The sequence below is a fragment of the Triticum aestivum genome, chromosome 5B (genome assembly GCF_018294505.1).
Source record: "Triticum aestivum cultivar Chinese Spring chromosome 5B, IWGSC CS RefSeq v2.1, whole genome shotgun sequence".
Lineage (NCBI taxonomy): Eukaryota > Viridiplantae > Streptophyta > Magnoliopsida > Poales > Poaceae > Triticum > Triticum aestivum.
In genome coordinates this window covers 702,609,818-702,681,906 of record NC_057807.1, presented here as the reverse complement: position 1 = coordinate 702,681,906, position 72,089 = coordinate 702,609,818, and the positions used below count along the sequence as shown (strand labels likewise).

Below are 72,089 nucleotides of genomic sequence, written 5' to 3'. Positions count from 1 at the left end.
TTCTCTAAGTTTTTGTTTGGGGATGAATTAATACTTGGAAGAATGATTTGGTTTTCTGATTGCATGTGTTTAACCATTTTCCTACTTTATCAATTTCTGGCCACTAGTAGGCCTCTCCTGATCTTTACAGTTTCTTTTCCTTGTGTTTTGTAGTTTGACAAATGGGAACTGCTGATTAGGGAATGGGGTGAACTGTCTGTCAGCGGCTCTGTTGATCTGACTTTCTGCGACTGACTCAAAACGTTGCTGCACTTGAAACATCAGGAGATATCACATTATTACAGTGAAGAGCACATAGAACAAAAAGATGGAGTTTGTGGTGGGTGCTTCGGAAGCCACAATGAGATCTCTGCTAGGCAAGCTGGGTGGCCTCCTTGCCCAGGAGTACACTCTGATCCGAGGAGTACGGGGAGACATCCAGTACATCAATGATGAGCTCACCACCATGCAGGCCTTCCTTGGTGATGTTAGCTCTGTCCCGGACAGTCATGATCGCCGGCTGAAGGACTGGATGAAGCAGATCCGTGACATGGCATATGACACAGAGGACTGCATCGATGACTTTGCTCACCGCCTCCCTCGTGACTCCCTCGGCGATGTCCGATGCTCCTTCATAGTGACGATAGTCTATGAACTATGGACGTTGGGGCCTCGCCGTGACATTGCCTCCAAGATTGCTGAACTCAAGATCCGGGCACAACAGATTGCTGAAAGGCGCGGCAGATACGGAGTGGACAACCCAGGCAACAGTAACAGCAGCAGCTCTGTAGCCGGAGCCCCCCGCATCACTAGGCATGACATTGCTGAGCATCTGATGGGTAGCCGTCAGCTCATCCGTACGGAGAGGCCCGTGGGTGTGGCAGAAGACATGGAAAAGCTTGGAGATTGGTTAAAGAAATGTGATAATTCTTCTGGAAAGCATCGAGCTGTTCTGTCCATAGTCGGTTTCGGTGGCATGGGAAAGACCACCATTGCAACGGCATTGTACCGAGACTTCAGGAATGAATTTGACTGCCGGGCCTCAGTCACTGTTTCCCAGAATTACGATGAGGATGAAGTGCTCAGGGATATTCTGAGTCAAATCAAGCCACAGGACAGCGAACACGACCAACAAGGAAGTAGCAAAGGAGGTTTGGAGGAAAGAAGCCTAGCTACAGATATTAAAAGCTCAGTGAAGAGAGTTCTCCCACTGATCTTTGGCCAAAGGCAGCAGGGCAATGATGGCAGCTCTAAATGGACGCAGAACAAGATAGAAACGATGAACCGTGATCAACTTGTCGAAGAATTGGAAGGGCGACTGAATGGAAAGAGGTACGTCTCAACCATCATTTTGGATTTTGTTAAATACTACATCTACGCATTTTTACTTGTCCTATCAAACTTTTACAATTTAGCTTCTACTGGATTTAAGGCTATCTAGATTCTAAAATAGCTATGTAAATATCATTATATTTTGGTTTTTGATGAAAAAAGATCATTATATAATCAGGAAATAAAACCTGAATGCATAAATAGGTAAGCTATAAAAATTAAGCACCCACCATTGCATGTATATTTCCATTTCCAAATATATATACCTAGCTAGGTAAATAATGACACATTTTTTTTCACTATATGGTTATCGCAAAACACAAACTTGAATAAGCAGACATTTCTTTTTCTCATATGTATTTAATTATCCTATAATCTTGGCAGGTATCTCCTCTTGATTGATGACATATGGTCTGCAGAAACATGGGATAAGATCAGAAGTTGGTTGCCACGTGAGAATACAAAAGATAGTAGAGTAATAGTGACTACAAGATTTCAAGCTGTGGGTGCGGCTTGCTCCGAAGGAAATGTAACTGATCATCTGCATACAGTTGATGCCCTTAGTGGTACCGACTCCAGAAATTTGTTTTATCACAGTGTTTATGAATCCAAAAATAGCAAGAAAGTACAGGTGCATGAGGACATATGGAAATATTGTGGGGGGCTGCCTTTGGCGATAGTTAGCATGGCCGGTCTTGTCGCATGCAACCCCAAAAAACAAAATGATCACTGGAGTACAGTTTGCAAGTCATTATTTCCAGAGCAGGTGGCTCCACTTACCCTGGATGGTGTCACAACAATACTCGATTATTGCTACAATGATTTGCCTGCAGACCTCAAGACCTGTTTATTGTACTTGAGCATATTTCCAAAGGGTTGGAAAATTAGCAGGAAGCGTTTGACAAGGCGTTGGATATCTGAATGCTTTGTCAGTGGGAAGCAAGGGCTGACCGCGGATGAAGTTGCAGAGACATACTTTAATCAGCTCATAAGAAGGAAGATAATACACCCTTTGGAGCACAGCAGCAATGGGAAGGTAAAATCGTTCAAAGTTCATGACATGATCCTTGAATACATCGTGTCCAAGTCAAGTGAAGAGAATTTCATTACTGTTGTTGGTGGCCACTGGCTGATGCCAGCACCTGGCAATAAAGTCCGTCGACTCTCGATGCAGAGCAGTGGTTCCAAGCATGGGAATTCGACAAAAGGCATGAACTTGTCTCAAGTGCGATCACTGACTGTATTTGGAAGCATGAACAAGCTGCCTTTCCATTCATTCAATAATGGGATAATTCAAGTGTTGGATCTCGAGGGTTGGAAGGGTTTGACACATAACCATCTGAATGACATATGTCGAATGCTTGTACTGAAGTATTTGAGCCTCCGAAGAACAGAGGTTGCGAAGATTCCCTCCAAGATTGAGAAGCTTCAGTATCTAGAAACTCTTGATGTAAGGGAGACAAATGTTGGCGTCCTGCCCAAAGCTTTCGGCCAGCTCCAACGGCTCCGCAGCATGTTCGGAGGGAGTAAAAACCCACGGAAGGCGTTAAAATTGCCTCAAGAGAAAAATAAGGTGCAAATGAAAGCACTTCGTATACTGTCAGGGATTGAGATCACCGAGCGCTCAACAGGTGTAGCAAGCCTCCATCAGCTCACCGGGCTAAAGAAACTTGCCATTTACAAGCTGAACATAGAGAAGGATGGACCGACCTCCACACAATTGCGCTCCTCTATTGGGTATCTCTGCAGCTGCGGCCTGCAGACTCTAGCAATCAATGATGAGAGTTCTGGTTTTATCAACACACTGGATTCCATGCCCGCTCCTCCAAGATACCTCATCGCCCTCGAGCTGTCGGGAAAATTGGAAAGAGCTCCAAAGTGGACTGAGAATCTCAAAACTCTATACAAGCTAACCCTTTCCGTGACAGTTCTCCGTGCTGATACTTTGGAGCTCCTCTGCGACCTACCTAAGCTGTTCTGTCTCACCTTCTCACTCAATGCAGCGAAGCAGCACGAGGAGGACGTAGAGGACATGCTTCAGGAAAATAAACGCCTCGGTGGTGGGGAGATCGTTGTTCCACCTGGAGGTTTCAAGAGCCTGAAGCTGCTTCGCTTCTTTGCAACTGTCGTGCCTAGGGTGACATTTGCAGCGGAGGCAATGCCAGCAGTTGAGAGGATCGATATGCGGTTCCAAGCCTTTGAAGGGGTTTACGGCATCGACAGACTTAAAAGTATCCAGGAGGTGCATCTCAGCGTTGACAATCAAGCAGATGAAGCAACCAAATACTTGGTTGGATATCTGAAGAAAAACACACACAAGCCAAAAATAATCACTGATTGAAGGACTTATATTGTCACTCGGAGGCTCGGAGCGCGCTCCAGCTGTACTGGTCCTCCCTTTGCGACAGAGGATATGACATGTGGTTCATCATCGAAGTCAGGTTCTCTACGACATGGATTTGAGTGTGACTGTTTTCTTCCAAATAAAAATTACGTTGATCTTATTGCGTCCTATTCAAATTTGTAGTATTGTGTACTATCGTTTCCAGACCTTTTGCTTTTATTAAGTGGAGACTGTTCCATAAACTCTGGATTGTACTGTGGCCGGCTGTAAAAAAGCTGAGACTGCATCCTACCATCTCGATACTGCTTGCATTATGGATTCTTTCTGTAGTGTCTGACTGAATTTGCAATATGTATGCCATGTTGTACTTTTGCTTCCATTAGCGACTGCCTTTATTTCATACTTATATTGTGTTTTACCGGGATCTTTGTTTTCACATCCATCACTGAAAAATCGTTACTCCATTTGAAAGCTTATCATATACTAAGAATTAACCTCCATTTGCAGATCATAAAGTATGATCCATGTGCTGATCTTTATGTTCATTGATTGCATAAACTAGGCAAACCACATTTGGAGTATGTATGAAGTATTTTTCTACACCTGGTCTTTCTGTGCTTACTTGTTGATCCTCGTAGCAGTGATAATAACGTCAGATCCAAGTTAATTCTGTCTGTTTAGTTATAAAGAGAACTTGAAAGTATATTTCACCTACTTTAATTCTGAACTTTGTCCCTTGCATACATGTTGTTAATTAATGATCGATGCTAGTGTACTGTTAACCTCATGGTCTTTGATTACTGTCAAATGTAAAACTGTGTCTCATGGTCTTTGCTGACTGAAATATCGTAGAGTTCATCCTGTGTATTGTTCAAGATGGTCGATGCTTAGAATATTGGTACAGAAGCCACAAAAGCAGAAAGCGGGCATATGCAGACTCCTGTGGGCTGCCACATTATTCCGCAAGAATTGTGCTGAAATGTATATCCCCTTCTCCTGGCCCGTGCACTACTGATTACCAACGATCGATCATTAGAAAGACAGACCAAAATGGCAGAGTGAGCACACAGGTAATGGCTTTAATCAGTCTCATAAATCTGGGCCTGCGAGTGATCCACCAGTTGTGTCAGCTTAAATTTGCTGTAGGTGAGAGCTAACGGCGCACATTACCTGTGTGCTGGAGTAGGAATGTGTTTTGTGCTGGAGCAAGTGCAGAGTAGGGTTGCAGTTTTCTTGCAACTGTTGCCAAGCTGAGCTATGTAAGCTCACGAAATTCAGTGGTCCTTGTGTGTCTCCTCTGCTTTGCTACTCTGTTTCCTCTCTGCTCTGCTCTTGCTAACCGCTTTACTACTCTGTTTCCTCTACTCTGCCTGCTCTTGCTAATTTCTTTCAGTTCAGGCCCTAGGGCTACTCTGCTTCCTCTGTGCGCGCGCGTCCACAGTCCACACACAGGCCGAGCGAGGTGGTGTGTCAGATGCTCGCAACTATACTCAGCATGCAACGTACAACTGTTGTGCCGTCGACTGTCCAAAGAAGGCACGCGTTATAGTCGTTTGTTGTATATTCGAATGACATTGATTCACATAATATTTCTTAGATTGGCATTTCAAAATTACTGAAGATTACCTGCTAGCATCCATTCCTCTATCGAAGAAGAGAAGAGCACATACAAAAAAAAAAAATTGGCACGGTAATGCACATACTGTGCCAGACATGCTCGAGCAACGACCAAAGTACACGGCCGAACGATACAAAATGGAGAGGTAGCCCTCTAACAAAGCAAATCCTGGGATCTCTGTACCATCCAGAGACTACGCTATCATAGAAGAACAAAGGGAGGCCTGAGTACAACGCCATGCCATGTCCTAGCAGACCTAGGCTCCATGACGCCCTCAGGAGGGAGAACAGGCGCAGAGCGTCGCCGCTACCGAGTCCAGAATAGACAAGGGTCTTGACCCGAAGCCCGGACATGGAGAGGAGAACCACAACAATGTCTTGTGGAAGATAGAAGCTTCCGCGAGCGTCGCCTCATCGGAGCCATAGCGCGGAGCTTTCGCACAACACCTTACCCATGTCATTGAAGGAAATATGCCCTAGAGGCAATAATAAAGTTGTTATTTATATTTCCTTATATCATGATAAATGTTTATTATTCATGCTAGAATTGTATTAACCAAAAACTTAGTACATGTGTGAATACATAGACAAAACAAAGTGTCCCTAGTATGCCTCTACTTGACTAGCTCGTTAATCAAAGATGGTTATGTTTCCTGACTATAGACATGTGTTGTCATTTGATGAACGGGATCACATCATTAGAAAATAATGTGATTGACAAGACCCATCTGTTAGCTTAGCATAATGATCGATAAGTTTTATTGCTACCGCTCTCTTCATGACTTATACATGTTCCTCTGACAATGAGATTATGCAACTCCCGAATACCGAGGAACACCTTGTGTGCTATCAAACTTCACAACGTAACTGGGTGCTCTACAGGTGTCTCCAAAGATGTTTGTTGGGTTGGCATAGATCGAGATTAGGATTTGTCACTCCGTGTATTGGAGAGGTATCTCTGGGCCCTCTCGGTAATGCTCATCACTATAAGCCTTGCAAGCAATGTGATTAATGAGTTAGTTATGGGATGAAACATTACGGAACGAGTAAACAGACTTTTTGGTAATGAGATTGAACTAGTTATGAAGACACCGACGATCGAATCTCGGGCAAGTAACATACCGATGACAAAGGGAACAACGTATGTTGTTGTGCGGTTTGATCGGCGAAGGTAGAAATCAAGAAAAGAGCATCAAGTGTTGATGGTTAACAATATCACTAGTTTCAAGAAAAAGGCAAAGGGAAAAGAAGGGGAACTTCAAGAAGAACGGCAAGCAAGTTGCTGCTCAAGTGAAGAAACCCAAGTCTGGTCCTAAGCCTGAGACTAAGTGCTTCTACTGCAAAGAGACTGGTCACTGGAAGCGGTACTACCCCAAGTGATTGGCGGATAAGAAGGATGGCAAAGTGAACATAAGTATATTTGATATACATGTTATTGATGTGTACTTTACTAGTGTTTATAGCAACCCCTCAGTATTTGATACTAGTTCAGTTGCTAAGATTAGTAACTCGAAACGGGAGTTGCAGAATAAACAGAGACTAGTTAAGGGTGAAGTGACGATCTGTGTTGGAAATAGTTCCAAGATTGATATGATCATCATCGCACACTCCCTATACTTTCAGGATTAGTGTTAAACCTAAATAATTGTTATTTGGCGTTTACGTTGAGCATGAATATGATTTGATCATGTTTATTGCAATACGGTTATTCATCTAAGTTAGAGAACAATTGTTGTTTTGTTTACATGAATAAAAACCTTCTATGGTCATACACACCAACGAAAATGGTTTGTTGTATCTCGATCGTAGTGATACACATATTCATAATATTGAAGCCAAAAGATGCAAAGTTAATAATGATAGTGCAACTTATTTGTGGCACTACCGTTTGGGTCATATCGGTGTAAAGCGCATGAAGAAACTCCATAAAGATGGATTTTCGGAATCACTTGGTTATGAATCATTTGATGCTTGCGAACCGTGCCTTTTGGGCAAGATGACTAAAACCCCGTTCTCCGGAACAATGGAGAGAGCAACAGATTTGTTGGAAATCATACATATTGATGTATGTGGTCCGATGAATATTAAGGCTCACGACAAGTATCATTATTTTCTGACCTTCACAGATGATTTGAGCAGATATGGGTATATCTACTTGATGAAACATAAGTCTGAAATAGTTGAAATGTTCAAAGAATTTCAGAGTGAAGTGGAAAAATCATCGTAACAAGAAAATAAAATTTCTGCGATCTGATCACGGAGACGAATATTTGAGTTACGAGTTTGGTCTTCAATTAAAACAATGTGGAATAGTTTCACAGCTCACGCCACCTGGAACACCACAACGTTATGGTGTGTCCGGACATCGTAACCGCACTTTATTGATATGGTGCGATCTATGATGTCTCTTACTGATTTACCACTATTGTTTTGGGGTTATGCATTAGAGACAACTGCATTCACGTTAAAAGGGCACCATCTAAATCCGTTGATACGACACCATATGAACTGTGGTTTAGCAAGAAACCCAAGTTGTTGTTTCTTAAAGTTTGGGGTTGCGATGCTTATGTGAAAAAGTTTCATCCTGATAAGCTCAAACCCAAATCGGAGAAGTGTGTCTTCATAGAATACCCAAAGGAAACTGTTGGGTACACCTTCTATCACAGATCCGAAGGCAAGATATTCGTTGCTAAAAATGGATCCTTTCTAGAGAGAGTTTCTCTCGAAAGAAGTGAGTGGGAGGAAAGTAGAGCTTGATAAGGTAATTTGTACCTTCTCCCGAATTGGAAAGTAGTTCATCACAGAAATCAGTTCCAATGATTCCTACACCAATTAGTGAGGAAGCTAATGATGATGATCATAAAGCTTCAGATCAAGTTACTACCAAACTTTGTAGATCTTCCAGATTAAGATCCGCACCAGAGTGGTACGGTAATCCTATTCTGGAAGTCATGTTAATAGACCATGATGAACCTACGAACTACGAGGAAGCGATGATGAGCCCAGATTCCGCGAAATGGCTTGAGGCCATGAAATCTGAGATGGGATCCATGTATGAGAACAAAGTATGGACTTTGATTGACTTACTCGATGATCAGCAAGCCATGTTAAATAAATGGATCTTCAAGAGGAAGACGGACACTGATAGTAGTGTTACTATCTACTAAGCTTGACTTGTTGCGAAAGGTTTTCGACAAGTTCAAGGTGTTGAATACGATGAGATTTTCTCACTCGTATCGATGCATAAGTCTGTCCGAATCATGATAGCAATTGCCACATTTTATGAAATCTGGCAAATGGATGTCAAAACTGCATTCCTCAATGGATTCTTTAAAGAAGAGTTGTATATGATGCAACCAGAAAGTTTTGTCAATCCTAAAGGTGCTAACAAAATGTGCAAGCTCCAGCGATCCATCAATGGACTGGTGCAAGCATCTCGGAGTTGGAATATACGCTTTGATGAGTTGATCAAAGCATATGGTTTTATACAGACTTTTGGAAAGGCCTGTATTTTCAAGAAAGTGAGTGGGAGCTATGTAGCATTTCTGATATTACATGTGCAAGACATATTGTTGATTGGAAATGATATAGAACTTCTGGATAGCATAAAAGGATACTTGAATAAAAGTTTTTCAATGAAAGACCCCGGTGAAGCTGCTTACACATTGAGCATCAAGATCTATAAGATAGATCAAGACGCTTGATAAGATTTTTCAATGAGTACATACCTTGACAAGATTTTGAGGCAGTTCAATATGGAACAGTCAAAGAAAGAGTTCTTGCCTGTGTTGCAAAGGTGTGAAATTGAGTAAGACTCAAATCCCGACCACGGCAGAAAATAGAAAAGAGAATAAAAGTCATTCCCTATGCCTCAGTCGTAGGTTCTATAAAGTATGCTATGCTATGTACCAGACCTATTGTATACCTTGCTCTAAATTTGACAAGGGAGTACAATAGTGATCTAGGAGTAGATCACTGGACATTGGTCAAGAATATCCTTAGTGAGGACTAAGGAGATGTTTCTCGATTATGGAGATGATAATAGAGCCCGTCGTAAAAGTTACAACGATGCAAGCTTTTACACCAATCCAGATGACTCTAAGTCTCAATCTGGATACATATTGAAAGTGGGAGCAATTAGCTAGAGTAGCTCCGTGCAGAGCATTGTGGACATAGAATATTTGCAAAATACATACGGCTCTGAATATGACAGACCCGTTGACTAAACTTCTCTCACAAGCAAAACATGATCATACCTTAGTACTCTTTGGGTGTTAATCACATAGCGATGTGAACAAACCCTTTGCGTGTTGATCACATGATGATGTGAACTATGGGTATTAATCACATACAGATGTGAATATTGGTGTTAAATCACATGGCGATGTGAACTAGATTATTGACTCTAGTGCAAGTGGGAGACTGAAGGAAATATGCCCTAGAGGCAATAATAAAGTTATTATTTATTTCCTTATTTCATGATAAATGTTTATTATTCATGCTAGAATTGTATTAACCGGAAACATGATACATGTGTGAATACATAGACAAACATATAGTCACTAGTATGCCTCTACTTGACTAGCTCATTAATCAAAGATGGTTATGTTTCCTAACCATAGACATGTGTTGTCATTTGATTAGTGGGATCACATCATTAGAAGAATGATGTGATTGACATGACCCATTCCGTTAGCCTAGCACTTGATCGTTTAGTATGTTGCTATTGCTTTCTTCATGACTTATACATGTTCCTATAACTATGAGATTATGCAACTCCCGTTTACCGGAGGAACACTTTGGGTACTACCAAACATCACAACGTAACTGGGTGATTATAAAGGAGTACTACAGGTGTCTCCGAAGGTACATGTTGAGTTGGCGTATTTCGAGATTAGGTTTTGTCACTCCGATTGTCGGAGAGGTATCTCTGGGCCCTCTCGGTAATGCACATCACTATAAGCCTTGCAAGCAATGTAACCAATGAGTTGGTTACGGGATGATGCATTACATAACGAGTAAAGAGACTTGTCGGTAACGAGATTGAACTAGGTATTGGATACCGACGATCAAATCTCGGGCAAGTAACATACCGATGACAAAGGGAACAACGTATGTTGTTATGCGGTTTGACCGATAAAGATCTTCATAGAATATGTAGGAACCAATATGGGCATCCAGGTCCCGCTATTGGTTATTGACCGAGAATAGTTCTAGGTCATGTCTACATAGTTCTCGAACCCGTAGGGTCCGCACGCTTAACGTTTCGTTGACGATATAGTATTATATGAGTTATGCATGTTGGTAACCGAATGTTGTTCGGAGTCCCGGATGAGACCATGGACATGACAAGGAACTCCGGAATGGTCCGGAGATAAAGTTTGATATATGGGATAATAGTGTTTGATCTCCGGAAGGGTTCCGGAATTCACTGGAAGGGGTTCCGGATGTTTCCCGAAATGTTTGGGTACGAGAACACGTTATTTGGCCCAAAGGGGAAAGCCCACAAGGTTTTTGGAAAGCGCAAAAGGAAGTTTTGCAGAGTCCAGGGGCCAGACGCCAGGGTCCCTGGCGTCTGGGTCCAGACGTCGGGAACCCTGGCGTCTGGCCCTGGAGTCCGAGAAGGACTCTTGCCTTTCGGGTGAAACCGACTTTGTGGAGGCTTTTACTCCAAGTTTCGACCCCAAGGCTCAACATATAAATAGAGGGGCAGGGCTAGCACCAAAGACACATCAAGAAACACCAAGCCGTGTGCCGGCAACCCCGTCCCCTCTAGTTTATCCTCCGTCATAGTTTCCGTAGTGCTTAGGCGAAGCCCTGCGGAGATTGTTCTTCACCAACACCGTCACCACGCCGTCGTGCTGCCGGAACTCATCTACTACTTCGCCCGTCTTGCTGGATCGAGAAGGCGAGGACGTCATCGAGCTGAACGTGTGCAGAACTCGGAGGTGCCGTGCGTTCGGTACTTGGATCGGTCGGATCGTGAAGACGTACGACTACATCAACGGCGTTGATAAACGCTTCCGCTTAGCGATCTTCAAGGGTATGAAGATACACTCCCCCTCTCGTTGCTATACCATCACCATGATCTTGCGTGTGCGTAGGAATTTTTTTGAAATTACTATGTTCCCCAACACCCTGGTGGCCGGCCTCCTCCTCCCACCTTTATATATGGGGGCAGGGGGCACACCAAATGGGACAACATTGTCTTACCCATGTGCGGTGCCCCCCTCCACCGTTGACTCCTCCGATAGTATCATTGTAGTGCTTGTTGGGGAACGTTGCAGAAAATAAATTTTTTCTATGCTTCACCAAGATCAATCTATGGAGTCATCTAGCAACGAGAGAGAGGAGTGCATCTACATACCCTTGTAGATCACGTGCGGAAGCGTTCAAGAGAACGGGGTTGAGGGAGTCGTACTCGTCGTGATCCAAATCACCAGAGATCCTAGCGCCGAACGGACGGCACCTCCGCGTTCAACACACGTACGGTTGGGGAAGACGTCTCCTCCTTCTTGATACAGCAAGGGGAAGGGAGAGGTTGATGGAGATCCAGCAGCACAACGGTGTGGTGGTGGAAGTAGCGGTGATCTCGGCAGGGCTTCGCCAAGCTCAGCGAGAAGGAGAGGTGGTACGGAGGGAGAGGAAGGCGCCAGGAGCAGGGGTGCGAAGCCCTCCCTTCCCCCTCTTTATATAGGGGCCCTGGGGTGCGCCGGCCCCCTAGAGATTGGATCTCAAGGGGGGGGGGGGCGGCCAAGGGGGTGGCTTGCCCCCCAAGCCAAGTGGGGCGCCCTCCACCCCTAGGGTTTCCAACCCTAGGCGCAGGGGGAGGCCCAAGGGGGGCCCTAGGGTTTCCAACACCAGGGGCTGGTTCCCCTCCCCACTTCAGCCCATGGGGCCCTCCGGGATAGGTGGCCCCACCCGGTGGACCCCAGGACCCTTCCGGTGGTCCCGGTACAATACCGGTGACCCCCGAAACTTTCTCGATGGCCGAAACTGGACTTCCTATATATAATTCTTCACCTCCGGACCATTTCAGAACTCCTCGTGATGTCCGGCATCTCATCCGGGACTCCGAACAACTTTCGGGTTGCCGCATACTAGTATCTCTACAATCCTAGCGTCACCGAACCTTAAGTGTGTAGACCCTACGGGTTCGGGAGACATGCAAACATGACCGAGACGACTCTCCGGCCAATAACCAACAACAGGATCTGGATACCCATGTTGGCTCCCACATGTTCCACGATGATCTCATCGAATGAACCACGATGTCGAGGATTCAAGTAATCCCGTATACAATTCCCTTTGTCAATCGGTACGTTACTTGCCCGAGATTCGATCGTTGGTATCCCAATACCTCGTTCAATCTCGTTACCGGCAAGTCACTTTACTTGTACCATAATGCATGATCCCGTGACCAACCACTTAGTCACTTTGAGCTCACTATGATGATGTATTACCGAGTGGGCCTAGAGATACCTCTCCGTCATACGGAGTGACAAACCCCAGTCTCGATCCGTGTCAACCCAACAGACACTTTTGGAGATACCTGTAGTATACCTTTATAGTCACCCAGTTGCGTTGTGACGTTTGGTACACCCAAAGCACTCCTACGGCATCCGGGAGTTACACGATCTCATGGTCTAAGGAAATGATACTTGACATCGGAAAAGCTGTAGCAAACGAACTACATGATCTTGTGCTACGCTTAGGATTGGGTCTTGTCCATCACATCATTCTCCCAATGATGTGATCCCGTTATCAATGACATCCAATGTCCATGGTCAGGAAACCGTGACCATCTATTGATAAACAAGCTAGTCAACTAGAGGCTCACTAGGGACATGTTGTGGTCTATGTATTCACACATGTATTACGATTTCCGGATAACACAATTATAGCATGAATAATAGACAATTATCATGAACGAGGAAATATAATAATAACCATTTTATTATTGCCTCTAGGGCATATTACCAAAAGTCTCCCACTTGCACTAGAGTCAATAATCTAGTTACATTGTGATGAATCGAACACCCATAGAGTTCTGGTGTTGATCATGTTTTGCTCGCGGAAGAGGTTTAGTCAACGGATCTGCGACATTCAGATCCGTATGCACTTTGCAAATATCTATGTCTCCATCTTGAACATTTTCACGAATGGAGTTGAAGCGACGCTTGATGTGCCTGGTCTTCTTGTGAAACCTGGGCTCCTTGGCAAGGGCAATAGCTCCAGTGTTGTCACAGAAGAGGGTGATTGGCCCCGACGCATTGGGTATGACTCCTAGGTCGGTGATGAACTCCTTCATCCAGATTGCTTCATGCGCTGCTTCCGAGGCTGCCATGTACTCCGCTTCACATGTAGATCCCGCCACGATGCTTTGCTTGCAACTACACCAGCTTACTGCCCCACCATTCAAAATATACACGTATCTGGTTTGTGACTTAGAGTAATCCAGATCTGTGTCGAAGCTAGCGTCGACGTAACCCTTTACGATGAGCTCTTTGTCACCTCCATATACGAGAAACATATCCTTAGTCCTTTTCAGGTACTTCAGGATATTCTTGACCGCTGTCCAGTGTTCCATGCCGGGATTACTTTGGTACCTTCCTACCAAACTTATGGCAAGGTTTACATCAGGTCTGGTACACAGCATGGCATACATGATAGACCCTATGGCTGAGGCATAGGGGACGACACTCATCTTTTCTCTATCTTCTGCCGTGGTCGGACATTGAGCCGAGCTCAATTTCACACCTCTCAACACAGGCAAGAACCCCTTCTTGGACTGATCCATATTGAACTTCTTCAATATCTTATCAAGGTATGTGCTTTGTGAAAGACCTATGAGGCGTCTCGATCTATCTCTATAGATCTTGATGCCTAATATGTAAGCAGCTTCTCCAAGGTCCTTCATTGAAAAATTCTTATTCAAGTAGGCCTTAATGCTGTCCAAAAGTTATATATCATTTCCCATCAAAAGTATGTCATCCACATATAATATGAGAAATGCTACAGAGCTCCCACTCACTTTCTTGTAAACGCAGGCTTCTCCATAAGTCTGCATAAATGCTTTGATCATTTCATTAAAGCGAATGTTCCAACTCTGAGATGCTTGCACCAGCCCATAGATGGAGCGCTGGAGCTTGCATACCTTGTTAGCATTCTTAGGATCGACAAAACCTTCGGCTGCATCATATACAGTTCTTCCTTAAGATGGCCGTTAAGGAATGCCGTTTTGATGTCCATTTGCCATATCTCATAATCATAGTATGTGGCAATTGCTAACATGATTCAGACGGACTTCAGCTTTGCTACGGAAGAGAAAGTCTCATCGTAGTCAACCCCTTGAACTTGTCGATAACCCTTAGCGACAAGTCGAGCTTTATAGATGGTAACATTACCATCCGCGTTCGTCTTCTTCTTAAAGATCCATTTGTTTTCTATCGCTCGCCGATCATCGGGCAAGTCTGTCAAAGTCCACACTTTGTTTTCATACATGGATCCTATCTTGGATTGCATGGCTTCAAGCCATTGGTTGGAATCTGGGCCCGCCATTGCTTCTTCATAGTTCGAAGGTTCACCGTTGTCTAACAACATGATTTCTAGGACAGGGTTGCCATACCACTCTGGTGTGGAATGTGTCCTCGTGGACCTACGAAGTTCAGTAGTAACTTGATTTGAAGTACCTTGATCATCATCATTAGCTTCCTCTCTAGTCAGTGCACGCACGACAGGAACAGCTTCCTGAGCTGCGCTACTTTTTGGTTCAAGAGGTAGTACTTCATCAAGTTCCACTTTCCTCCCACTTACTTCTTTCGAGAGAAACTATTTCTCCAGAAAGGACCTATTCTTGGCAGCAAAGATCTTGCCTTCGGATCTGAGGCAGAAGGTATACCCAATGGTTTCCTTAGGGTATCCTATGAAGACGCATTTTTTCGACTTGGGTTCGAGCTTTTCAGGTTGAAGTTTCTTGACATAAGCATCGCATCCCCAAACTTTTAGAAACGACAGCTTAGGTTTCTTCCCAAACCATAATTCATACGGTGTCGTCTCAACGGATTTAGACGGTGCCCTATTTAAAGTGAATGTAGCTGTCTCTAGAGCGTATCCCCAAAATGATAGCGGTAAATCGGTGAGTGACATCATAGATCGCACCATATCCAATAGAGTGCGATTACGATGTTCGGACACACCGTTACGCTGAGGTGTTCCAGGCGGCATGAGTTGTGAAACGATTCCACATTTCCTTAAGCGAGTACCAAATTCGTGACTTAAATATTCTCCCAAATGATCTGATCGTAAGAACTTTATCTTTCGGTCACTTTGATTCTCTACCTCATTCTGAAATTCCTTGAACTTTTCAAAGGTCTCAGACTTGTGTTTCATCAAGTAGACATACCCATATCTACTCAAGTCATCAGTGAGAGTGAGAACATAATGATATCCTCCAGGAGCCTCAACGCTCATTGGACCGCACACATCAGTATGTATGATTTCCAATAAGTTGGTTGCTCGCTCCATTGTTTCGGAGAACGGAGTCTTGGTCATTTTGCCCATAAGGCATGGTTCACACGTGTCAAATGATTCATAATCAAGAGACTCCAAAAGTCCATCAGCATGGAGCTTCTTCATGCGTTTGACACCAATGTGACCAAGGCGGCAGTGCCACAAGTATGTGGGACTATCGTTATCAACTTTACATATTTTGGTATTCACTCTATGAATATGTGTAACATCACGTTCGAGATTCATTAAGAATAAACCATTGACCAGCGGGGCATGACCATAAAACATATCTGTCATATAAATAGAACAACCATTATTCTCGGATTTAAATGAGTAGCCATCTCGTATTAAACGAGATCCAGATACAATGTTCATGCTCAAAGCTGGCACTAAATAACAATTATTGAGGTTTAAAACAAATCCCATAGGTAAATGTAGAGGTAGCGTGCCGACGGCGATCACATCGACCTTGGAACCATTCCCGACGCGCATCGTCACCTCGTCCTTCGCCAGTCTCCGCTTATTCCGTAGCTCCTGCTTTGAGTTACAAATATGAGCAACCGCACCGGTATCAAATACCCAGGAGCTACTACGAGTACTGGTAAGGTACACATCAATTACATGTATATCACATATACCTTTAGTGTTGCCGGCCTTCTTGTCCGCTAAGTATTTGGGACAGTTCCGCTTCCAGTGTCCCTTTCCCTTGCAATAAAAGCACTCGGTCTCAGGCTTGGGTCCATTCTTGTGCTTCTTCCGGGAAACTGGCTTACCGGGCATGGCAACTCCCTTGCCGTCCTTCTTGAAGTTCTTCTTAGCCTTGCCTTTCTTAAAACTATCGGTTTTATTGACCATCAACACTTGATGCTCCTTTTTGATTTCCACCTCTGCTGATTTCAGCATTGAAAATACTTCAGGAATAGTTTTCACCATCCCCTGCATATTGTAGTTCATCACAAAGCTCTTGTAACTAGGTGGGAGCGACTGAAGGATTCTGTCAATGACCGCCTTGTCCGGGAGGTTAATGTCCAGCTGCGACAAGCGGTTGTGCAACCCAAACATTTTGAGTATGTGCTCACTGACAGAACTATTTTCTTCCATCTTACAACTATAGAACTTGTCGGAGACTTCATATCTCTCGACCCGGGCATGAGCTTGGAAAACCATTTTCAGCTCTTCGAACATCTCATATGCTCCGTGTTGCTCAAAACGCTTTTGGAGCCCCGGTTCTAAGCTGTAAAGCATGCCACACTGAACGAGGGAGTAATCATCAGCACGTGACTGCCAAGCGTTCATAACGTCTTGGTTCTCTGGGATGGGTGCTTCACCTAGCGGTCCTTCTAGGACATATGCTTTCTTGGCAGCTATGAGGATGATCCTCAGGTTCCGGACCCAGTCCGAATAGTTGCTGCCATCATCTTTCAGCTTGGTTTTCTCTAGGAACGCGTTGAAGTTGAGGTTGACATGAGCGTTGGCCATTTGATCTACAAGACATTTTGCAAAGGTATTTAGACTAAGTTCATGATAATTAAGTTCATCTAATCAAATTATTTAATGAACTCCCACTTAGATTAGACATCCCTCTAGTCATCTAAGTGATACATGATCAGACTCAACTAGACCGTGTCCGATCATCACGTGAGACGGACTAGTCATCATCGGTGAACATCTCCATGTTGATCATATCTTCCATACGACTCATGTTCGACCTTTCGGTCTCTTGTGTTCTGAGGCCATGTCTGTACATGCTAGGCTCGTCAAGTCAACCTAAGTGTTTTACATGTGTAAATCTGTCTTACACCCGTTGTATGTGAACGTTAGAATCTATCACACCTGATCATCACGTGGTGCTTCGAAACAACGAACTTTCGCAACGGCGCACAGTTAGGGGGAACACTTTCTTGAAATTATTATAAGGGATCATCTTATTTACTACCGTCGTACTAAGCAAATAAGAAGCAAAACATGATAAACATCACATGAAATCAAATAGTGACATGATATGGCCAATATTTTGTATCATATTGCTCCTTTGATCTCCTTCTTCGGGGCGCCATGATCATCTTCGTCACCGGCATGACACCATGATCTCCATCATCGTGTCTTCATGAAGTTGTCACGCCAACGATTACTTCTACTTCTATGGCTAACGTGTTTAGTAATAAAGTAAAGTAATTTACATGGCGTTATTCAATGACACGCAGGTCATACAAAAAATAAAGACAACTCCTATGGCTCCTGCCGGTTGTCATACTCATCGACATGCAACTCGTGATTCCTGTTACAAGAACATGATCAATCTCATACATCACATATATTTCATTCATCACATCCTTTTGGCCATATCACATCACAAGGCATATGCTGCAAAAACAAGTTAGACGTCCTCTAATTGTTGTTGCATGTTTTTATGTGGCTTCTATAGGTTTCTAGCAAGAACGTTTCTTACCTACGTAATACCACAACGTGATATGCCAATTTGTATTTACCCTTCATAAGGACCCTTTTCATCGAATCTGATCCGACTAAAGTGGGAGAGACAGACACCCGCTAGCCACCTTATGCAACTAGTGCATGTCAGTCGGTGGAACCTGTCTCACGTAAGAGTACGTGTAAGGTTGGTCCGGGCCGCTTCATCCCACGATGCTGTCGAAACAAGATAATACTAGTAGTGGCAAGAAAATTGACAAGATCTACGCCCACAACAAGTTTGTGTTCTACTCGTGCATAGAAACTACGCATAGACCTAGCTCATGATGCCACTGTTGGGGAACGTTGCAGAAAATAAAAAATTTCTACGCTTCACCAAGATCAATCTATGGAGTCATCTAGCAACGAGAGAGAGGAGTGCATCTACATACCCTTGTAGATCACGTGCGGAAGCGTTCAAGAGAACGGGGTTGAGGGAGTCGTACTCGTCGTGATCCAAATCACCGGAGATCCTAGCACCGAACGGACGGCACCTCCGCGTTCAACACACGTATGGTTGGGGAAGATGTCTCCTCCTTCTTGATCCAGCAAGGGGAAGGGAGAGGTTGATGGAGATCCAGCATCACAACGGCGTGGTGGTGGAAGTAGCGGTGATCTCGGTAGGGCTTCGCCAAGCTCAGCGAGAAGGAGAGGTGGTATGGAGGGAGAGGGAGGCGCCAGGAGCAGGGGTGCGCAGCCCTCCCTCCCCCCTCTTTATATAGGAGCCCTCGGGGGGGGGGCCTAGAGATTGGATCTCAAGGGGGGGGGGGCGGCCAAGGGGGTGGCTTGCCCCCCAAGCCAAGTGGGGCGCCCCCCACCCCTAGGGTTTTCAACCCTAGGCGCAGGGGGAGGCCCAAGGGGGCCGCACCAGCCCACCAGGGGCTGGTTCCCCTCCCCACTTCAGCCCACGGGGCCCTCCGGGATAGGTGGACCCTCCCGGTGGACCCCCGGGACCCTTCCTGTGGTCCCGGTACAATACCGGTGACCCCCGAAACTTTCCCGATGGCCGAAACTGGACTTCCTATATATAATTCTTCACCTCCCGACCATTCCGGAACTCCTCGTGACGTCCGAGATCTCATCCGGGACTCCGAACAACTTTCGGGTTACCGCATACTAGTATCTCTACAACCCTTGCATCACCGAACCTTAAGTGTGTAGACCCTACGGGTTCGGGAGACATGCAGACATGACCGAGATGACTCTCCGGCCAATAACCAACAGCAGGATCTGGATACCCATGTTGGCTCCCACATGTTCCACGATGATCTCATCGAATGAACCACGATGTCGAGGATTCAAGTAATCCCGTATACAATTCCCTTTGTCAATCGGTACGTTACTTGCCCGAGATTCGATCGTCGGTATCCCAATACCTCGTTCAATCTCGTTACCAGCAAGTCACTTTACTCGTACCGTAATGCATGATCCCGTGACCAACCACTTAGTCACTTTGATCTCATTATGATGATGCATTACCGAGTGGGCCCAGAGATATCTCTCCGTCATACGGAGTGACAAATCCCAGTCTCGATCCGTGTCAACCCAACAGACACTTTCGGAGATACCTGTAGTATACCTTTATAGTCACCCAGTTACGTTGTGACGTTTGGTACACCCAAAGCACTCCTACGGCATCCGGGAGTTACACGATCTCATGGTCTAAGGAAATGATACTTGACATTGGAAAAGCTCTAGCAAACGAACTACATGATCTTGTGCTACGCTTAGGATTGGGTCTTGTCCATCACATCATTCTCCTAATGATGTGATCCCATTATCAATGACATCCAATGTCCATGGTCAGGAAAACATGGACATCTATTGATAAACAAGCTAGTCAACTAGAGGCTCACTAGGGACATGTTGTGGTCTATGTATTCACACATGTATTACGATTTCCGGATAACACAATTATAGCATGAATAATAGACAATTATCATGAACGAGGAAATATAATGATAACCATTTTATTATTGCCTCTAGGGCATATTTCCAACAGTGCTTAGGCGAAGCCCTGCAGGGATCACATCATCAACACCGTCATCACGCCATCGTGCTGACGATACTCACCCTCGACCCTCTGCTTGATCAAGAGTTCGAGGGATGTCATCAAGCTAAACGTGTGCTTAACACGGAGGTGCCGTACATTCGGCACTTGGATCGTGAAGATGTTCGACTACATCAATTGCGTTAACCAATGCTTCCGCTTTTGGTCTACGAGGGTACGTGGACACACTCTCCCCCTCTCGTTGCTATGCATCTCCTAGATAGATCTTGCGTGATCGTAGGAAAAAATTACATGAATAAAACCTTCTATGGTCATACACCCAATGTTGATGGTTTATTGAATCTTGATCGTAGTGATACACATATTCATAATATTGATGCCAAAAGATGCGAAGTAGATAATGATAGTGCAACATACTTGTGGCACTGCCGTTTAGGTCATATTGGTGTAAAGCACATGAAGAAACTCCATGCTGATGGGCTTTTGGAATTACTTGATTATGAATCATTTGACACTTGCGAACTCTGTCAATCACTATCTTATCTGGAAGATTAACTCCCACTTGGTTCAAGCGATTGTAGTACCCAGACATTCTGAGCACATGCTCACTAGCTGAGCTATTCTCCTCCATCTTTTTAGGCGAAGTACTTGTCAGAGGTCTCATACCTCTCGATACGGGCATGAGTCTGAAATAACTATTTCAGCTCTTGGAACATCTCATATTCTCTGTGGAATTTCAAAATGTTTTGAAGTCTCGGTTCTAAGCCATAAAGCATGGTGCACTAAACTATCAAGTAGTCATCATATTGAGCTAGCCAAACGTTCATAACATCTCCATCTGCTCCTGCAATAGGTCTGTCACCTAGAGGTGCATCAAGGACATAATTCTTCTGTGCAGCAATGAGGATAAACCTCAGATCACGGACCCAGTCTGCATCATTGCTACTATCATCTTTCAACTTAGTTTTCTCTAGGAACATATCAAAAAACTTAGGGAAGCTACAACGCAAGCTATTGATCTACAACATAATTTGCAAATACTATCAGGACTAAGTTCATGATAAATTAAAGTTTAATTAATCATATTACTTAAGAACTCGCACTTAGATAGACATCCCTCATGTCACCTAAATGATCATGTGATCCATATCAACTAAACCATGTCCGATCATCACGTGAGATGGAGTAGTTTTCAATGGTAAACATCTCTATGTTGATCATATCTACTATATGATTCACGTTCGATATTTCAGTCTCAGTGTACAAGGGCCATATCTGCATATGCTAGGCTCGTCAAGTTTAACCCGAGTATTCTTCACGTGCAAAACTGGCTTGCACTAAAACTCCGTTCTCCGGAACAATGGAACGAGTTAATGACTTATTGGAAATAATACATATCGATGTATGCGGTCCGATGAGTGTTGAGGCTCGTGGTAGGTATCATTATTTTCTGACCTTCACAAATGATTTGAGCAGATATGCGTATATCTACTTAATGAAAACACAAGTCTGAAACATTTGAAAAGTTCAAAGAATTTCAGAGTGAAGTGGATAATCATTGTAACAAGAAAATAAAGTTTCTATGATCTCATCATGGAGGTGAATATTTGAGTTACGTGTTTGGCCTTCATTTAAACAATGTGGAATAGTTTCACAGCTCACGCCACCAGGAACACCATAGCGTAATGGTGTGTCTGAACGTTGTAACCGCACTTTATTAGATATGGTGCGATCTATGATGTCTCTTACTGATTTACCATGATCATTTTGGGATTATGCATTAGAGACATCTGCATTCGCATTAAAGGGCACCGGCAAAATCCGTTGAGAAGACACCATATGAAATGTGGTTTGGCAACAAACCTAAGCTGTCATTTCTTAAAGTTTGGGGCCGCGATGCTTATGTGAAAAAGCTTCAACCTGATAAGCTCGAACCCAAATCGGAGAAATGTGTCTTCATATATACCCAAAGGAAACTGTTGGGTATACCTTCTATCACATATTCGAAGGCAAGATATTCATTGCTAAGAATGGTTCCTTTCTAGAGAAGGAGTTTCTCTCGAAAGAAGTGAGTGGGAAAAAAGTAGAACTTGATGAGGTAATTGTACCTTCTCCCGAATTGGAAAGTAGTTCATCACAGAAATCAGTTCCAGTGATTCCTACACCAAATAGTGAAGAAGCTAATGATAACAATCATAAAACTTCAGATCAAGTTACTACCGAACCTCTTAGGTCAACCAGAGTACCGTACGCACCAGAGTGGTACGGTAATGCTATTCTGAAAGTCATGTTATTAGACCATGATGAACCTACGAACTATGAGGAAGCGATGATGAGCCCAGATTCCGCGAAATGGCTTGAGGCCATGAAATCTGAGATGGGATCCATGTATGAGAACAAAGTGTGGACTTTGGTGGACTTGCCCGATGATCGGCAAGCCATATAAAATAAATGGATCTTCAAGAGGAAGATGGACGCTGATAGTAGTGTTACTATCTAAAAAGCTCGACTTGTCGCAAAAGGTTTTCAACAAGTTCAAGGTGTTGACTACAATGAGATTTTCTCAACTGTAGTGATGCTTAAATCCGTCTGAATCATGTTAGCAATTGCCATATTTTATGAAATCTGACAAATGGATGTCAAAACTTCATTTCTTAAATGGATATTTCTTAAATAAGAGTTATATATGATGCAACCAGAAGGTTTTGTCGATCCTAAAGGTACGGACAAGGTGTGCAAGCTCCAGCGATCCATCTATGGACTGGTGCAAGCATCTCGAAGTTGGAATATACGCTTTGATGAGTTGATCAAAGCATATGGTTTTATACAGACTTGCGGCGAAGCCTGTATTTACAAGAAAGTGATTCGAAGCACTACAACTTTTCTGATAAGTATATGTTAATGACATATTGTTGATCGGAAATGATGTAGAATTTTCTGGAAAGCATAAAGGAGAATTTGAAAGGAGATTTTCAAAGAAAGACCTTGGTGAAGCTGCTTACATATTGGGCATCAAGATCTATAGAGATAGATTAAGATGCTTGATAAGATTTTTCAATGAGTACATACCTTGACAAAATTTTGAAAGAGTTCAAAATGGATCAGTCAAAGAAGGAGTTCTTGCCTGTATTACAAGTTGTAAAGCTGAGTAAGACTCAAAGCCCGACCAGGGCATAAGATAGAAACAGAATGAAAGTCATTTCCTATGCCTCAGTCATAGGTTCTATAAAGTATGCCATGCTATGTACTAGACCAGTTGTGTGCCTTGCTATGAGTTTGGCAAGGGGGTACGATAGTGATCCAGGAGTGGATCACTGTATAGCGGTCAAAGTTATCCTTAGTTACCTAAGAGGACCAAGGAAGTATTTCTCGGTTATGAAGGTGGTAAAGAGTTCGTCGTAAAGAGTTATCTCGATGTAAGCTTTACACCAATCCAGATGACTCTGAGTCTCAATCTGGATACATATTGAAAGTGGGATCAATTAGCTAGAGTAGCTCCATGCAGAGCCTTGTAGACATAGAAAATTTGCAAAATACATACGGCTCCGAATTTAGCAGATCCGTTGACTAAACTTCTCTCACAAGCAAAACATGATCACACCTTAGTACACTTTGGGTGTTAATCACATAGCGATGTGAACTAGATTATTGACTCTAGTAAACCCTTTGGTTGTTGGTCACATAGCGATGTGAACTATGGTGTTAATCACATACATATGTGAACTATTGGTGTTAAATCAGATGGCAACGTGAACTAGATTATTGACTCTATTGCAAGTGGGAGACTGAAGGAAATATGCCCTAGAGGCAATAATAAAGTTGTTATTTATATTTTCATATATCATGATAAATGTTTATTATTCATGCTAGAATTGTATGAACCGGAAACTTAGTACATGTGTGAATACATAGACAAAACAAAGTGTCCCTAGTATGCCTCTACTTGACTAGCTCATTAATCAAAGATGGTTATGCTTCCTGACCATGGACATGTGTTGTAATTTGATGAATGGGATCACATCATTAGAGAATGATGTGATGGACAAGACCCATCCGTTAGCTTAGCATAATGATCGATAAGTTTTATTGCTACTGCTCTCTTCATGACTTATACATGTTCCTCTGACTATGAGATTATGCAACTCCTGAATACCGGAGGAACACCTTGTGTGCTATCAAACGTCACAATGTAACTGGGTGATTATAAAGATGCTCTACAGGTGTCCCCGAAGGTATTTGTTGGGTTGGCATAGATCGATATTAGGATTTGTCACTCCGTGTATCGGAGAGGATCTCTAGGCCCTCTCGGTAATGCTCATCACTATAAGCCTTGCAAGCAATGTGACTAAGGAGTTAGTTACAGGATGAAGCATTACGGAATGAGTAAAGGGACTTGCCGGTAACGAGATTGAACTAGGTATGAATATACCGACGATCGAATCTCGGGCAAGTAACATACCAATGACGAAGGGAACAACGTATGTTGTTGTGCGGTTTGACCGATAAAGATCTTCGTAGAATATGTAGGGTCCAATATGAGCATCCAGGTTCCTCTGTTGGTTATTTATTAGAGATATGTCTCGATCATGTCTACATAGTTCTCGAACTCGTAGGGTCCGCACGCTTAACGTTCGATGATGATTTGTATTATGAGTTATGTGTTTTTGATGACCAAAGTTTGTTCGGAGTCCCATATGAGATCACAGACATGACGAGGAGTCTCGAAATGGTCGAGAGGTAAAGATTGATATATTGTAAGGTGGTATTCGGACACCGGAAGGGTTCCGGAGTGTATCGGGTACAAACCAGAGTACCGAAGGGTTACCGGAACCCCCCGATGGAAAATATGTGCCATATGGGCCATGGGAGGGAGGCTAACCAGCCCACAAGGGGCTGATGCACCCACCACAAGGGAGGGGGCTGGATTGGACTAGGGAAAGGGGGCGCCACCTGATACGTCTCCAACGTATCTATAATTTTTGATTGCTCCATGCTATATTATCTACTGTTTTGGGCAATATTGGGCTTTATTTTCCACTTTTATATTACTTTTGGGACTAACCTATTAACCAGAGGCCCAGCCCAGATTTGCTGTTTTATGCCTATTTCAGTATTTCGAGGAAAAGGAATATCAGACGGAGTCAAAACGGAACGAAATCAACTGGAGAAGTTATTTTTGGAAGGAAACCCACCTGATGGACTTGGACCCCACGTCAGAAGATATGGGAGGTGCTCACGAGGGTGGCGGGCGCGCCCACACCCCCGGGCGCGCCCCCCTGCCTCGTGGGGCCCCCGTAGCTGCACCGACGTACTCCTTTCACCCATATATACCTACATACCCTAAAACTTCCAGAACAGAAGATAGATCGGGAGTTCCGCCGCCGCAAGCCTCTGTAGCCACCAAAAACCTCTCGGGAGCCCGTTCCGACACCCTGCCGGAGGGGGAACCGATCACCGGTGGCCATCTTCATCATCCCGGCGCTCTCCATGACGAGGAGGGAGTAGTTCATCCTCGGGGCTGAGGGTATGTACCAGTAGCTATGTGTTTGATCTCTCTCTCTCTCTCTCGTGTTCTTGATTTGGCACGATCTTGATGTATCGCGAGCTTTGCTATTATAGTTGGATTCTATGTTTCTTCTCCCCCTCTACTCTCTTGTGATGAATTGAGTTTCCCCTTTGAAGTTATCTTATCGGATTGAGTCTTTTATGAGAACACTTGATGTATGTCTTGCCGTGATTATCTGTGGTGACAATGGGATATCATGTGCCACTTGATGTATGTTTTGGTGACCAACTTGCGGCTTCCGCTCATAAACCTATGCATAGGGGTTGGCACATGTTCTTGATTCTCCGGTAGAAACTTTGGGGCACTCTTTGAAGTACTTTTATGTTGGTTGGATAAATATGAGATTGTGTGATGCATATCGTATAATCATGCCCACTGATACTTGAGGTGACATTAGGGTTTTGGTTGATTTGTATCTTAAGGTGTTATTCTAGTACGAACTCTAGGGCTGTTTGTGACACTTATAGGAATAACCCAACGGATTGATTGGAAAGAATAACTTTGAGGTGGTTTCGTACCCTACCATAATCTCTACGTTTGTTCTCCGCTATTAGTGGCTTTGGAGTGACTCTTTGTTGCATGTTGAGGGCTTGTTATATGATCTATCTATGTTATTATTGTTGAGAGAACTTGCACTAGTGAAAGTATGAACCCTAGGCCTTGTTTACTATCATTGCAATATCGTTTACGCTCACTTTTACCACTTGTTACCTTGCTGTTTTTATTATTGCAGATTACAAAAACCTATATCTACCATCCATATTGCACTTGTATCACCATCTCTTCGCCGAACTAGTGCACCTATACAATTTACCATTGTATTGGGTGTGTTGGGGACACAAGAGACTCTTTGTTATTTGGTTGCAGGGTTGCTTGAGAGAGACCATCTTCATCCTACGCCTCCCACGGATTGATAAACCTTAGATCATCCACTTGAGGGAAATTTCTACTGTCCTACACACCTGTGCACTTGCAGGCCCAACAACGTCTACAAGAAGAAGGTTGCATAGTAGACATCAAGCTCTTTTCTGGCGCCGTTGCCGGGGAGGCTAGGTAAGTGAAGGTATATCTTTAGATCTTGCAATCGAAATTTAGTTTCTTGTTTTAGCACTAGTTAGTCTATAAAAGAAAATTACAAAAAAATGGAATTGAGTTTGTCTCATATGCTTCACCTTTTTAATATCTTTCGTGAGAATGATGGAAAGGAAAATTGTGCCAAAGTGCTAGAAGAAGAATTACATAGAATGTTTGGCATGAAATATGTGAATGATGAGCATGATTGCAATGTTGTAAGTATGAATTCCTTGAATATCCATGATGCTAATGATATGAAAAGCCACAAGCTTGGGGAAGCTATGTTTGATGAAGACGATATTTTTTGTCCCCCAAGCTTTGATGAGCAAATTTACAATGATGAAAGCATGCCTCCTATCTATGATAATTATTGTGATGACACGTATGCTATAAAGAATAATAATAACCATGAAGCTTGTCATCTTGATCTTAATTTTCAATCACATGATAGTTATTTTGTTGAGTTTGCTCCCACTATTATTGATGAGATAATTTTGCTTATGTGGAGAGTAGTAAAATTTCTATGCAAGTAGATCATGAAAAGAATGCTTTAGGTGCTGGTTATATTGTTGAATTCATTCATTATGCTACTGAAAATTATTATGAGGGAGGAATATATGCTTGTAGGAATTGCAATAATATCAAGTTTCCTCTCTATGTGCTTAAAGTTTTGAAGTTATGCTTGTTTTACCTTCCTATGCAAGTTGATTATTGTTCCCATAAGTTGTTTTCTCACAATATCCCTATGCATAGGAAGTGGGTTAGACTTTGCTAGTCATATTCTTCATGATGCTCTCTTTATGTTTCAATTCTTATCTTTTATGTGAGCATCATTGAAATCATAATGCCTAGCTAGGGGCGTTAAACGATAGCGCTTGTTGGGAGGCAACCCAATTTTATTTTAGTTTCTTGCTTTTTGGTTCTGTTTAGTAATAAATAATCCATCTAGCTTCTGGTTAGATGTGTTTTTGTGTTTTAATTAGTGTTTGTGCCAAGTAGAACCTTTGGGAAGACATGGGTGAAGTCTTTATGATCATGCTGTAAAAAACAGAAACTTTAGCGCTCACGAGATTAGCTAGAATTTTTTACTGGAAAGTGATATTTAGTTGATTATTTTTGCAGATGATTACTAGACAAATTCCTCAGGTCCACCAATTTATTTTATAATTTTTGGAGTTCCAGAAGTTTGGGTTAGTTACAGATTACTCCAGACTGTTCTGTTTTTGACAGATTCTGTTTTCATTGTGTTGTTTGCTTATTTTCATGACTCTATGGCTAGTAAAATAGTTTATAAACCATAGAGAAGTTGGAATACAGTAGGTTTAACACCAATATAAATAAATAATGAGTTCATTACAGTACCATGAAGTGGTGTTTGGTTTTCTTTCGCTAACGGAGCTCACGAGTTTTCTGTTAAGTTTTGTGTTGTGAAGTTTTCAAGTTTTGGGTAAAGATTCGATGGACTATGGAATAAGGAGTGGAAATAGCCTAAGCTTGGGGATGCCCAAGGCACCCCAAGGTAATATTCAAGGACAACAAAGAGCCTAAGCTTGGGGATGCCCCGGAAGGCATCCCCTCTTTCGTCCTCATCCATCGGTAACTTTACTTGGAGCTATATTTTTATTCACCACATGATATGTGTTTTGCTTGGAGCATCATTTTATTTTCTTTAGCTTTGCTTTCTGTTAGTTAGAATAATGTTTTGCATCTTTAGTTTCAATAAAAAAGTCAAGGATAGCCTTTGCCATCCTTATTTTGCAAGTATACATGTTGTTGTTTGAAAACAGAAAGTTTACCGCTGTTGCAAAAATTCCTTAGAAAAGTCAGAGAGTGGTATAATGTTGAATATTTTTGCATATTGAGCTCTGATAAATTTATTACAGTGGGAATTTTATTTCATAATTTTTGTAGTTAGGGAAGTATTGATACTCTTGCATTCTTTACAGATTGTACTGTTTTGGCAGATTGCTGTTATGTTTGCATTGTTTGCATATGTTTGCTTGTTTAATGATTCTATTTAAGGATAGGAGTATTAAATATGCAGAGGCATTTAGTATGAAATGTTGAATAATAATGTTAGTGATTTGTTACAGTAGGAAATGATAAGGTTTTGCATTGGTTTATACTAACCTATCTCACAAGTTCTTGTTGAGTTTGTTGTGAATGAAGCTTTTGATAAAAAGAGAAACCATGATATGAGAGGAATTAAGGAGACACAAAAGCTCAAGCTTGGGGATGCCCAAGGCACCCCAAGATATTATTTAAAGAAGTCTCAAGCATCTAAGCTTGGGGATGCCCCCGTTGGCATCCCACCTTTCTCCTTCAACAACTATCGGTTAGTATCGGTTGAACCTAAGTTTTTGCTTCTTCACTTGAGTTGTGCTATCCTTGCAATGTAGTTTTATTTTGTTTTGCTTGCTGTTTGGGTACAATACCAAGATCTGAAATTCCTTAATGTGAGAGAGTCTTCACATAGTTGCATAATTATCCGACTACTCATTGATCTTCACTTATATCTTTTGGAGTAGTTTGTTGTTTGCTCTAGTGCTTCACTTATATCTTTTAGAGCATGGTGGTAGTTTTATTTTAAAGAAATAGATGAACTCTCATGCTTCACTTATATTATTTTGAGAGTCTTAAATATCATGGTAATTTGCTTAAAATAATCCTAATATGCTAAGCATACAAGATTTGTAAGAATTCTTATGAGTGTGTTGAATACTAAGAGAAGTTTGATGCTTGATGATTGTTTTGAGATATGAAGATGGTGATATTAGAGTCATGCTAGTTGAGTAGTTGTGAATTTGAGAAATACTTGTGTTAAAGTTTGTGATTCCCGTAGCATGCACGTATAGTGAACTGTTATGTGATGAAGTCGAAGCATGATTTATTTATTGATTGTCTTAATTATGAGTGGCGGTCGGGGACGAGCGATGGTATTTTCCTACCAATCTATCCCCCTAGGAGCACGCGCGTAATACTTTGCTTTGATAACTTGTAGATTTTTGCAATAAGTATATGAGTTCTTCATGACTAATGTTGAGTCCATGGATTATACGCACTCTCACCCTTCCACCATTGCTAGCCTCTCTAATACCGCGCACCTTTCGCCGGCATCATACACCCACCATATACCTTCCTTAAAACAGCCACCATACCTACCTATCATGGCATTTTCATAGCCATTCCAAGATATATTTCCATGCAACTTTCCACTATTCCGTTTATTATGACACGCTCCATCATTGTCATATTTCTTAGCATGATCATGTAGTTGACATCGTATTTGTGGCAAAGCCACCGTTCATAATTCTTTCATACATGTCACTCATGAGTCATTGCATATCCCGGTACACCGCCGGAGGCATTCATATAGAGTCATATCTTGTTCTAAGTATTGAGTTGTAAGTAAATAAAAGTGTGATGATCATCATTATTAGAGCATTGTCCCAGTGAGGAAAGGATGATGGAGACTATGATTCCCACACAAGTCGGGATGAGACCCCGGACGAAAAAAATTAAAAAAAAGAGGCCATAAAAAAGAGAAAAGGCCCAAAAAAATGAGAGAAAAAGAGAGAAGGGACAATATTACTATCCTTTTACCACACTTGTGCTTCAAAGTAGCACCATGATCTTCATGATAGAGAGTCTCTCATTTTGTCACTTTCATATACTAGTGGGAATTTTTCATTATAGAACTTGGCTTGTATATTCCAATGATGGGCTTCCTCAAAATGCCCTAGGTCTTCATGAGCAAGCGAGTTGGATGCACACCCACTTAGTTTCTTTTGTTGAGCTTTCACATACTTATAGCTCTAGTGCATCCGTTGCATGGCAATCCCTACTCACTCACATTGATATCTATTGATGGGCATCTCCATAGCCCATTGATACGCCTAGTTGATGTGAGACTATCTTCCCCTCTTTTTGTCTTCTCCACAACCACCATTCTATTCCACATATAGTGCTATATCCATGGCACACGCTCATGTATTGCGTGAAGATCGAAAAAGTTTTGAAAATGTTAAAGTATGAAACAATTGCTTGGCTTGTCATCAGGGTTGTGCATGATTTAAATACTTTGTGTGGTGAAGATAGAGCATAGCCAGACTATATGATATTGTAGGGATAACTTTCTTTGGCCATGTTATTTTGAGAAGACATAATTGCTTTGTTAGTATGCTTGAAGTATTATTATTTTTATGTCAATATGAACTTTTGTCTTGAATCTTTCAGATCTGAATATTCATATCACAATTAAGAAGAATTACATTGAAATTATGCCAAGTAGCATTCCACATCAAAAATTATCCTTTTTATCATTTACCTACTCGAGGACGAGCAGGAATTAAGCTTGGGGATGCTTGATACGTCTCCAACGTATCTATAATTTTTGATTGCTCCATGCTATATTATCTACTGTTTTGGATAATATTGGGCTTTATTTTCCACTTTTATATTACTTTTGGGACTAACCTATTAACCGGAGGCCCAGCCCAGATTTGCTGTTTTATGCCTATTTCAGTATTTCGAGGAAAAGGAATATCAGACGGAGTCAAAACGGAACGAAATCAACTGGAGAAGTTATCTTTGGAAGGAAACCACCTGATGGACTTGGACCCCACGTCAGAAGATATAGGAGGTGCTCACGAGGGTGGGGGGCGCGCCCACCCCCCCCCCCTCGGGCGCGCCCCCTGCCTCGTGGGGCCCTTGTAGCTTCACCGACGTACTCCTTTCACCCATATATACCTACGTACCCTAAAACTTCCAGAACAGAAGATAGATTGGGAGTTCCGCCGCCGCAAGCCTCTGTAGCCACCAGAAACCTCTCGGGAGCCCGTTCCGGCACCCTGCCGGAGGGGGAACCCATCACCGGTGGCCATCTTCATCATCCCGGCACTCTCCATGACGAGGAGGGAGTAGTTCATCCTCGGGGCTCAGGGTATGTACCAGTAGCTATGTGTTTGATCTCTCTCTCTCTCGTGTTCTTGATTTGGCACGATCTTGATGTATCGCGAGCTTTGCTATTATAGTTGGATCCTATGTTTCTTCTCCCCCTCTACTCTCTTGTGATGAATCGAGTTTACCCTTTGAAGTTATCTTATCGGATTGAGTCTTTTATGAGAACACTTGATGTATGTCTTGCCGTGATTATCTATGGTGACAATGGGATATCATGTGCCACTTGATGTATGTTTTGGTGACCAACTTGCGGGTTCCGCCCATGAACCTATGCATAGGGGTTGGCACACGTTCTTGATTCTCCGGTAGAAACTTTGGAGCACTCTTTGAAGTGCTTTTATGTTGGTTGGATAAATCTGAGATTGTGTGATGCATATCGTATAATCATGCCCACGGATACTTGAGGTGACAATGGAGTATCTAGGTGACATTACGGCTTTGGTTGATTTGTATCTTAAGGTGTTAGTCTAGTACGAACTCTAGGGCTGTTTGTGACACTTATAGGCCCAACGGATTGATTGGAAAGAATAACTTTGAGGTGGTTTCGTACCCTACCATAATCTCTACGTTTGTTCTCTGCTATTAGTGGCTTTGGAGTGACTCTTTGTTGCATGTTGAGGGCTTGTTATATGATCTATCTATGTTATTATTGTTGAGAGAACTTTCACTAGTGAAAGTATGAACCCTAGGCCTTGTTTACTATCATTACAATACCGTTTACGCTCACTTTTACCACTTGTTACCTTGCTGTTTTTATTATTTCAGATTACAAAAACCTATATCTACCATCCATATTGCACTTGTATCACCATCTCTTCGCCGACTAGTGCACCTATACAATTTACCATTGTATTGGGTGTGTTGGGGACACAAGAGACTCTTATTTGGTTGCAGGGTTGCTTGAGAGAGACCATCTTCATCCTACGCCTCCCACGGATTGATAAACCTTAGGTCATCCACTTGAGGGAAATTTGCTATTGTCCTACAAACCTGTGCACTTGCAGGCCCAACAACGTCTACAAGAAGAAGGTTGCGTAGTAGACATCACCACCCCCCTTTCCTTCTCCTACTCCCTCTCATTTCCCCTTTCCACCTCCGTAAGAAGGAAAAAAGAGGGGGGCCGAATCCTCCGTAACACGGAGGTGCCGTACGTTCGGTACTTGGATCGGTTGGATCGTGAAGACGTTCGACTACATCAACCGCGTTAACCAACCGCTTCCACTTTCGGTCTACGAGGGTACGTGTACACACTCTCCCCCTCTCGTTGCTATGCATCTCCTAGATAGATCTTGCGTGATCATAGGAAATTTTTTGAAATTGCATGCTACATTCCCCAACAGTCACATGGTATACCCAGGACATACGCGACGAGCTCCAACTCACAGATTCGGATCTGGGCACCTTCGACACGGGCGTGCTTGAGCCACCTACCGCTAGACCACTCGCCGCCCACACGACCAAGAGGATAAGCCACCACCGCCGCCATGAGGCCCATTGGAGAGCCAATCCTGGGGACCGCCGCCGAGGCCACTGCCTCGGCCACCCATCCACCACATGTTACACCAACCCCGGCAGGTAGGGTAAAAGGTCATCCTTCCACACCTAGCCCGACATCAGTCCCCGGATCTGGGTTCACACCTCCATCGTAGGTGGTGTCGACGCCTGCATCTCCAACCAGTCGGGACATGACCCTAGGACTGCCGGTGCCACCAAGCCGAGCTTGCATGACACCAAATCCGAGATCACTGGTGCCGCACGGCACGACGGGGAAGAAATGTCAGGACCACCACCACAACTCTCCGCACCCGCGAGGACAATGCACATGGGTACATCCCAAGCATAGCCCAAGCCTCACCTACCGAGAGAAACCACCTGATGCACCTCGGGCCCAAATCCAGCCTGCCAGTGAACAAACCCTAGGTCAGGGGAGCCGCCTCGTGTGTGCAACCGACCAGCCCCGCATGCCACCGGCTCCAATCTGGAAGAAGGTAGACCACAACGCTGCCGCCTCGAGTCACCAGCCAAACAATCGCCGACCATCGCACTGCCGAAGTCCACACCGCCGTCCTAGCCCACTGCGGCCACAAGGATGACCACCCGCGAGCAGGAACCGCCGCCGACACTAGCCGGCAGGGCGACGCCTCCAACCCACGCGGCTGCAGCCCAAGCACCCCCCCGCGTCCGTCGATGTCCACCACGTAGCTCGCACCAACGCGCCACCGTCATGCCCGCCTGATGCCACGTCGTCGCGCCCCCCGCCGACCCATGCTCCAGCCCAGGGGAGCGCGCCCGTGATGCCACCGTCGTGCGGGAGGACGTCGGGGCCCCGCCGCCAACACCAGTCAAGCTTTGCCCGACTGTTCCCACTGGAAGCGGTGAATCAGGGGAAATGAGGAAGGGGGTGCGGGTGGCGAGATCTAGGTCGCCCTCCCGTTGCCTTGCGGGGGTGACGCGGGAGGGTTCGAGGGCGGAGTCCGGGATCATCAGGCTGATACATATAAATCCTATAGGTGCTTCGTCGGTAATAAAGTTCATGCGTTGCAAAACATGTTTAATTTATCTTATCTTTTCGTTTTTGATTCCTATTTTTTTTCTTTTTCTTTTGGTCCTTTTTTTTGCACTTATTTAATTTTTGGCCTTTCTGGTTAATATTTTTCCATCATGCCTGTACAAAGAAGTTCATATTGTATTTCTAATATATCCATGGTGTAATTGAAAAATGTTGATCATCCATGAGAAAGGATCACCGGGGAAGCTGGACTGAACCGGCCCGTTGGCAACATTGTTACTGTAGGATGTAAGCTACGGTTCAAATAAAAATGGGAACTCTTCTAAAAAATGGGAACACATTCTCAAAAAATGAACACTTCCTTAAAACTTTAAAATATTTCAATTTCATGAATATTTTTGTAAAAGGTGAGCAAATTTTGAAATTTTTAAACATTTTCTCAAAATTTATGAACAATTTTTGAACTACAATTTGTTTTTCGATTCTTAAAGTATTTATTTAAAAAAATCTCGAAAATCTGGATGATTTCTAGAAACACGTATGAATTGGGAAACATTTAAAATATTTTTAAAATGACGAAAATTTTAGAAAATGTAAAAGAAATTTGAAATCTGAACAATATTTGAAGATTTTAATATTTTTTGAAAAATTGATTTTTTAAATTTGGAACTTTCTTTCAAAATGCGAACTTTTATTGAAAAAGATGAAAAAGATTTTGAATTTTTGAGCACCTAATGGAAATGCAAACAATTTTTGAAAATTTTGTTTTTATTTATGATTATATGAAAAAAAAATAAAACGGAAACAGGAAATACTAAAGGAAAGGAAAAAATGAACAATAAAAAACCGAAAGTAAACCAGAAAACTAGTAAAGAAAATGGCAGAAAATACAGGCTCAGGCACCTTCTCGAAGTTCTCCATAACCGGTAGAAAAAATCATTATACCTGCTAGCTAAAATAGGCTGGAATCAACAAATTTTTTTGAAATTCATGTTTTTTTAATTATGAATTGACGAACATTTTTAATTTTTTAACCTTTTGAAATTTTGGAAAAAATTGAAATTGAAGAATAGTTTATCAAATCAAGAACAATTTTAAAATTCTAGAACATTTTTAAATTTGTGAATAGTTTTTCAAATACACAAACAATTTTTCAAACTCGTGAACATATTTTAAATTCGAATTTTTTTCAAATCCCTGAATATTTTTGAAAATCCAGGAAATTTGCAAACCGTGAATATTTATTGAAACTCGGGCTATATTTTTTCATATTCATGAACATTTTTGCAAATCTAGGAATGTTCTAAAATCCCTGGAATATTTGAAATACATGAACATTTTTTCAAGTTCAAGAAAATTTTTTAAAACAGAGGAACAATTTTGAAATTATGTACATTTTTGAATTCATGAACTTTTTTTGCAATTCAAAATATTTTTTGAAAGTTCAAAGTTTTTTAAAACAAAAGGAGAAAAAACAAAAATCGAAAGGCAAAATAAAGATCTCCTTGTCCCCCAATGGACCGGCCGAAACCATGTTAGTGATGATCTAGGCTGAGTACTCTGCTGCTCCTGCATGTATGGCCTTCGGGTCCACCTCTGTACTTAAAACTGATGCTCAAAAAAAAATCTGCACTTAAAACTTGTTTCTCTCTGCAAATAGAATGGGCAGCGCTCCTGTCTTCCATTAAAAAAATGTACTAATATCTACAAGGGCACGGGATGATAACTCACTGTCTGAATCAATCTTGGTTTCTTGATTCAGTACACGTCTGCAGCTAGAAACAGAGAAGCCTTGTGCCTCTCTTTGGTCTTGTTCAGATTTGAGAAAGGGTGCGGCTGTTAGTAAATGGAAAGGGAACAAGAATGCTGAGTACTCTCACCGTCGGAGAGACGAAAAACATGATTAAATGGGTATAAAAGCCAGATATAATCTAGATTGACCGTTGAGGGCATTATCAATTTAATACTTGGCGAAAGCCTTCTTTCTTAAATAGGATGTATAATGGTACATCCCAATACAATTTTAATTCGGTCATACACATTAACACATCCGGGGAGTTATGTGGCTATTCTAAGTGCAGAAGAAAAATGTATACATCTAGGCTATACATAGATATAGATGAGACGTAAGAAAGGATATACGATCGATCATTGTGTTGCACTACGTGGCATAGTAGTAGCTATCAGTTTGGTGTACTCGACTTTGATCTTCTTCAGCATCACTACCACATCATGCATCGTCATCCTCTGGTCAGGCAAGTCACTAGAGCAGATCAATCCCAACTCGAAGACCGACGCAAGAAAACCACCATCCTGTTTGCAGCTAGAAAGAGAGGAACCCTGTAGAAGCTGGACATCGACAACTTGGACAAGCTCTGCAGGAAATGCCTGATGAACCCACTGCCTAAGAGTTAGTTGTGCGCCAAACATAGCATCGGTGGGTCTCCTTCCGGTGAAGACTTCAAGGAGCATGATTCCATAACTAAACATATCGCTCTTTCGCGATGCTTTTCCAAGAGATCCGTACTCTGCTCAATAGAAACATAAATATAAATTGAAGCACAATTGTTCAACCTTATTGCTTCAGGTAGGGACTCAGTTTATAAATGGTTTAACAAGTATTCAACTGAACAAGATAACGAGAGATAGCTAACTGCGTACCAGGTGCCATGTACCCAACTGTTCCAGGCATGCTCACACATGTCATGCTATTGTCATCTAGAATCAACCTTGCAATGCCAAAGTCCGCCACATGCGTCGTCATCTCCTCATCGAACAACACGTTGCTAGGCTTCAAGTCACAGTGCAAGATCAAATTGTAGTACTCATGGTGTAGATAATCCATTGCCATCGACACGTCTAGCATGATGCATAATCTCTCAAGGAATCCCAAGCGCACTGTACTCTTGGTCTGATGTAGGAGCATCTCCAAGCTGCCATTTGGCATGTACTGAAGCACTAGCGCTTTGAAATCAAGATTGGAACATGTGTTGAGTATCTTTATGAGGTTGCGGTGTCGCACCATACGAAGCACTTGACACTCGGCATCAAAACTTCGAATGGCCTGCTCTAGCTGCACGTCGATAACTTTTATAGCGACTACCAAACCAGTGCTTAGTTGGCCTTTGAATACTTTTCCAAAGCTTCCGCATCCCAAGATGTTATCTTCACTGAAACTATTGGTCGCACGAATGAGCTCATGATAGGAGACTATCTGATGGCCTATGACATCATTTGCATTGACAAAATGTTTGTCCTCTCCCCCCTTAGGTTTCTTTCCGAACAATAGGTATATGCAAATGGCAATGGCGCCAAAAGCTAGTGTGAGTGTTGGGAGTAGAATTTGTAGCACATGTTTGTTTCTTGAGTGAGGTATGTCAAGGCATGGCAAAAGATCTAGGCGAGGAGCGCCACACAACCCAACATTTCCAATTAAAGATTGCAATGTGAGATTTGAGAAAACACCTCCCTCGGGTATTTGGCCTTCTAGACTATTGAATGAGAGGTTCAAGGTAGTCAAGTATGTAAAGTTGGCAAGGAACGTGGGAATGCTACCAGAGAGATTGTTAAATGATAGGTCTAATGATGCTAAGCTGCTTAACTTTTCGAGTGGGCCTGGAATTGATCTTTTGAAGGAGTTATGCGATAGATTTAGGTAGATTAGCATACTATAAGTTGTCCCAATGAGTCTGGGATGCTTCCTATCAAGAAGTTGGAAGAAATGTCCATTTGGTATATTTGTCTTAGACCTGAAACATCGACTGGTAGTGCACCAACAAAGTAATTGTGAGAAATATCTAGTGTGATAAGTTTATCTAGGTGGAAAAGGCTTGCAGGTATCATTGAACTTAACTGGTTTCTAGACAAGTCGATGTTTTCTAACAAACTAAGATTTCCAAAGCTACTTGGTATAGATCCTGATAATTTGTTTGCATGGAAAGAAAGCCGCTCTAGACTTCCAAGCAAACCCATTTGTGCTGGGATAGGGCCTAACATGTCATTACCTGACAGATCAAGCCATCCAAGATTTTCCAACATAGCTATGGATTCTGGGATTGGCCCGGTTAATAGGTTGTCATCTAGAGCTAGTCGTTCAAGGCTGCTTATGTTCGAGATTTCTACGGGAAGCCCACCTATTAACTTGTTTCCACCTGCATCAAAAATCATTAATCGTGAACTGAGGTTTCCCACATGGCTGGAGATGACACCTGTGAAAGAATTACCATTTATCACAAGGAATTGGAGTTGTCTGCACTTGGACAACGCTGATAAGAAGTCTAGATTCCCCTCTAAGTGGTTTTTTCTCAAATCGAGAAGGGTCAAAGCTGCATTTTTTCCAAGTGCAGTTGGTACTTGGCCGGACAATTGATTCATTTCCAAAGCTAGGTAAGATAATTTGGATAAGTTGCCGAGGGAAGCTGGAATTTTACCTGTCAACTGATTGGTTCCAAGATGCAAACGTGAGAGTTCCTGTATAAGACCTAATTCGGGCGGAATCTCCCCTGTGAGGTTGTTGTAGGGCATGTCTATTGTAGAAAGACTGGTGAGATTGCTTAGACCAGTTGGGATTGAGCCAATAAGCTGATTAGAACCCAACTCAAGCACTTCAAGGCGTGTCAATTTGGCTAACCATGTTGGTACAACATCCACAAAAGAATTTGCAGAAAAATCAAGTACTTGTAGGTATTGACATGATGCAAGCCCTGATGGAAACCGACCGGTAAATTTGTTACTTGATAATGAAATAAATTGCAACATTGGGAGGTTGAAACTTTGATTGTTCGGGAAAATTCCAGTTAGGTTTGTTAGAATATGTATAGGACTACTACTAGGACTTGGAGTCCATGATGTACACGGCCTTGATTGCCTTGACGGAATCAATCCGTTCTGTAAACGAGCCCTGATCTTATAGTAATATAAATATACGGCAAGGGTGACCAGGAGGTTATCACGCCACAATCAATCGATCTATTCTTTCTTACATGGTAACAGAGCCTTCTCTTCTTTATCGCATCTAGACTAGATGTCGCTCGTTCCCTTCGGCGGTTCCTCAGGAGCGTCTTCCTCAACAGCCCAGCCCATGGCAACCCTCGGCGACAACTCCCGCGATAAGCTTGGCCGTGATAATTTTCTTCTTTGGAAGGCGACGGTCCTTCCCCCAATCCGTGGTGCCCAGCTAGATGGCTATCTCGATGGAACGCTTGAAGCTCCGGCCAAGACTCTTGAAGTCCAGAAGGCCGACAAATCTGGCACCGAGACAGTGCCCAACCCCGACTACGCTCGCTGGATTGCCCAGGACCAGCAGGTTCTTGGCTCGCTGCTGACCTCTCTCTCGCGCGAAGTACTGACTCAAGTCGTCTCCATGAAGACATCCGCGCAGGTCTGGTCAGCCCTTGAGGAGATGTACTCCTCTGTCTCTCGGTCACGAGTTATCCAACTTCGGACCCTGTTCGCCGGCATCGGAAAAACGAGATGACCGCCACCGCGTACTTCACAAAGATGCGGGGCATTGCAGACGAACTCACAGCAGCAGGGAAGAAGATAGAAGACGATGATCTGATCTCTCAAATCCTTGCTGGATTGGATGCAGAATACAATCCCTTTGTCTCATCCATTGCTGCCAGAACTGACGCCTACTCTTTGAGCGAAATTTATGCTCAGTTCCTTGCCTTTGAAGCGCGCCTGGAGTCACAAAATTCTGGGTCGCAGCAATATAACTCCTCGGTGAATCTTGCTGCACGAGGAGGACGTGGCAAAGGAAATCGTGGCGGCAAAAGCAATGGTGGTGGCAACCGCGGTGGCTACAGCAACAACAATCGCGGAGGCTACAACAACTATGGCAACAACTATAGCCACAGTAATAACAACTACTCCAATAATAATCGCGGCGGAGGACGACCAGGACAAGGAAGTGGAGCGAATCTTCCCCGCGGTGAAAGGCCTACTTGCCAAATTTGTGGTAAGGTTGGGCATCCAGCTCATAAGTGCTGGTATCGATTTGACCCAGATTATGTCACCGAAGAGAGATATGGAGGAGCAGCTACTACCTCATATGGAGTTGACTCCAATTGGTACTTTGATACTGGAGCAACTGACCACATTACAGGGGAGCTCGACAAGCTGACAACTCGTGCTCGCTACAATGGTCCTGAACAAGTTCATGCAGCTAATGGTGCAGGTATGGCTATTAGTCACATCGGTCATGCAGTCGTTAATTCTGTTGATCATACTCGAAATTTCCATCTTAATGACGTACTTCATGTTCCTCAAGCCACTAAAAGCCTAGTTTCTGCTAGTCGTTTTGCTTTTGATAACAACACTATCGTTGAAATTCACCCTCATGCTTTTTTCGTTAAGGACCCGGCAACGAAGGAAATTCTTTTGCACGGCCCATGTGAGCATGGCCTCTACCCATTGAAATTGTCTCCATTCTCCGGTAGACAAGTTCTTGGTGCTTCAAGGCCATCACTGACAAGGTGGCACGATCGTCTTGGTCATCCAGCCTCTCCAATAGTCAAGCAAGTTCTTAGGAAGTATAATTTACCATATTCCGTTCAGTCCACTAGTGAGCATGTGTGTGATTCTTGTCAAAAGGCTAAAAGTCATCAGCTTCCGTATCCTAGGTCTTCGAGTATATCTAGTGCTCCTTTAGAGCTAGTCTTCTCTGATGTTTGGGGTCAAGCACCCGAGTCTGTTGGTCGGAATAAATATTATGTAAGCTTCGTCGATGATTATAGTAAATTTACTTGGATATACCTTTTACGAAACAAATCTGATGTGTTTCAATGCTTCCATGATTTCCAACATTTAGTTGAGCGCCTATTTAACACCAAAATCATAGCCATGCAAACTGATTGGGGTGGTGAGTATCACAAACTCAACTCTTTTTTCCAGCGTATTGGCATTACTCATCATGTTTCGTGTCCACATGCGCATCAACAAAATGGTTCTGCTGAGAGAAAGCATCGTCATATCGTTGAGGTCGGACTTGCATTGCTTGCTCATGCCTCTATGCCTCTTAAGTTCTGGGATGAAGCGTTTCTTTCTGCTGTATATCTTATTAATCGTGTTCCTAGTCGAGTCATCAATATGCTTTCTCCGCTTGAACGACTCTTCGATGAAAAACCCGACTATTCATCTCTTCGCGTTTTTGGTTGTGCATGTTGGCCCAATCTTCGACCATATAACACTCGAAAATTAGCTTTCCGCTCTACTCGGTGCGCTTTCCTAGGCTACAGTAACAAACACAAGGGATACAAGTGTCTTGATATTTCCTCCGGTCGTATATATATCTCTCGTGATGTTATTTTTGATGAATCCGTGTTTCCTTTTTCGCAACTTCATCCGAATTCCGGAGCCCGTCTTAGAGCTGAAATCCTTCTTTTGCCTCCAAACCTTCAGAATCCTACGAGTACTGATCAAGGGGGTGATGATTTGCATGATCATGTGACTAATCCTACTAATGCATCTAATGCTTGTGTTGACAGTACCCAGGAACAGGAAAAACAGGGGCAAAAGAGCTACGGTGGCCTTGATTTTATGTGTGCAGCTGGTGGTAGCAGGCCCGAGTTGGACTCTAGCGGATTGCATGCTTGTCCAGAATCTACGGCAGCACCAGGATTCGCTCCTTCCATAGGTCAGCATGGCGACCAGATGCCAACGCCCAGTCCTCATCAGCCGCGTGGTGCACAGTGGCGGAGCCAGGAATATTTTTTAGGTGTGGCAGAGTTTGTGAGGGAAAAAAACAATGTAGTAACATATAACTATGTGACGTTCCTGCTTGCTGCCTCTCTTGACGGTGATCGCTGCCATGCCCACCACGCTGACTAAAGATCGCGTGGTTGCTCTGTAATCGCTGCCTCTGTTGCATGCCTTACAGGTTAGCCGACTAGGGGTGGGTCGGTCGGTCGGCAGTAGGGACAAATATCACAACAAGACATACATTGTCATGAGTTTGGAGGAGTAGCCGTTGCTCCTAGTTGTATATTGTAATACCTCAGACGATTTGAGTCCGATTAGATCTAGTTTCTTCACCGGAGAGACGGAAAGCGGTGAGGCTCTGGGTTTCGCGGAGTTGGCACTGCTCATCACACAGCTAGAGACAAGCTTGAGGGGCGGCTGCAAGGCGATTCCTGATCAACCGTGCTTGAACGAAACAGCTCGTGTATCTCCAATCAATTAGTACATTTTTTTAGCATGTCCAATCAACTGGAGTACATGTGAATTGATTTGCAATTGACTGCCAATTGTGTCCTCGTTTAGAACATGGGCTTGTGGGTCATGGGCTTATGTGATGCAAGTCACCTATTGCTTAATTCTCTCCTTCAGCGGCAGTTAGGCCTCTAATGAGGCAGAAACACGTAGGTAACAACACAACTACCTAACTACCTGGCGAAATACATTTGAGGCCATGAGTTGCCTGCCCCCTGCGAGTATTCATCCTCCAAATTGACGAAACTGACCAAAAATCCATTGACTCAGCTCAAAGCTTCATACATACAGTATATATATGTATACTTTTGCCAAATTTTAGGTATGGCGGCTGCCAAACCTCGCCATATAGCTGGATCCGCCCCTGGTGGTGCATGCAGAGCCCCTTCGGCACGCACCGAGCCAAGCACGCCCACGCATGGGAACCGCGGGGCCCGTACCGAACCAGCCGCAACTGCGCCCCGGTCTCCTGCACCGAGTGGCCCTACCGAAGCGGGCGCACATCCAGCGCGAAGCCAACAAACGTCCTCGTCTGCATCTTTTTCAGGATCTCCAGCCAATGAAGAAACGTCTTGGACGGGTGTCGACAACGATGTATCTTCTGTGGCTTCACCAGTTCAGCAAATAATGCAGCCGCCCTCTGTTCCTGATCGCGTCGTGACCCGCTCACGTAATAATATTTTCAAACCCAAGATTATCACAGATGGGCGAGTTCGATGGTGCAATTTGTGCACGACTGGTGAACCAAATAATCTTACAGAAGCTCTTCAGGATAAAAACTGGAAAGAAGCTATGGACGAGGAATATTCTGCATTGATAAAAAATAATACATGGCATCTTGTGCCAGCTTTGAAAGAGAGCAGTGCGGCGAGATCGATGTCACTACGATTGCCATTGGTGGGAGTGGGAGAAGAAGCCGAGATGGACGAGAATAGGACAAGCAAGAAGATGGGAATACGGGCAGACATGCATCGAGAGGCCATTGAGCTGGGTTGTTTGCCTATGTGCGGTGAAGAGCTTGTGGGAGTAGTGATCAATTTATAAGGAGTTTCCGTGGAATCTCATGCATCATTCTCGAGGCCACAAGCAGCGCGGCGATCTTTCCATGGAAGTGGTCGCACCTTGCGCTAGCTTGCCGCTCTTGCCGGCGGTCACACGGCGCTGCAAGCACATATAGAGACACGCGCACAGCTGTCGATCGTACTACGATGATGGAATCCCAGGAAGCTCACCGTGGCGGCAAGCAAGACGACACGGCGCTGAGCTATCGATCCAACCTTGAGTCGCCCAAGCAGACACGCCCAGCTTTGCAATGCACACCAGACTTGTCAATTCCGTATACTAGTCAATATTTGGTGTTGTCACTACGTACTATAAATTTAAAAGTAAGACTAGATAGCCTCCGGGTTCCGGTTCGTAAGATGGTGTCGTTTTGTTGACCGCCGAGCTGACTCTCTGCACGTGCCAACGTAGCTCTGAACTTTATTTTGTGGTACTGGGGTGTGGCACTTACTTCTTTTTTACCGAAAAATTAATCAAACACCATGGCAGTACAAAGAACATCATAAGTAACAAAATTTACATATATTCATTGACCATCTAGCGACGACTACATGCGCTGGAGTGAGCCCAAGGCGCGCCGCCTCCTGTACTTCTTATATGGGCTAGCCCACTGCCTTCCTGATTTTCTCGTTGTGCTTGTCTGCCTCGGCGTGGAGCTAGCTTGCATTTCTTCTTCCTTTTTTTTTCCTTTTTCTTAGTTTTATATATGTTACAAAAATTTCTAAATATATACGTAGTTTACTTTACTTAGATTTTTTGCTTGGAAAAACGAATTTGCTAGCTAGTTTTTTTAACGAATTTGCATGCTAATTTTTTTAATGTTCACCATACACTGAATACTATTGTATAATATACGATGAACAATTTTGTTATATACATTGCATTTTTTTTATAAATATGCACTGAATACTATTGTATAATATATGATAAAAAAAGGTGTTCATGTATTATAGTTCAGTATAGAAAGGTGTTCATATTTTAAAAATGTTCATCTAAAACTAAAAAATGGTGTTCATAATACTATTGTATAAATACACATTGAATACTATTGTATAATATACGATGAAAATTTTTGTTATATACATTGCATTTTTTAATATACAATATCTGAAAAAATGCCGCATAGTAAAAATTTCGGTGTAAATTTTAAAAATGTCGAAAGTATTGAAATAGTGTACACCATTTATTAAAACCTATATACAAAAGAGATGTGCAAAAGTTTAAAAAGGGAAAACCGGAAGAAGGCCAGGACGTGTCTTAAAAGATATAAGAAATAGTACGAAACAAAAAAACGCAATAAAAACAACGAAACAATTGTCCAGCAACAAAATTCGTTTCTACAGTGTATGGTATAAAAAGGTTTAAGCATCAACTGTATCGACTGCATTGGCGTAGTGTAGTGCTCAGAGCCCCTTTCCCTTGGTAGTGCGTCGTGGGTTCGAAACCCCACAGGCGCGCGTAATATTTTATTTGGTTTTCAGTTTTTTCCGCAAACGAGGTCCTTCGTAGGTGATTAAATATAAAACGAGGGGTTTTTTTGCGAAAGAAGATGCCACCTCAACCCCTGACAGGCGGGCCCCGCTGTCAGTTTCTCCGTCAATACGTGTTTATACGTCGTTTAGTCCGTTCTGCAACGGCTCGCCCTAAAGTTGGTACTGACACGTAAAAGTTATCAAACTTAGTATCAATCTGCTTTCAATACTCTAATTGTGATACTTATGTACAATTAACTCTCATCCCAGGAATGCAACTGTTGCAGTCCTTGTGACCTGCAGCTGCAGTGCAACACACGATGGTGGTGGGGACGAGCAGTAATTTCTCTTGTCGTCCGTCCAGACCAGAGCAATAATTCATTCTCATCTCATCTCACAATGAGTGTGTGTGTTCTCTATATAAGTATGACCTATCCTTCACCTATATAAGTATTGCTAGTACATTATACTATTATTTTGGTCTACTGGTTAGTCCTACGTACATGCTAAGTTTGTACTACTCTCTCTGTCAAAAAAACTTATCCCAAATTTGTCTGTCAAATGTATGTACTTGAGGGACAAATTTTTTCAGACGCAGTGAGGACTAGGCAGCCCAGTTTCTCCTCTTAGATCGTCTACAATCAGACATATAAAATATGATCCCTTAAACGCCCGTGGACACGACTGGTTAGTGTCCGTTTTGAGCCCTTATTTATCCGTCCGCGCAGCCACACTCATTATTTTTCTTCTTATATGTCGGTTCACTTGCACGTGATTGGTGAAGACGAAGAGAGAGAAATAAAAGAATGAATAAAGAAAAAGAAAAGGTGGTCCGGGGTGGGGCCGCGTCCTACGTGCTGGACTGCCCGGACGCGTCCGCGAGCCCTCATATCCTCCCCATATTTGAGATGGATATGAGGGTTCGCGGACAGCCCGGGCATATAGGGATGATATGAGGGGTCCGGTTAGGTCATGCATGGTTATGAGGGATGATTTGAGGCGTCCGGCTGTAGATGCTCTTAGACCTACTTAAAAACAGAGTTGTTCTCATCTAGTATACAATTATTATTAGAAGGATTTCTCATCTGAATAAAAATAAAAAAAACTCTCCTCTGTGCCTTGAGGCTTATACAGCAACCTCACGGGCCAGTTGGTCCAGATGTCTTCTACAGTCGTGGTGACATGTTAGTTTGAACGTTGGACATCATTTGAAAACTCCTCACTCCAATTCTGAAATATATGCATGGCTTAGTTAACCTGGATTCCCCTGCCCCTCACTGCAGTCCTTATCTAAAACAGTGGATGTATATCATTCTTGGACACGCAGGACCCATTTGCCAGCCATCGTCAGAAAGCTTGTTATGCGCAGCACCCAATTATTGCTTGCTGCTTTCCTCTTCCTCCATCCGGCCACTTCTCCCTCTCCACTCTCCCAGCAGCAGCAGCAGCAGATCTGACAAACACCAACGAGCGAGACCAGAAAGAGCTAGCAGAGGGCATCGACCGATCCATCGATGTCGGTGGTGAGCGCCGCGCATGGCGTGCTGGGTCCGCTGCTGGGGAAGCTCGCCGACCTGCTCGCCGGCAAGTTCGGCCGCGTGCGAGGCGTCCGCAAGGACATCCTCTCTCTCCAGGCCGAGCTGACCAGCATGCACGCCGCGCTCCAGGAGTACACCATGCTCGAAGATCCAGGCGTCCAGGTGAAGGCCTGGATATCGCTGCTCAGGGAGCTGGCCTATGATACCGAGGATTGCATCGACAAGTTCATCCGCCACCTCGGCAAACACGGGCGTCGCGGCGGCTTCAAGGAAATCTTCCGCGACACCACTCGCTTCCTCAGGACGCTCGATTCTCGCTGTGGAATTGCCGACCAGATCGAGGAACTCAAGGCCCGCATCAAGCATGTCAAAGAGCTCAAGGATAGTTACAAGCTGAGTGAGACTTCTTGCACCAAAACCGAGCATGCGGCCGTGGATCCTCGGTTGTGCGCTCTGTTTGCCGAGGAGGCACACCTTGTGGGCGTGAAGGGTCCAAGAGATGATCTTGTCAAGTGGATGTTGACAGAAGAAACAAACAGCTCCACCAAGGATCGTAAGGTGTTGTCAATTGTTGGATTTGGTGGATTGGGAAAGACAACACTGGCAAATGAGGTCTATCGCAAGATTGAAAGGCATTTCGATTGTCAGGCTTTTGTATCGGTCTCACAAAAGCCAGTTATAAAGAAAATTATCAAGGATTTGATATACAAAGTGCCTTGCCCTGATGAATTCAGAAAAGATATTGAAATTTGGGACGAAGCGACATCCATTGCAAAGCTAAGAGAACTGCTAAAGGATAAAAGGTAACTTTAACTTCTGTTGTTATTTTTTAGAACATTCCTTGCAAATGTTTTCACAAATTTGGTACTTACTGGTTACTGTTTCATGTACAGTTATATTTTTCACGTGATGAAAAACATAGCACAATTTTGACTCGTGCAATTCATCCTTGTCACTTGTATTAGACTATATTCCATATATAGTACTCAAATAAGCATTGAGAAACAATGTTTGTAGATAAAAATATATCAAATAAACATTGTTTTTGTGATTGAGTACAAGACTTGTGTTCCACTTAAATTGTATTGAGGTGGTGTATGATAAAATATAGATGGAAACATAACTAAGAACCAAGAAGTATGTTCCACTTGTTAACCACTCCAGTACATGAAGCATCTGCGTCATTGGAGTTTAACTGCATGTTTATTTTTCTAGTTGAATTCCATTTCAAAATCAGCTAACATCATCCGCTACTATTTATTAGGTATCTTGTCATAGTGGATGATATATGGTCTACCCAAGCATGGAGCAATATCAAGTGTGCTTTTCCAGACAATAATTGTTCTAGCAGAATTATAACTACTACACGAATTATTGATGTGGCAAGATCATGTTGTCCTGGTAGTGATGACCGTGTGTATGAAATGGCAGCCCTAAGTGATCTTCACTCCAAAAGATTGTTTCTCAAAAGAATTTTTGGTTCTGAGGACCACTGCCCTGATATGCTGAAAGAAAGTTCAAATGAAATCCTGAAAAAATGTGGAGGCCTACCATTGGCAATTGTCAGTATATCTAGTTTGTTAGCAAATAGACCAGCAGTCAAGGAGGAGTGGGAGAAGATTAGAAGATCAATTGGTTCTGCTCTGGAAAATAACCAGAGTTTGGAGGGAATGAGTAAGATACTATTACTTAGCTACAATGATCTTCCACCTAATCTCAAGACATGTTTATTGTATTTGAGTGTATTCCCCGAGGATTATGTGATTGATCGAAAAAGGTTAGTGAGGCGGTGGATAGCGGAAGGGTTTATCTCTGAAGAGCGTGGACAAAGTCGGCAAGAAGTCGCCGAGAGATATTTCTATGAGCTTGTCAACAAAAGCATGGTACAGCTTGTGGACGTCGGCTATGATGGCAAGGCTCGTGCTTGCCGAGTCCATGACATGATGCTAGAACTTATTATTTCAAAATCAAATGAAGATAATTTCATCGTGGTAGTAGGTGGTGGCCAAACGACTTTGGGAAATCGTCAAGGTTTTATTCGGCGACTATCGATCCAGCACATTGATCATGAGATTGCACATTTACTCGCACAAAAAGATCTAAGCCATGTTCGATCTCTGACAGTAACATCGTCAGCTTGCATCAAACACTTACCTAGTCTTGGTAAATTTGAAGCTCTACGTGTATTGGATTTTGAAGGTTGTTCTGGTTTAGAAGAGTATGATATGAAAAGTATTGGCAAATTGCTCCAACTAAAGTACCTAAACTTTAGAGACACAGGAATATCAAAGCTACCTTCAGGGATCGTGATGCTATGTGACCTAGAGACCCTAGATTTTGGATATACAGGAGTGAAAGAGTTGCCAACTGGATTCGTTCAGCTGACCAAACTACAACACGTAATTGCTGGAAGTCGGACAACTATACCAAACAGGATTGGGAATATGAGGAACTTACAGGAGATATCAGGCTTTAGTATTACCCAGAGTCCAGCAGATGCCGTGGAGGATCTTGGAAACCTACCAGGTTTGGAGGAAATCGATGTAGATCTCGATGGTGGAGAATCAGACGAGTTCAGGAGGCATGAAGAAATGTTACTTTCCTCACTGTGCAAGCTTGGCAGCTGCAAGCTCCGGTTTTTACAGATTACTAGGCACTGTGGTGGTTCCCTCGAGTTCTTAGAATCTTGGACCCAACCGCCAGTTTCCCTTCAAGTATTATATATGTATAGCAGCAACTACTATTTCACGAAACTTCCAAAGTGGATTGCTCCAGCACTCACCAGCCTTTCTTTCCTAGAGATCAATTTAGCTGAATTAACAGAGGAGGGTCTGGTCACTCTTGGGGAGCTCCCAGCTTTACTTCGCCTTGATCTGTGGTTCAAAAAAAGGCCTGATGATAGGGTTACAGTTCGAGGATTCCCAAGTCTGAGGCAGTTTACCCTGTATAGTAATTATGTGTCACCATACGTTACATTTGTCAAAGGGTCCATGCCCAAGCTTAAGAATCTTGATTTTCTTATCAATGTGTCAGTGGCAAAAACATATGGCTTCTATTTAGGCATTGAGCATCTCACATGTCTTCAACAAGCAACGGCGAGGCTTGACAATAGGGGCGTTACACCTTCTGAGAGAAAGGCTGCAGAGGCTGCGGTCAGGGCTGAAGCAGTTGCCCATCCAAACCATCCCACAATTACTATTTGTTGTACTGAAAAGGAAAATGAAGAGACTGGTGGCGAGAAAAAAGAGAGCAGGGAAGATGTTGACACTGATGAGAATTAAGATGCACATCTTCTGATTGAGGTATTAATACAGATCGTTATCATTCATTGCTTGTCAACTAAAATGCATCTTTTGTCCAAAATTTCTTTTGGATTCTAAATTCGCGTGCTGCTGGCTGCGTTACTTGGAGTGCAATACTGAAGGAAGGCCTGAAAATAAGAAGCTGCAGCAGGGTGATGGTCACATTCAGAAAGACGGCGATAGTGGTCTCAGTTGCTAATTGCTAGTGCAATGAATTCCCATTGTTTACTTTTGATAATTATTAAGACATGATTTCTCTGTTTGGGCATCCGGGAGTGTGGATTATCTCTGCTGAATACTCTTTCTTCTAGATAGCTAGAGATGTAATATTGATTCTGGCTTTGCTCGCTCGAGATTTGGCTATGTTTGCATTTGGAACCGCGGTGGCAAAATGATGGCTGGGAGAAAATTTGCTGCAAACAGACCGTTTTTTTCTTTTTGAAAAGGGGGAAACCCCGGCCTCTGCATCAGTATGATGCATACGGCCCTCTTATTAACAAAATAAAGTAGTGCCAACATGGTTCAAAAGGTCCTCATAAGTCAAAAAAAGCAGAACAAGCTCACACAGAGCCCGAAGAAGGTAGATACATCAACTAGCCACATCAAGATGCCACAACCGGCTAGGTAAACTAGGTAGGAATACTAAATGCCTATCCTATTACATAACCGCCATCCAAACCGGTTGAAGATATCCCGAGCTACCATCTCCCATCGGATAGACCCAGTAACCAAATGCTCCCTGGGCTCCGTCTGGGTGAGTAGCGACCACGAACGGATCAGAGCCGTAGTCCGGAATAAAACCTGCAAAAAATGTATACATGATATTCTGTTAAAGACCAAATCGTTTCTGCAATTCCAGATAGTCCACAGCAAAGCACAAACCCCAACCCGAATATGTCTCGCTAAGTTAGGCTCAATCCCATTAAGCCATGTCCCAAATAAAGCATTAACAGAATTCGGTGGTTTGATATTGAAAGCAATGTGGACCGTCTGCCAGAGTACCTTGGCCAGCGGGCAATCAAAAAAGAGGTGTTTAATAGTCTCATCCCGATCGCAGAAACTACACCTAGTAGGTCCTGTCCAATTACGCTTCATCAAGTTATCCTTCGTTAAAATTACTTGTTTATGGACAAACCACATAAACACTTTTATTTCAAAGGAACTTTGACATCCCAAATATGTTTTGACGTAGGAATGGAGTTCGAATTAATAACATCAATATACATTGATTTAACCGTGAATACTCCAGACTTAGTCAACTTCCAGCGTAATTCATCGGGTTGTTGAGAAAGCTGGATGTCCATCAGTCTCCTAACTAGATGGAGCCATTCTTCCCAACGATTGCCCGCTAGCACTCGTCTGAACTGAATATTAAGGGGGGTAGATTGGAAGACCGAAGTGTTGGGTAACGTAGTAATTTCAAAATTTTCCAACGCACACGCAAGATCATGGTGATGATACAGCAACGAAGGGAGAGTGTTGTCTACGTACCCTCGTAGACCGAAGCGGAAGCGTTGACGCAACGTAGAGGAAGTAGTCGTACGTCCTCCCGGTCCAACCGATCCAAGCACCGTTACTCCGGCACCTCCGAGTTCTTGACACGCGTACAGCTCGATGATGCACCCTCGATCTCTAACCCAGTAGAGGCTCCGAGGGGGAGTTCCGTCAGCACGACGGCGTGGTGACGATCTTGATGTTCTCCTGTCGCAGGGCTTCGCCTAAGCACCGCTACAATATGACCGAGGTGTAATATCATGGAGGGGGGCACCGCACACGGCTAAGGAACGATCTCAATGATCAACTTGTGTGTACTAGAGTGCCCCCCTACCCCCGTATATAAAGGAGGGAGGGAGGAGGTGGCCGGCCACAAGGGGGGCGCGCCATGGGGAGGGGGAAACTTACTCCAAGTAGGTTTCCCGCCCCCCCCTTTTCCTTATCTTATTTGGAGGGGGAAGGAAATAGTACTAGTATTAGGAAGTAGTACTAGTAGTAGTAATAGGAAGAGGGGGAAGGAGAAAGGAAAGGGGGGGCCGGCCCCCTTCCCCAATTCGGATTGGGCTGGGGGGCGCGCCCCCTTCCCTTGTTCCTTCTCCTTTCCTCCTATATGGGCCCAATAAGGCCCATATACCTCCTGGGGGTTTCCGGTAACCTCCCGGAGCTCCAAACTTCTCCGGAACCTTTCCGGTGTCCAAATATATCCGTCCAATATATCAATCTTTATGTCTCGACCATTTCGAGACTCCTCGTCATGTCCGTGATCATATTCGGGACTCCGAACAACCTTCGGTACATCAAAATACATAAACTCATAATATAACCGTCATCGAAACCTTAAGCGTGCGGACCCTACGGTTCGAGAACAATGTAGACATGACCGAGACATGTCTCAGGTCAATAACCAATAGCGGGACCTGGATGCCCATATTGGTTCCTACATATTCTACAAAGATCTTTATCGGTCAGACCGCATAACAACATACGTTGTTCCCTTTGTCATCGGTATGTTACTTGCCCGAGATTCGATCGTCGGTATCCAATACCTAGTTCAATCTCGTTACCGACAAGTCTCTTTACTCGTTCCATAATACATCATCTCACAACTAACTCATTAGTTGAAGTGCTTGCAAGGCTTAAGTGATGTGTATTACCGAGAGGGCCCAGAGATACCTCTCCGACATTCGGAGTGACAAATCCTAATCTCGAAATACGCCAACTCAACAAGTACCTTCGGAGACACCTGTAGAGCACCTTTATAATCACCTAGTTACGTTGTGACATTTGGTAGCACACAAAGTGTTCTTCCGGTAAACGGGAGTTGCATAATCTCATAGTCATAGGAACATGTATAAGTCATGAAGGAAGCAATAGCAACATACTAAACGATCGTGTGCTAAGCTAACGGAATGGGTCATGTCAATCAGATCATTCAACCAATGATGTGACCTTGTTAATCAAATAACAACTCCTTGTTCATGGTTAGGAAACATAACCATCTTTGATTAACAAGCTAGTCAAGTAGAGGCATACTAGTGACACTCTGTTTGTCTATATATCCACACATGTATTATGTTTCCGGTTAATACAATTCTAGCATGAATAATAAATATTTATCATGATATGAGGAAATAAATAATAACTTTATTATTGCCTCTAGGGCATATTTCCTTCAGTCTCCCACTTGCACTAGAGTCAATAATCTAGATTACACAGTAATGATTCTAACACCCATGGAGTCTTGGTGTTGATCATGTTTTGCTCGTGGAAGAGGCTTAGTCAACGGGTCTGCAACATTCAGATCCGTATGTATCTTGCAAATCTCTATGTCTCCCACCTGGACTAGATCCCGGATGGAATTGAAGCGTCTCTTGATGTGCTTGGTTCTCTTGTGAAATCTGGATTCCTTCGCTAAGGCAATCGCTCCAGTATTGTCACAAAAGATTTTCATTGGTCCCGATGCACTAGGTATGACACCTAGATCGGATATGAACTCCTTCATCCAGACTCCTTCATTGGGTGCTTCCGAAGCAGCTATGTATTCCGCTTCACATGTAGATCCCGCCACGACGCTTTGTTTTGAACTGCACCAACTGACAGCTCCACCGTTTAATGTAAACACGTATCTGGTTTGCGATTTAGAATCGTCCGGACCAGTGTCAAAGCTTGCATCAACGTAACCATTTACGATGACCTCTTTGTCACCTCCATATACGAGAAACATATCCTTAGTCCTTTTCAGGTATTTCAGGATGTTCTTGACCGCTGTCCAGTGATCCACTCCTGGATTACTTTGCTACCTCCCTGCTAGACTTATAGCAAGGCACACATCAGGTCTGGTACACAGCATTGCATACATGATAGAGCCTATGGCTGAAGCATAGGGAACACTTTTCATTTTCTCTCTATCTTCTGCAGTGGTCGGGCTTTGAGTCTTACTCAACTTCACACCTTGCAATACAGGCAAGAACCCTTTCTTCGCTTGATCCATTTTGAACTTCTTCAAAAACTTTTTCAAGGTATGTGCTTTGTGAAAGTCCAATTAAGCGTCTTGATCTATCTCTATAGATCTTAATGCCCAATATGTAAGCAGCTTCACCGAGGTCTTTCATTGAAAAACTTTTATTCAAGTATCCCTTTATGCTATCCAGAAATTCTATATCATTTCCAATCAATAATATGTCATCCACATATAATATTAGAAATGCTACAGAGCTCCCACTCACTTTCTTGTAAATACAGGCTTCTCCAAAAGTCTGTATAAAACCAAATGCTTTGATCACACTATCAAAACATTTATTCCAACTCCGAGAGGCTTGCACCAGTCCATAAATGGAACGTTGGAGCTTGCACACTTTGTTAGCTCCCTTTGGATCGATAAAACCTTCTGGTTGCATCATATACAACTCTTCTTGCAGAAATCCATTCAGGAATGCAATTTTTACATCCATTTGCCAAATTTCATAGTCATAAAATGCGGCAATTGCTAACATGATTCGGACAGACTTAAGCATCGCTACGGGTGAGAAGGTCTCATCGTAGTCAACCCCTTGAACTTGTCGAAAACCTTTTGCAACAAGTCGAGCTTTGTAGACAGTAACATTACCGTCAGCGTCAGTCTTGTTCTTGAAGATCCATTTATTCTCTATTGCTTGCCGACCATCGGGCAAGTCAACCAAAGTCCATACTTTGTTATCATACATGGATCCCATCTCAGATTTCATGGCTTCAAGCCATTTTGCGGAATCTGGGCTCACCATCGCTTCTTCATAGTTCGTAGGTTCATCATGATCTAGTAACATGACTTCCAGAATAGGATTACCGTACCACTCTGGTGCGGATCTTACTCTGTTCGACCTCCGTGGTTTTGTATTAACTTGATCTGAAGTTCTATGATCATCATCATCAACTTCCTCACTAGTTGGTTTTGACGTCACAGAAACCGGTTCCTGTGATGTATTATTTTCCAACAAGGGGGTAGGTACAGTTACCTCATCAAGTTCTACTTTCCTCCCACTCACTTCTTTCGAGAGAAACTCCTTCTCTAGAAAGGATCCATTCTTAGCAACAAATGTCTTGCCTTCGGATCTGTGATAGAAGGTGTACCCAACTGTCTCCTTTGGGTATCCTATGAAGACACATTTCTCCGATTTGGGTTCGAGCTTACCAGGTTGAAGCTTTTTCACATAAGCATCGCAACCCCAAACTTTAAGAAACGACAACTTTGGTTTCTTGCCAAACCATAGTTCATAAGGTGTCGTCTCAACGGATTTCGACGGTGCCCTATTTAACGTGAATGTGGCTGTCTCTAGAGCATAACCCCAAAATGATAGCGGTAAATCTGTAAGAGACATCATAGATCGTACCATATCAAGTAAAGTACGATTACGACATTCGGACACACCATTGCGCTGTGGTGTTCCGGGTGGCGTGAGTTGTGAAACTATTCCACATTGTTTTAAGTGTAGACCAAACTCGTAACTCAAATATTCTCCTCCACGATCAGATCGTAGAAACTTTATTTTCTTGTTACGATGATTTTCAACTTCACTCTAAAATTCTTTGAACTTTTCAAATGTTTCAGACTTATGTTTCATTAAGTAGATATACCCATATCTGCTTAAATCATCTGTGAAGGTGAGAAAATAACGATATCCGCCACGAGCCTCAACATTCATTGGACCACATACATCTGTATGTATGATTTCTAACAAATCTGTTGCTCTCTCCATAGTACCGGAGAACGGTGTTTTGGTCATCTTGCCCATGAGGCACGGTTCGCAAGTACCAAGTGATTCATAATCAAGTGGTTCCAAAAGTCCATCAGTATGGAGTTTCTTCATGCGCTTTATACTGATATGACCCAAACGGCAGTGCCACAAATAAGTTGCACTATCATTATCAACTCTGCATCTTTTGGCTTCAACACTATGAATATGTGTATCACTACTATCGAGATTCATCAAAAATAGACCACTCTTCAAGGGTGCATGACCATAAAAGATATTACTCATATAAATAGAACAACCATTATTCTCTGATTTAAATGAATAACCGTCTCGCATCAAACAAGATCCAGATATAATGTTCATGCTCAACGCTGGCACCAAATAACAATTATTTAGGTCTAATACTAATCCCGAAGGTAGATGTAGAGGTAGCGTGCCGACCGCGATCACATCGACTTTGGAACCGTTTCCCACGCGCATCGTCACCTCGTCCTTTGCTAGTGTTCGCTTAATACGTAGTCCCTGTTTCGAGTTGCAAATATTAGCAACAGAACCAGTATCAAATACCCAGGTGCTACTGCGAGCTCTAGTAAGGTACACATCAATAACATGTATATCACATATACCTTTGTTCACTTTTCCATCCTTCTTATCCGCCAAATACTTGGGGCAGTTCCGCTTCCAGTGACCAGTCTGCTTGCAGTAGAAGCACTCAGTTTCAGGCTTAGGTCCAGACTTGGGTTTCTTCTCTTGAGCAGCAACTTGTTTGTTGTTCTTCTTGAAGTTCCCCTTCTTCTTCCCTTTGCCCTTTTTCTTGAAACTAGTGGTCTTGTTAACCATCAACACTTGATGCTCCTTCTTGATTTCTACCTCCGCAGCCTTTAGCATTGCGAAGAGCTCGGGAATCGTCTTATCCATCCCTTGCATATTATAGTTCATCACGAAGCTCTTGTAGCTTGGTGGAAGTGATTGGAGAATTCTGTCAATGACGCTATCATCCGGAAGAGTAACTCCCAGTTGAATCAAGTGATTACAATACCCAGACATCTTGAGTATGTGCTCACTGACAGAACTATTCTCCTCCATCTTGCAGCTATAGAACTTATTGGAGACTTCATATCTCTCAATCCGGGCATTCTTCTGGAATATCAACTTCAACTCCTGAAACATCTCATATGTTCCATGACGTTCAAAACGTCGTTGAAGTCCCGGTTCTAAGCCGTAAAGCATGGCACATTGAACTATCGAGTAGTCATCAGCTTTGCTCTGCCAGACGTTCTTAACGTCGTCAGTTGCATCAGCAGCAGGCCTGGCACCCAGCGGTGCTTCCAGGACGTAATTTTTCTGTGCAGCAATGAGGATAATCCTCAAGTTACGGACCCAGTCCGCATAGTTGCTACCATCATCTTTCAACTTAGCTTTCTCAAGGAACGCATTAAAATTCAACGGAACAACAGCAAGGGCCATCTATCTACAAACAACATAGACAAGCAAGATACTATCAGGTACTAAGTTCATGATAAATTTTTAGTTCAATTAATCATATTACTTAAGAACTCCCACTTAGACAGACATCTCTCTAGTCATCTAAGTGATCACGTGATCCAAATCAACTAAACCATAACCGATCATCACGTGAGATGGAGTAGTTTTCAATGGTGAACATCTTATGTTGATCATATCTACTATATGATTCACGCTCGACCTTTCGGTCTCCGTGTTCGAGGCCATATCTGCATATGCTAGGCTCGTCAAGTATAACCTGAGTATTCTGCGTGTGCAAAACTGGCTTGCACCCGTTGTAGATGGACGTAGAGCTTATCACACCCGATCATCACGTGGTGTCTGGGCACGACGAACTTTGGCAACGGTGCATACTCAGGGAGAACACTACTTGATAATTTTTAGTGAGAGATCATCTTAAAATGCTACCGTCAATCAAAGCAAGATAAGATGCATAAAGGATAAACATCACATGCAATCAATATAAGTGATATGATATGACCATCATCTTCTTGTGCTTGTGATCTCCATCTCCGAAGCACTATCATGATCACCATCGTCACCGGCGCGACACCTTGATCTCCATCGTAGCATCGTTGTCGTTTACGCCATCTATTGCTTCTACGACTATCGCTACCGCTTAGTGATAAAGTAAAGCAATTACAGGGCGTTTGCATTTCATACAATAAAGCGACAACCATATGGCTCCTGCCAGTTGCCGATAACTTCGGTTACAAAACATGATCATCTCATACAATAAAATATAGCATCATGTCTTGGCCATATCACATCACAACATGCCCTGCAAAAACAAGTTAAACGTCCTCTACTTTGTTGTTGCAAGTTTTACGTGGCTGCTACGGGCTTAAGCAAGAACCAATCTCACCTACGCATCAAAACCACAACGATAGTTTGTCAAGTTGATGCTGTTTTAACCTTCGCAAGGACCGGGCGTAGCCACACTCGGTTCAACTAAAGTTGGAGAAACTGACACCCGCTAGTCACCTGTGTGCAAAGCACGGCGGTAAAACCAGTCTCGCGTAAGCGTACGCGTAATGTCGGTCCGGGCCGCTTCATCCAACAATACCGCCGAACCAAAATATGACATGCTGGTAAGCAGTATGACTTATATCGCCCACAACTCACTTGTGTTCTACTCGTGCATATAACATCAAACCATAAAAACCTAGGCTCGGATGCCACTGTTGGGTAACGTAGTAATTTCAAAATTTTCCTACGCACACGCAAGATCATGGTGATGATACAGCAACGAGGGGAGAGTGTTGTCTACGTACCCTCGTAGACCGAAGCGGAAGCGTTGACGCAACGTAGAGGAAGTAGTCGTACGTCCTCCCGGTCCAACCGATCCAAGCACCGTTACTCCGGCACCTCCGAGTTCTTGACATGCGTACAGCTCGATGATGCACCCTCGATCTCTAATCCAGTAGAGGCTCCGAGGGGGAGTTCCGTCAGCACGATGGCGTGGTGACGATCTTGATGTTCTCCTGTCGCAGGGCTTCGCCTAAGCACCGCTACAATATGACCGAGGTGTAATATCATGGAGGGGGGCACCGCACACGGCTAAGGAACGATCTCAATGATCAACTTGTGTGTACTAGGGTGCCCCCCTACCCCCGTATATAAAGGAGGGAGGGAGGAGGTGGCCGGCCACAAGGGGGGCGCGCCATGGGGAGGGGGAAACTTACTCCAAGTAGGTTTACCCCCCCTTTTCCTTATCTTATTTGGAGGGGGAAGGAAAGAGTACTAGTATTAGGAAGTAGTACTAGTAGTAGTAATAGGAAGAGGGGGAAGGAGAAAGGAAAGGGGGGGCCGGCCCCCTTCCCCAATTCGGATTGGGCTGGGGGGGCGCGCCCCCTTCCCTTGTTACTTCTCCCTTCCTCCTATATGGGCCCAATAAGGCCCATATACCTCCCGGGGGTTTTCGGTAACCTCCCGGAGCTCCAAACTTCTCCGGAACCTTTTCGGTGTCCAAATATATCCGTCCAATATATCAATCTTTATGTCTCGACCATTTCGAGACTCCTCGTCATGTCCGTGATCATATCCGGGACTCCGAACAACCTTCGGTACATCAAAATACATAAACTCATAATATAACCGTCATCGAAACCTTAAGCGTGCGGACCCTACGGTTCGAGAACAATGTAGACATGACCGAGACATGTCTCCGGTCAATAACCAATAGCGGGACCTGGATGCCCATATTGGTTCCTACATATTCTACGAAGATCTTTATCGGTCAGTCCGCATAACAACATACGTTGTTCCCTTTGTCATCGGTATGTTACTTGCCCGAGATTCGATCGTCGGTATCCAATACCTAGTTCAATCTCGTTACCGGCAAGTCTCTTTACTCGTTCCGTAATACATCATCTCACAACTAACTCATTAGTTGAAGTGCTTGCAAGGCTTAAGTGATGTGTATTACCGAGAGGGCCCAGAGATACCTCTCCGACATTCGGAGTGACAAATCCTAATCTCGAAATACGCCAACTCAACAAGTACCTTCGGAGACACCTGTAGAGCACCTTTATAATCACCCAGTTACGTTGTGACGTTTGGTAGCACACAAAGTGTTCTTCCGATAAACGGGAGTTGCATAATCTCATAGTCATAGGAACATGTATAAGTCATGAAGGAAGCAATAGCAACATACTAAACGATCGTGTGCTAAGCTAACGGAATGGGTCATGTCAATCAGATCATTCAACCAATGATGTGACCTTGTTAATCAAATAACAACTCCTTGTTCATGGTTAGGAAACATAACCATCTTTGATTAACAAGCTAGTCAAGTAGAGGCATACTAGTGACACTCTGTTTGTCTATATATCCACACATGTATTATGTTTCCGGTTAATACAATTCTAGCATGAATAATAAACATTTATCATGATATGAGGAAATAAATAATAACTTTATTATTGCCTCTAGGGCATATTTCCTTCACGAAGCAACTACCACGTCCTTTCGTTGAACAATGCGATACAAAGAGGGATATTGGATGGCCAAGGGTGCGTCACCGAGCCAAGTATCCCCCCAGAAACGTATACTCGTGCCGCTTCCAACAACAAACTTTGTCCTATTAAACAATGCCTGCTTGACCTTGATGAGACCCTTCCAGAAAGGCGAGTCGGTCGGCCTTACAGAGACCTGTGACAAAGTTTTTGACTGGAGGTACTTGCCGCGAAGGATCTGTGTCCACATAGCATCAGTCTCCGACGAAAGCTTCCACAGCCACTTGCTAAGAAGGCATTTATTCTTAATTTCGAGGTTCTCAATATCTAGACCCCCTTGGTCTTTCGGTCTACAAATGATATCCCACTTAGCAAGCCTATATTTTCTTTTAAGCTCATCACCCTGCCAGAAGAACCGCGATCTATAGAAGTCCAGTCTCTTCCTAACACCAACTGGTACCTCAAAGAACGAAAGAAGAAACATCGGCATACTCGTGAGTACCGAATTAATTAGGATTAACCGGCCTCCATATGACATGAGCTTGCCCTTCCAGCAGCTCAGTTTCTTCTCAAATCGGTCCTCAATGCACTTCCATTCTCTGTTTGTTAGCCTACGATGGTGGATAGGAATCCCCAAGTATGAGAAAGGTAGCTGTCCCAACTCACATTCAAACAATTGCCTATAAGCATCCTGTTCATCTTTGGCCCTACCAAAACAGAACAGCTCGCTCTTATGAAAGTTTATCTTTAACCCGGTCAATTGTTCAAATAGGCATAAAACCAGCTTCATATTTCTTGCCTTAACCAAGTCATGCTCCATAAAGATGATTGTATCATCAGCGTATTGTAGGATAGAGATACCTCCATCAACAAGATGAGGCACCAATCCACCTACTTGACCATTTTCCTTAGCCCTTCCTATCAAAACTGCCAACATATCTACCACAATGTTAAACAAGATAGGGGACATCGGGTCTCCTTGTCGTAGGCCTTTATGTGTCTGGAAATAGTGACCTATGTCATCATTAACTCTAATTCCCACACTACCTTTTTGCGTAAATGATTGTACCTGTTACGCAAAGATTGTTGGAGAAATGGCCACTTTACCTTATCATACGCTTTCTCGAAATCCACTTTAAAAATCACTTCATCTAATTTTTTGGAGTGGATTTCATGGAGCGTTTCATGCAGGACTACCACCCCTTCTAGGATGTTTTTGTCTGGCATGAACGCGGTTTGGGACTGTTGCACCACAGAATGCGCAATCTGTGTGAGCCTGTTGGTCCCGACCTTGGTGAAGATTTTGAAACTAACATTAAGGAGACAGATCGGCCTGAATTGCTCAATTCTGACCGCATCCGTCTTCTTAGGCAATAGTGTGATAGTCCCAAAATTCAAGTGGAATAATTGAAGCTGTCCAGAGAATAGATCATGAAACATAGGTAGTAAATCCTCCTTAATAATGTGCCAGCACTTCTTATAGAACTCTGCCAGGAAACCATCCGGTCCGGGAGCCTTATTATTTTTCATTTGTGCAATAGCATCATAAACCTCCTTCTCCGAGAACGGGGCAATTAGAAGCTCATTATCAGCAGCCGAAAGCTGAGGTACATCCTCAGTTCTGGACTCATCGAGGGACACCGTATTATCCTCCGGTGGACCAAATAAATGCTTATAATAGTCGGTGATGTACGTTTTTAGGTTATCCTGACCTACAATCATACCCTCGTCCTGCTCAAGCTGAAAGATTCGCTTCTTTCTGTGTTTGCCATTAGCAATTAAATGAAAGAACTGAGTATTCGCGCCCCCCTGGACCACTCTACGTACTTTAGCACGTAAAGCCCACTTCAGTTCTTCTTCACGGAGTAGTTCTTCTTCGCTGCAAACAGACCGTATGGACAAATTATTCGCTGAACACGCATGGTTAATTTTCTGAACACGTCTACTAGCTAGATTACCCGGTCCTAGTGTGAGCCCATTATCTGAGGCAGTCATGTAGTATTATTTTTGTGGATTTGATTTCGACACACAGCGCATCTATTAGTGCACGTGCGTGCTGCTAGCATGCTTGCTTGCTTGGAATGCCATGGTGATTGGTGAAGGAGATCTGGAGCTACTACCTCTTGTGCTTTCAGATGGAGACAGGAAAAACCTAAGCTGAAACAGGGGACACCTCCAAAAAGGAGCCATCTCTCAACTCACGTTACGTTGCTGCTTGCTTGCTAGTACTGCGTACATATGTATGAAAAATGGTGCTGGGTTCCTCTTATTCCAAATACAATTATACAAATCTCTGAATGATCCGGTAACTGAAGATGAATTGCCATTTGGTTGGCGGGCACCAAAACGAACCCTGCAGGCTGTAGCAGGCGCCGCCGATAACTGGTGGTAAAAGAATATGTTGTGTGGTGGGGCAACTGCAGAGTAGAGCTGCAGCTTGCTTGCAACTGTTGCAAAGCCAATGTGTGTACTTGACCAAAGCAGAGTGAGCGTGATTTATAAACCGTGTAATAAGCACAAGGTATGTGCCTAAGCGGTTAATCGAGAATAAGGCACATACGCCGTTTTACTACTCTGTTTATTCTCCTCTGCTTTGCTACTCTGTTTCCTCTGCTCTGCTCTTAGGGCGTGGAGCTGTCATGTCTCCTGTGTCAGTACAAACACAGTCTTGCTGACTACTTACAAGCATCTGCAGCTAGAAACAGAGAAGCCTTATGCGGTTGTGCCTCTCTTTCGTCATGTTCAGATTTCAGAAAGTGTGTAACTGTCAGAGCAATAGCAAGGGAGCCGCAATGCTGCTCTCACACATATTCAGAGTGCATGCCAAATGTGAACTCGTATTCTCTTCGGTCTTGTTCAGTTTTGTTCATGACTGAAAGGGAACGAGAATGTTACTCGCACAGTCGGAGAGAACAAAACAGTGTTTAATGTATAGTGCACCTCAGTACAACTTATTTCAGTCCTGCCCATACCTGAAGTTACGTGCGCTAGTTCTACATGCAGATGTAAAATATATGTACACAAGACATAATTAAGCAAGCACATGAGATCGGTTCACTGTGTTGCACTAGTTGACATAGCTGCTACCAGTTTTGTGTACTCGGCTTTGATCTTCTTCAGCGTCACGACCACGTCGTGCATTGTCATCCTCTGGTCAGGAGAGTCACTGGAACAGTGCAAACCCACCTCAAAGACTGACGCTAAGAAGCCATAGTCCAATCTGCAGCCTGAAATTGAGGAGTCATGTAGAAGTTGGCCGTCAACGACCTGGACAAGATCCGTAGGAAATGCCCGATGAGCCCACTGCCTAAGAGTTAGTTGTGCGCCAAACATGACATCAGTGGGTCTTTTTCCGGTGAAGACTTCAAGGAGCATGATTCCGTAGCTGAACACGTCACTTTTCCTTGAGGCTTTTCCAAGTGATCCGTACTCTATTCAACAGGAACATAAATGAAAATTTGATAGATAGTTGCTCTACTATATTGTTTTAGGTGGAGACACAATCATTAATGGTTTAATAAGTATATGGATGAAAACATAACAAGCACCAAAACAATGGTACATGAAGTTTGAAACTGTCATGGGGGAGCAAGGCTACAAGAAGTTTAGCTCAGACCATTGTGTGTTTATTCAGAGGTTCTCAGGTGATGATTTCATCATATTATTGCTCTATGTTGATGATATCCTGATTGTTGGCAAGAATGTCTCTAGGATTGCTAAGTTGAAGAAGGAGTTGAGCAAATGTTTTGCTATGAAAGACTTAGGTCCAGCAAAGAACATTTTCGGAATGAGAATTGAGCGAGACAGAAATTGCAACAAGTTGTACTTGTCCCTAGAGAAGTATATTGAGAAGGTACTTCAGAAGTTCAGGATGGAAAATGCTAAAGTTGTAAGTTGTCCACTAGCAGCCCATTTCAAGTTGAGCAGAAAGCAATGTCCTACCACTGATGAGCAGAAAAAGGAAATGCATCATGTTCCTTATGCTTCAGCGGTTGGGAGTTTGATGTATGCTACGGTGTGTACAAGGCCTGACATTGCTCACGCGGTTAGTACTGTGAGCAGATTTATGTCCAATCCAGGAGGACCTCATTGGGAAGCCACAAAGTGGATTTTGAGATATCTTCAGGGCAGCACAAATCTGAAACTTTGCTTCGGTGACGGTGAGGCAAAGCTGATTGCTTTTTCAGATTCTGACATGGCTGGAGATGTTGATAGAAGGAAGTCTACTTCAGGTTACTTGGTTACCTATGCAGGGGGAGCGGTGTCATGGCAAAGCAGGCTGCAGAAGTGTGTGGCATTGAATACAACTGAAGCTGAATTCATTGCTGTAACAGAGGCGAGCAAAGAGCTATTGTGGCTGAAACGGTTGGCTTGTGAGCTTGGTTTTAAGCAAGACAAGTATATGTTGTTTTGTGACAACCAAAGTGCTATCCACTTGAGTAAGAATGCAAGCTTTCATTCAAGGTCTAAGCATATAGAAGTCCGTTAGCATTGGGTTCGAGATGTGCTGTATTCCAAGAAAATGCAACTTGAGAAGGTTCACACCGATGACAATGGGGCTGATATGTTGACTAAAGTAGTGACAAGGAAGAAGCTCGAAGTATGCCGCCGGCTCGCTGGCATGGCTGCCGGAAGGCAGTGAGACCCTCCATGATGTTGGGAGGGGGAGTTTGTTGGGCTAAGTCCCTCCACATGGAGGTGTGTTGGCAGCCCAACATCAGCCCATAAGTCCAACACATGTCAGCCGTTGATCTTCGCTGCATCCAACGGTTGAGAGCGCTTCCAAGGGAAGTGAAGCAAGAAGAAAACCCTAGCCACTCCACCCCTTGCTGGTGGTGGCTGCCATTCGTGAGAGTGAGAGTGAGAGCATACAAGAGAAAACACAACCTGGGAGAGAGGAAGAAGAAGAAGCAGAGGTTCTGTCCAGATTTGCTGCATCTGACTAGACAGTGTTCAAGCTGGTGATTGGAGGCTCAAACGTGCTTGGATCGACCCCAAACTTGGTGAGCTCGTTCCTTACTTTGAGTACTTCGATTTGGTTAGCTGGTTTGAGGATTGGGTCATTGGAGCATCAGATTTGAGAGTGGTTTTGTCAGCTCTCACTGCTGCAGTTTCAGAACATAGTAGTTTTGGGAGACGAACAGTTTGGGTAGGCAAACGATGTCCGATTGAGCTGAATTTTGGAGGGGATCTCAGGAATTCGTGTGTCTACTTGTATGCCAAATTTGGTGCTGTTTGGTTCAGCGGTTTAAGAGCAGTTTGCAAAACACTGGAGGGTACAGAAACTGTGTAAACTCTGCTTTGCTGAAATCTTATTTCTTGTGGTTGTTATTGCTGTTGCCGGTTGGCAACGTGGAGAGTGTGTTGTAAATCTCTCTAGAGGTTCTAGAGAAGACTTTGTACTCATCATTCTCATAGTGAAGTTGCGTGGACCGGTCGGTCCACAGCCGTGGTTTTTACTCCTCAAGTTGAGGAGGTTTTTCCACGTTAAATCCTGTGTCACTTGTGCATGCTGTTTGTGTTATTCGCTGCTTACTTGTTGGTTGAAACTGTCCTCAAAGTTCATCACAAGTAGAGGGGGCTGTGTAGTGTGCATATTTGCCGTGCCGATGAATTTGTGCAGCACATTGTTGCTGTCCAGCCCCAACACAAAGAACATGGGAATGGTACCTGAGATATTGTTAGATGAGAGGTCTAGCGAATCTAAGCTTGTTAAATTTTCCAATTGGTCAGGAATTGAGTCTCTAAAGGAGTTATGTGATAGATTGAGGTATGTCAGCATAATAAGTTCTCCAAATGATTTTGGGATGCTCCCTATCAATAAGTTGGAAGAAAAGTCTAATTGATAAGTTTGACTTAGACCAGAAACATCGACTGGTAGTGCACCCGCAAAGGAATTGCGAGAAATATCTAGTTGGATAAGCTTATCTAGCTGGAAAAGGCTTGATGGTATCTCTGAAGTTACCTGGTTACTAGACAAGTCGATGCGTTCTAACGAACTGAGATTACCAAAGCTGCTTGGTATAGAGCCTGATAATTTGTTTGATTGGAGAAACAACCGTTCTAGACTCTGAAGCATACCCATTTGTGTTGGCATAGGACCTAACATTTCATTGTTGGGGAGACTAAGCCACACAAGATTTTCTAACATAGCGATGGATTCTGGGATGGGCCCGGTGAATTGGTTGCTAGAAAGATCTATTGATTCGAGACTGCTTATGTTTGAAATTTCTACGGGAAGGCCGCCTGTTAACTTGTTGTAACCTGCAGCTAAAGTTTGTAATTGTGAGCTGAGGTTTCCCACATGGCCAGAGAGGACGCCCGTGAAATAATTGTCGTTTATACCAAGACTTTGGAGTTGTTGGCACTTGGAAAGAGCTGACAAGAAGTCTAGATTCCCCTCTAAATTGTTTTGCGACAAATCAAGATAGTTCAAAGCTGCACCATTTCCAAGTGTTGTTGGTACTTGGCCGGACAGTTGATTGTAATTCAAAGCTAGGAATGACAATTTGGATAAATTACCAAGGGAAGTTGGGATTTTACCTGTCAACTGATTGAGTCCAAGATACAAATATGAGAGTTCCTGCAGTAGACCTAATTCCGATGGAATCTCCCCTTTGAGGTTGCTGTAGGACATCTCTAGTGAAGTAAGACCAGTAAGATTGCTTAGACCAGTTGGGATTGAGCCAGTAAGATTGTTAAAACCCAAGGAAAGTTCTTTGAGGTGTGGCAATCTGGCTAACCATGTTGGTACAACATCCACAAAATAATTTCTCGACAAAGTAAGTATTTGTAGGTGCTTGCAAGATGCAAGCCCGGATGGAATCCGACCAGTAAATTTGTTATTGTATAGATTAAGAAACTTCAACTTTGGGAGAATAAAACTTTGATTGCTGGGAATAGTTCCATATAGATTACTGTTGCTCAATAGTGAAAACGCTTGCAACCTAGACATGTTGTACATGGCTTGCGGCACTAGGCCTGAGAGTTGATTTAACTCTAGATTCAAGACCCAAAGAATGGATAGAGATGCAATGGTTTGTGGTATAGGACCTGACAGGTTGTTATTTCCAAAGTTGATGAACGTCATGGAAGGCGTGTTGTTGAACAAAGACGGTGGTATTTCGCCACTCAAGTAATTTCCGAACAGATGAATTTCCCCAAGGCTTTGCATGTGAAGCAGCATCTCGGGAGGGATCTGGCCCGAGAGTTGGTTGTAACCTAGACGAAGGGACACGAGCCTTGTGAGGTTTCCAAGGGTAGCAGGTATGGCGTCTGATAGGCTATTTCTTCTAAGATCGAGATACTTAAGACGATGTAGCCTACCAAGTTCGGCTGGAATGGAGCCTGTAAGATTAGTGCGGGTGAGGTTAAGGATGGAGAGGAAAGAGAGGTTACCAACTTGAGGTGCCACAGATCCAACGAGAGGTGTATCCCCCAATGCTAGAGCAGTGACACGTTGTCTACGCCGGCTACACGAGACGCCAATCCAGTGGCAGAAAGAGGTGTTGATGGTCCAGTTGCGGGCAAGGATGTTGTGAGGGTCAGTGAGCTGGGCTTTGAAAGCGAGCAGCGCGGCGAGATCGGTGTCACTACCATTGCCATTGGTCGAACTAGGAGAAGAAGCGGATACGGCCGTGAGTATAACTAACAGGAAGATGGGAATACGGACAGACATGGATAGAGCGGCCATTGAGCTGGGGTGTTTACCTATGTGCGGTGAACAGCTAGCGAGAGTTGTGGTGATCTCGTCCTTCTCTGAGCCACAAGCGCATCGATCATGCCATGGAAGTCATGACCTTGCTCTTGTCGGCAGTCACACCGTGGGGCAAGCATAGCGACACGGCGCAGAGCTGTCGATCGTACTATATATGAGTATTGAGTCCTTAGTCTTTGCCCAAGCAACACGATCACTCCATGGAAGTCATCACCTTCCATGGAAGTCCTTGCGGACGGGCACACGGCCCGTTAAGAAAAGGCAAGGCGACACGGTGCGGAGCTGTCGATCGAGCCTTGAGTCCTTACGGCCACGAAAATAACCTTCGCCAGACACTAGACTCGTAAATATCATGATCACTGCAGAGACTGCGTATACTTGTCAACGATACTCTTGGGTCACGTCTCTACCGACTAAATTTAAACGTAACTACACCACTATGGCCTCAGGCTGCGGTTCATAAGATGGTTTCGTTTTGTTGACCGTCGATATGACTCTCTGCACGTCAGTCTACAAGTCTTGCGCGTATGCCTAGGTTGTCAATTTTATCACCTAATATAAACTATAAACACAAAAATTATATCTTTTGAAAGTAGAAACTCCCAAGTTTATGTTGGTATATTTTTTGTAATATATGACTTGTATTAGGTTGATCAAATTAATGATCTAGGGGTACGCGCACGCCCTGTAAACTGAAAGAGAGGTAGTACCTACGTAGCTTCGGCCCAACTTTAATTTGTATCGGGGTGTGGAACCTACTTGAATTAGGGAAATGTTTCTAATCATCCGACTGATCGCACGCAAGCATCCGCCGCCTCTTTCGAGTGACGCGTGTCCTGGGCTCACCTAGCATTATATCTAGCGTTTTTGCAACCGAGTCCTTGTTGTAATTTCCCTACCGCAACAACTCATTTGTTGCAGGATCCATCCATAGCATCATCTCTAGCCGCCTCCGGAGTTGCTCCCAAACTCATCGTTGAGTTTTGCCTCCCTGCGCAGCTCCCATGGCCGCCACTACGGCAAGCACGCCGACGCGGACCGCGTGCAGGTCACGTTCTACATGGCGTTCTACCTCTTAATTTCTGCAACATCATCCATCACTAATAGAAAACATGGCTTTGGTTCGGGCCTGGCCAGCCCATTAGTTCCGGTTCAGTCACGAACCGGGACCCATGGGGGACATACGTCCCGGTTCGTGCGCCCAGGGGGCCGGCCGGGCCTCGTGGGGCATTGGTCCCGGTTCGTCTAGACCCATTTGTCCCGGTTCCAGGCACGAACCGGGACCAATGGTCCTCGCTCCTGGCCCACAGCCATTGGCCCTGGTTCGTGGCTAGAACCGCGACAGGAAGGGGGCCTTTAGTCCCGGTTCCAGCCACGAACCGGGACCAATGAGTTGCCTATATATACCCCATCGCCGCAACAGAGCACTCCACACTACTCTGCATTTTCTAGCCGGCGAGGAGAGTGCTTTGTGGTGCTCTAGCTCACCTCCTATGCACATGAGGTGTTCGATGAAATGCCGGAGCCACACTAGTTAAGCTTTCTCCTCTCGAAGCTCGACCTCCAAGCTCCATTTTCCCCGAGATTTATGTGGGTTTAGCGGTCTGTCACGTCCCGTCCCCGTCTTCACCGCCGTCGATCGCCCGCGCCAATCTCGTCGCCGGCACCACCGTGGTGAGCCTCTTGTTCTTATCTTCTTTCTGAAAGAAAAAAATTTCTTACTTTAGATAGATACTTGTTTATTTTTCTTACTTTTATTATTGCTTGTTATTATATAGTGCGATGGTTTTGGTATCCGCCCCCGTCGGCCCTCGTCCTGTCTATGATTCGGATGTGGTATATATTATCTTTTATAACTATTTGGTTCATTTATTATTTATGACAATTATGCCGACCAATGTGACATAGATTTTATTTATCTAGGAGGTATGTGAACCAGAAATTCCAACCGACCCTATTGTCGAGAGGTTAAATTTAGTTGAAGAAGAAAACAATTACTTGAAGGAAAAAATAAAAAAAATTGAGGAGGAGAAGATGATATGGGAGTTGCATGTTGCGGATGTCGTCAATGATCACAAGATCAAGATGGACGCAATGCGTTTGAAGATTAGAAAGATTAATATGCCATTCATACCGAGGTTTGCTATCATTATGATGTTGAATCAATTGTTACCTTGGTTGCGATTATGATTGCTTTTTTTGTTGCATTGAAGTGTTTTACATGGTCTCAATGTATGGTTTAATTAGATGCTCTGGAGAGCTATATGTTGTTCAATGAGTACTATGTATGTACTTTGGTTTAACGTGATGCTCTTGTTGCCACGATTTTGCAGTCCATTCCCCTTAATATTCAGTTTAAGAGGGCGCTTGTGGGCGACCGGTGGGAAGCATGGCTTCATTTGGTGAGTAGACTGATGGAGGTTCATCTATCTCATCAGCCCGATCAGTTGTGCTGGAAGCTTACTAGGTCTCGAGAGTTCACAGTTAAGTCGATGTATATCGATGTCATTAACTCTAGTGTTATTCCTAGTTCCAAAAAGGTTTGGAAAGTCAAAGTTCCTTTGAAAATTAAAGTGTTTATGTGGTTTGTACATAAACAAGTCATTTTAACAAAGGATAATTTGGTTAAGCTCAACTGGACAGGATCTACTAGGTGTAGTTCTTGTGATCGGGACGAAACTATCAAGCACCTCTTCTTTGACTCCCGTTGGCAAGGGTTTTGTGGCACACAGTGCATATTGCCTTTAACATTACTCCTCCGACTTCGGTCAGTACGTTATTTGGAACGTGGCTTGTTGGGATAGATTCCGAAACAGCTAGACACATTCGTGTAGGAGTATGTGCTTTGATGTGGGCAATTTGGAATTGCATAAATGATTTGGCTTTTAACAAAACAACAAATATTCATTTTTTGCAGGTTTTATTCCGAGCTACTGCGCTGATCCGTATGTGGTCGTTACTCACTCCGACGAAGGCCAGGGAACGTTTGGTTATTGGATCTGTCCGGAGGAAGATGGTAGCGCCGGATATCTTCAACCGGTTTGGATGGCTGTCATGTAATAGGATAGGCAATTAGTTTACCTATCTTTGTTTTGCCAGCCGGTTGTGGCTTTTGGCCCTTTTGTTTTTGGCGTTGTGGATCTTTGTGAGCTTGCCATTATCTTGTTTTCAGACTATAAGACCTTGTTGAACACCTTTATTTATTTATAATTGTGGCCGTATGCATCGTTCTGATGCAGAGACCGGGGAGTCCCCCCTTTTGAAAAAAAAGATACACACAGTTTTGCTAACAAATTATACATGCGAGTGCAGCGAGAAACATAGAAGCGTTGTGCCTCTCTTTGGTCTTGTTCAGAACTGAGAAAGGGTGAGACGGTCAAAACACCCTCCGTAAACAAATATAAGAGTGTTTAGATCACTAAAATAAGAGCGTTTAGATCACTATTTTAGTGATCTAAACACTCTTATATTTCTTTACAGAGGAAGCAGCAACACTGCTCTAGCATGTGTTACATGTGTATAGTTCCCTGTGTATATCCCCATTATATAAGGGGCTTTTCTGCACTTTACTACATCTGTATATGTTATGGCCTTTCGCCCTCAGTAAAGCTAGTTGCTCATTCTCCATCATGGTATCAGATGCTAGGTTAGCCTCTCGCTCCCGCACGATGCAACTCCGTGCGCCTCGTTCCTAGCTTGCTTGCCTCAGGCCTCCGGCTGCTGCCTCTCAGTCCTAGCTCCACTGCTCCTCGAGCAGGACGCCGTCTTGCTCGGCCATTGCGTCGGGCAGCCGCTCTGGCCGGCCGCTGTTCCGTCTGGCCGCTGCTCCTGTCCAGCGGCTGCCCTGCTTGGCCGCTGCTCCGTGCCGTCTCGCCCGGCCGCCCCACCCTTGTCTGGCCAGCCCCGCCCGGCCCTTCCATCATCTGGCTGAGGCGGGCGCTGCCCGCCCGGTGCTACTCTTCCGGCCGCTGCGGGAGCTCTGCGGGCTCTCGATCCCTCTTGGATCGATCCTCCCGCGAGCGAGCGCTCCCTCCAGCGAGTGCGTGGGGCCATCCCACGCTCGGGCGCTTGATCCAGATCCATCGACCGGGTGCTCGATCCCCTGATCTCGATCGGGATTTTCTGTTCCCATTTGAGAAAAAAAAAGGAGCAGAAGCAGCAGAGAGACTTTCTCATGTCTTCTTCGGGCTATATAGTTGTCCCCCGGT

General features: G+C 43.7%; 4 protein-coding genes and 1 pseudogene across 6 annotated transcripts in view; 3 read left to right on the top strand and 2 right to left on the bottom strand.

Moving 5' to 3' along the window:
- LOC123114381 (disease resistance protein Pik-2) overlaps positions 1–4,032 on the top strand; it is a 5,141-nt gene extending 1,109 nt beyond the window's left edge. For all 3 annotated transcript variants that reach the window (XM_044535824.1, XM_044535823.1, XM_044535825.1), the window contains 2 exons: positions 154–1,311; positions 1,696–4,032. In XM_044535824.1, coding sequence (XP_044391759.1) covers positions 308–1,311; positions 1,696–3,652 — 2,961 coding nt within the window. In that variant the 5' untranslated portion in view covers positions 154–307 and the 3' untranslated portion in view covers positions 3,653–4,032. The remainder of the gene's footprint in view (positions 1–153; positions 1,312–1,695) is intronic.
- A 32,491-nt stretch (positions 4,033–36,523) lies between these two features.
- Positions 36,524–39,835, bottom strand: LOC123115346 (receptor kinase-like protein Xa21). Its single transcript, XM_044536518.1, has 5 exons — positions 39,821–39,835; positions 38,806–39,262; positions 37,037–37,693; positions 36,773–36,903; positions 36,524–36,688 (listed from the first exon to the last, which is right to left on the bottom strand). The coding sequence occupies exons 1-5, from the start codon at positions 39,833–39,835 to the stop codon at positions 36,524–36,526; spliced, it is 1,425 nt and encodes a 474-aa protein (XP_044392453.1).
- Positions 39,836–39,913: 78 nt separating this feature from the next.
- LOC123118154 (uncharacterized) lies at positions 39,914–40,052 on the top strand (annotated as a pseudogene).
- Positions 40,053–46,495: 6,443 nt separating this feature from the next.
- On the top strand, positions 46,496–50,310 carry LOC123114379 (disease resistance protein RGA5). Its single transcript, XM_044535821.1, has 2 exons — positions 46,496–47,461; positions 47,923–50,310. The coding sequence occupies exons 1-2, from the start codon at positions 46,635–46,637 to the stop codon at positions 49,937–49,939; spliced, it is 2,844 nt and encodes a 947-aa protein (XP_044391756.1). The 5' UTR covers positions 46,496–46,634; the 3' UTR covers positions 49,940–50,310.
- Positions 50,311–63,132: 12,822 nt separating this feature from the next.
- Positions 63,133–67,909, bottom strand: LOC123114380 (probable LRR receptor-like serine/threonine-protein kinase At3g47570). The gene is made up of 2 exons (XM_044535822.1): positions 67,563–67,909; positions 63,133–63,595 (listed from the first exon to the last, which is right to left on the bottom strand). The coding sequence occupies exons 1-2, from the start codon at positions 67,855–67,857 to the stop codon at positions 63,219–63,221; spliced, it is 672 nt and encodes a 223-aa protein (XP_044391757.1). The 5' UTR covers positions 67,858–67,909; the 3' UTR covers positions 63,133–63,218.
- Between the last annotated feature and the right edge of the window lie 4,180 nt (positions 67,910–72,089).

Bases quoted from the DNA above. Each gene is read 5' to 3' on its own strand.
- LOC123114379 (XM_044535821.1), top strand. From the start codon at position 46,635: ATGTCGGTGGTGAGCGCCGCGCATGGCGTGCTGGGTCCGCTGCTGGGG. The intron at 47,462-47,922 runs GTAACTTTAACT...ACTATTTATTAG, and splicing joins GAACTGCTAAAGGATAAAAG to GTATCTTGTCATAGTGGATG.
- LOC123115346 (XM_044536518.1), bottom strand. The intron at 36,904-37,036 runs GTACGCAGTTAG...TCTATTGAGCAG, and splicing joins AGTTGGGTACATGGCACCTG to AGTACGGATCTCTTGGAAAA. The intron at 36,689-36,772 runs GTTCATCAGGCA...AGCTGCAAACAG, and splicing joins AACTAACTCTTAGGCAGTGG to GATGGTGGTTTTCTTGCGTC.
- LOC123114380 (XM_044535822.1), bottom strand. From the start codon at position 67,857: ATGGCCGCTCTATCCATGTCTGTCCGTATTCCCATCTTCCTGTTAGTT. The intron at 63,596-67,562 runs GTAACCTCTCTT...CCTGTTGAATAG, and splicing joins ATCTGTGGCACCTCAAGTTG to AGTACGGATCACTTGGAAAA.